The sequence below is a fragment of the Limanda limanda genome, chromosome 9 (assembly GCF_963576545.1).
Source record: "Limanda limanda chromosome 9, fLimLim1.1, whole genome shotgun sequence".
Classification (NCBI taxonomy): domain Eukaryota; kingdom Metazoa; phylum Chordata; class Actinopteri; order Pleuronectiformes; family Pleuronectidae; genus Limanda; species Limanda limanda.
Window position 1 is genome coordinate 16,791,820 of NC_083644.1, and position 72,089 is coordinate 16,863,908.

Genomic DNA, 72,089 nt, shown 5'->3' on the forward strand with positions numbered 1-72,089 from the left:
TTGTACAGGTGGGGTCGCCTCGGTGCCTTTGAGCCTCAGCAGATTCAAGGTTGCGGGTTGAACTCTAGCAGGAGTGAACCTCAGCTCCCGTCCTCCCCAGCCGCAGTGCGCGGACCTGTCCAGAGGAGGCGCTGTCGGCCCGGACATCAGCCGCTGGTAGATCCGCGGTGTGTAGATCCGTGCTCGTCTACCCGCCATGGTTCTGTGTGGGGCGTGGTGCTCGTCGCGCCCCCCCCCCCTGTCTCCAGCTCCGGGGATCGAACTCACTTTCCAGCTCCGGCAGCACCGACAGACCCGCTCTGCCCCTCCAGGACCGATCAACGCCCAGAGTCTCCGGGATAAATCTCTATCTGAAGTTCTCCTTCCATTTCCTGTTGGCTCTTCTTTCCGCCGTCCTAGCGGAAGCAGCAGCAGCACTGATTCCTCGGCTGGCGTCGCACGGAGCGAAGGATTCAACTTACACGAACCCGCAGACATTTTGTTATTTCTGAGAATTAGACTCGTTTCTTTCTCCTCGTCGCCGCGGAGCGAAGTGGGAGCGAGTGAAGGGCCGCGACAAGAAGAAGAAGAAGCCATTACCGAGCCAACTGTAGCCCGGACGTGTCGAGGCGGAAAAACAGCGATGAATCATTCTGACGGACAGCGTCTGAAGAACTAGCTGAAGAAGCAGAGAGGACACAGTCCACACAGGGGGACAGACACCGCTCGACTCTCCTCCATCACCCACACGACACCCACAGCCCTTCTCTTCTAACCCTCCGCCTAGAGTCTAGTTCCTTTGATTCCGGTGTGTTAGTCCGGGGGTCGCTGGGTCGCTAGCTACAGAGTAAGCTAGTCCGCCGGGCTAACGCTGGCCAGCTCCTGGTGAAGTCGGGCTAGCTGTGGACAAAGGAGCACCGCGAGGTGAAGAATCACAAACACAGGGCACACAGTTGATCGTGTTTAGGAAGGAGAGCAACAAACAAGGGACTGACATGATGTTTCCACAATCCAGACACTCAGTAAGTGCTTTTTCTCTCTTTAACGCGACATCTGTTGGTGAATTATGAGCCGGATCCAGCTGATTTGTCACGTATTGAACTTGGTTCGCGTTTAGACAGCATGTTGTATTTCACACGGGCCCATTAGGAGGTGGTTTTGGCTCAGTAGTCACACGATGCTGTTTTGGAATTTTTTTCCAGTTGAGTTGTTTTCAGGTAAGATGTGATGTGAGATTACAGAGGACATCTGTTTTTCGGCTCTTAACTTGATGGCATCCTCCAAATCAAAACAGCTCCGGTGTTGGCTGGTTTCCTGAGTCACAACCAGCAGCACCAGTTCCGTTTCAACCTGCTCCAGAAAGGAACCTGAACCCAGACATGTATTAGCTGCAGGGAAACCCAAAACTTCTTTACTGCAGCCTTTGTAAGGAAGTCAGGCCCGTTGGGGGATATTCATGCACAGACAACATTATGAGGTTGGTTTAGAATTGCAGTGATAGTTTAGGTAAATTCTGCAGAAGACGTGACATGAGATTGCAGAGAGAAATAGATATTTTGGCTGTTGAGATTTCCCAAAAGGTTTTCGCGTCCTCCAAATCGATCATCTGGTTTTTATCACCCTTGGGTCAGTTCAGTTTCAACCTGTTTCATCCTCCAAAAAGGCCTCAACCCTGATATCTATAAGCTTCAGTCCTGGTAGAACCTGGAAACTGGACAGATGCTGCTTATGGTTGCTGTCATAATATGGCAGCTCATAATGCCCTGTACAGTATTCAGTGCAGTTCTGTGCAGGTGGGTGTTTTTATGACTGTAAAAAAGCTGTTCCCCTAAATCTCAAGTTTCTATGGTAACAGAAACTCAGTCCAGGGCATGCATTCATCAGTGATGAGGGCTCTCAGCCCATTGGTCAAACATTTATGTATATTGACAGGCAGCTCATATTAAATTATTTCAGTTTTTCGCCTTAAAATGGAAATTGTAGACCACTCTGTCCTGCATGGTGCCAAAAGAAACCTGCCCATAGGTTCGCTCATTTAGCATCATACCTGTATTCACACCTTCCAGTTTGGCTTGAGATGTCACTTCAAGAGCAAATATAACAAAGAGGTATTTGTGTAACTGGAGCGCTGGTAAACCCAACAGCAAGAGTGCTGTCATGTTGCCAGGGACCGTGCCCTCTGCTTTTTCCCCGGCAACGTCTTGTCGCCACCACCAGTTCTTTTACTGCTGAAAGGGGAAGAGTTGTTTGCTGAAACTAGAACCTGAATGTCTTTTGTGACATGAATGGTTTGCCCTTTGGCGGTCAGTCTGCGTGGCAGTCTGATTGTGCCGCTGCTGATGTGTGGGAGCAGTATGGGAGGATTTGGGAACCTCTGGTCACAGCCCGGCTTGTCAGAGGAGTGAAATCCTTTATTTGCGCTGCATCCCACAAGTGTAACTTAATTATTTCAAAACTAATCATCTCAAATAATACTTGTTTTTTATCTTTTTAGAACTGCAAATCCAAAGTCATGGTCTGAGTGATCGGATCTCAATTGTGTCCTCAATGCATCTTGTACCTTTTTTACACCAACATTAGCAGGTGTACGCATGTTTTTAAAATGCGGGTAAACCTGCTAAAAATAGGTCAATTGACACCTTTCCCGCTGCCAGTAGACGAGTTTGCCTTTCTGTGTTTGTCCCCAGTGCGTCATGTTCCACGTCACAATTTCACCGACTACTTAGGCACTCTCTCACCTTGCTGTCTTGCCAAATTAGTGCGTTCACACGGGTGTCACTGCCGATCGGAGCCTGTGTCACGGCAGAGTCAGGAACCGGGAGTGAAAGCCAATTGAATCCATTCCCATTGCAGACAAAAGCCCAATGTCAGTGGGTACCAGTGGGTTTTTTAACCAGTGGAAAAGGTGCTTTGCAGTCACACCTGCACACAGAGCTGTGTACTTGGAACGTGATCACCTGAGATGGATGTGAATGCCAGGTTTGATCTGCTTCCAAACCAGCCCTCCTTTTCTCTGGGTGAGTCACCTGATGTGGTGGGAACTCTGTCACCCTTTCCAAGGTGAGAACATGGGTCGCGCCAATGCTGTCCGCCTGCTTGCCTGATGAGGTTATTATTCTAATCCGATTGAATGCCCTCATCCTGCTTCATCGTATAACTAAGACCCAACACAGGTTTAGAATGAGGATTGTAAATTTAACATATCTCTTCACTGGTGCTGCAGCAGGTTCAGTCTTAATCCACCACAACCAGTTATTTACAACCCCCCACAAATACACCTGTGTACTCACCGCCTGCTCTCTCCCATGGCTTTAAATATACATGCACTCTACATACACATTTCCTCTGCAAATCTCACTTCTCTTCTGCAGCTGCTGTCACATGGGGCCCGAGGATGGAGAGAATGTGTGACACCCATATAGATATGAGTGTCTAAAGATAAGAAGGTGGGGGATGAGAGGGTAACAGCACTGCGTCATAATGACAGATGATAGATCTCTCAAACTGACTCCGTCACAGCCGAGTCTGCTCTCATTTCATTTTCCTTTGTTCGTCTTGTAGTAACGTTAGTGTTTAAGGTCCTGACTAGCATATGAAGGGAACAGAAGCATTACATTTTCACTGCGGATATGCACAATCGAGGATTCTCTCATGTATGATGCATCTAATTTACAGCAGCGGAGGGCTTGCAGGGGGAAATGGTGGCGGCGGTGATGATGTGTGGTCACATTGCATTAAAATACTGTTAAATCTTTTCCTGTGTGAATGATTCACACATAAAAAATTTCAAGTTGGATTGCTGTGATGTCTTTTCAGAGCGGCACCGTGTGGTGTTGTACCATTACTGGAGTTTAATGTTTTGTTTTGGTCATATTGGTGCATATTGTTTGTTCTAAAGTCATCATGCACATTGTTAGCGCTTACCTTTTATATATATTTATTTGGATTTATGTTCTTTAGGATTATGTTGTTTTTATAATATCCAAGGAACACAGATGACAAATTATTATTATCATGCAGGTTTTTTTATATTCATTACACTTCACAATGGTTACACACTAAAACTAACATTGTGAGCAGAGCAGCAACAAGAAGGCAAAATAACGTCAGAGCCCACACGAGAATGTGGAAGGTTCAGAGCAAAACGTTGAAGCGATATTCTTTTTTGGTCTTGTCGACTGAGCTATCTACTGTTTATTTTTCAAAGGCATGTCAGTAAACAGACAAAACATCAGGTCAGATTCTGATTCTAAAATCAAAATCCTTGCGTGTTTTGGGTCACGCTTGTTAGTCTTTTGCAGGACTCAATCGGTTTTGGACAGAAAATTGCGATCCAAGCAGTACCTGAACTCGCACACTGTGAACTCGTATTGAGAGAGCAGGCAGGGACAGTCGTTAGTTACCCATTGGAAGCACAAGAAGAGGAGCACCTTCACATGGGCAGCTGGTACTATTAGGCTACGTCAATTGATGTGTGAACTGACAAAGTGAACATTGTAAGCAGACTTCCTGATTACGGAAAGGAAATTATTTAAATGGCATTTATTTTGAAATTATTATTTCCAAGCTTTTTGATTCATATAAGTGGTCATCACTCAAAGTGGTTCCCACCGCAGTTGACCCATTGAGACAGAGCAAGGTTAAACGGGGATTCATGTGTCTTTTTCGCCATTTTAATCCACTGTCACGGGTCGAGGGCCCAGTTCATTGGTTTAGGAGAAAAAACTCGTTTGATAGTGGTTGACCCAGTTGATAGCATTTGCCATATTGTTTGGGTGTTAATTAATCCTAATGCAGCTTCAACAAAACTGACTACGGCTTGAAAGTAGAGCAACAGAAAGGTCTGGTGCCAAAGCACACCACACGTAATATGGAGGCGAAAATCTCGCAAGTCCTCTGAGCCTGTGCTTGAGATGGCCACAGGTTGCAAACACACGCATGCACACACACACACACACACACACACACACACACACACACACACACACACACACACGCGCACACACACAGAGACACACTCCCTCCTCCTCCTCCTACTTGTCTCCCTTTATCATGCGTTTCCTCCCAGATCTGATGTAGTGGTGGGAGGGTCAGGGGCAGAGGGTGCACAGGCATTATTAAGCCCACTTGAATTAACAGAACAGCCCCCAGCCTTTCCTCTAAAGCCTCCAGCTGGGGGGAGCTTAATCCCCATGGTCCCCTGTCTCGCCCATTAAACAAACCCCCCCCACCCCTGCTCTGTGGCTCTGCTGCAAACGCACACACACACACACACACACACACGTGTTCGTGTGTGAGCGGAAGGCCTGGCAGTGTGTGTGTTTGTGGGTGCACTAGACTAGACAGTAATGCATTCACACATACAGAAGAAAACATGAGTGCGACATTAGAAGACACAAACATACACCTTTGTGCTACTCTCTGCTGGTAATTATTGCTCTAGTACATGCATAGAAATAGAAGGGATTTTTCCTTTCACCCATACATCAACAACAAGGAGACACACACAAACACACACACACACACACAGACATTCTTACCAGCCTCAAGGGTCTTATCTGCCTTTTTTGTAGCTGGGGAACAAATTGAATGTGGGTCTTGACACACGCAGGCCAGCAGATGTCTGGGTCGTTAAGGTTAGGCCAACTGATTAGCATGACAAACAGAGCGCCCCCACCAAAACACTCCCACTCCGCAGGAGGCCCTGCTTTTGAGTGGCGGAGTTGAGGCCATGGGTCACAGGTGATGTTGATTTTTGTAGAAGGCCACAGTGCATGATTGTCAAAATGCTTTGGGGTTGGTTGAAAAGGAGGGGTGTAGACTGGTGCAGCCCTTCTCTAGTTGAACACACACAGACACTGACTTGGACTCAAGATGATACATGTGAATACACATTCAAATACGCTGTCTGACTTATGGCTCCTTTATACTGAGGACCTTTGTACCCCAGGGTAAAGTGTCTCCCAATTTTTCAGAGGGGGTGCATTTTAATTATTTTTGAGGCAGTGTCAGTAGACAACAGAGCTTTCGAGCCAAACTGGCGATGTTGCAGTCACAGGTTATCGAAAAATTTATGCAAATTTGAACAAAAATACAGGAAAATCATTGAGATAACCAACTTGGTTGCCTTTAAACAACTGAAAAAGATGCTGGAATGAGAGTAAAAGAGAACCAAGCAACATTTACGGGGGAAATGTGAAGTTTTTAGTTCATAATAATAGTAATAACTTTATTTGTAGATGCAAGTACAAGTAACAAAGTGCTTTACAACAAGTAGTATGACGGTCACAGATTCAAAAACATTTAATTTGAGATCATACAGATAATAAAAGTCTGACATGATTCGATAAAAGTTTTTTTATAGAGATGTATCGTAAGAAATGAGATAAAGCAGGTAACCGATTCTGTTCTGGCAGACCGTTCCAAAGTGTAGGGGTCCTCATGGCAAAAACTCTATCTCCTTTGTATTTCAGCATGGCTTTGGAAAAGCTAACAGCGTCTTACCAGAGGATCTCAGGCTGGCTCCTGGCTCGTAGGGAGATAAAAGCTCTGAACTACAGGGAGGGGCCAGCACAGAATTTTAAAATCAATCCTAAAATAAACAGTCAGCAAGTGCCAGGATGCTAAAACAGGGGTGATATGGTTACATTTTTGGGGTTGTGTTAAAAGCTGAGAATTCTTCACTAAATGTAGACAGTCGATTGATTTCTGAGTAAGCCCACTATAAAGGGAGCTACGGTAGCTGAGGCGAGAGGAATTAGGGGCTTGAATTTTCTTTATGTGAGATAAAATATTTAACCATGGCTATGTTTCTTAAATGATAAAAACATGATCGCAAAACCTTCCTAATGTGGTTTTGGTCAAAGACCACACCAGGATTTCTAGCTGAGGACTTTGTAAATGGGGCTAGTTCACCGAGGTTTGCAGTGATATCACCCGTGCTGTAGGTGGGACCAAAGCAATTATCAGATATGGAGAGATGTAGTAGGAGAAAGGCATCCAGTGTTTAATTTCAGTTCGCACTTGTGGCGGGTGGCAATGTTTGATTGGTCATTAGGACTTATTGGAATGTAGAGCCTAGTGTCATCAGCATAGCAGTGACCAAGTACATCATGATTTATTTATGAGGCTGATTCAATTGCACTTTGACAGTTTTTTTCTTTTAGGATACAACAAGCCAAGATTAAAAAAGGTCATGCAGTATTTCAACCTACTTCCGCTCATTTTTCATACTCTCCTGTTAAAGTAGCACATACACCAATAAGCCACATCACTAAAACCAGTTACAGGTTTTAATGTTGTTCCAGATCAGTGTCCACAACACTCAAAGAGCAGGATGTAGTCTATTATGGACACAGAGAGTGAATGCAGCTTTGAGTGTCTGCATACATCGGCATTACAGACAACACGACCATTAAGTTTGGCCTTTAGACTCAAGGTTGTAACTGTGAAATATGGCAATATGAAATATATTTAATAGGGTATTATATCATATGGTACATTATCTGAAAACTCAATGAGAAAAACTATTTTTTATTAAAATTACAAGACAGTCTAGGTACCTCATGATAAAAGATAATAATTACCGACATTGTCAAAAGAGCCTTTGTACAATACGGAGATAATAAAGGGATAACTACCAGCGGAAGACAAATTATCAGACTTTTTTTCTCAATATTATCTTAATATTATCTATCACCAGACTTAAATACTGAATTTAGGTCAGTTCCATTTTTTTCTGGATGTTTGATGATCGTTGTCCCTTTTCTGACCTGATAACAATCTGTCGTGAGTGATCTTATCACAAGATCAGTTCTGAGTTCAGATGTAAATGCACACAAGTAGTATTGAGGACGCAGTTGAGGGTTGTGGTCTGTGATACATTCACACATCTACTTTCTTTCAGCTGTGTGAAAGCCAGTGCATCTACCGCCTACTCAGCTGACGCCTTTTGACCCACCACACTTTCACAATGAATCTTAAGTGTACTTACAATTCTCAGTGTTTCACATGCATCAAATTATTTGTGGCCACTACTGAATATTGGCTTACAATTTGCAAGACTAAAAGAAATTCCCATCTCAAAGTTGTTGGAAGGAAAAGTTGTGGTAAGTCTGGTTAGTTGTAGCCAAACATAAAAAGTGTAGCGTGTCCACAAGTCAAGATCCTCAGTCTCTGAGTTCCCGACTGCCAAATGTCAGTTTACGATTGTTAAAAAACTTCTTCTCCTCTGTGAGCATCTTCGTGAAGCTAGGTGTATTTGGGAAACCACGTTATATGGCTTTAGGTGCGTTGGTGGATGCAGCTATAGCAAAACGGTCACATGCAGACACCCACACATGGCACCATCCTTTTGGAGTTTACACCAGAGCAGATTCGTGCTTGATGGATATGCTGAATCAAAGGAAGGGAAAATATGCCACCACGATATGAATAATGCAGTCTCCTGCTGGGCCAATCACTTAGAGAACATCCACCTTGAGTTTATATGTTGTGTTAAACAGAAATAACTGAAGAGAAACCCTTATGAACTGTTTACAATCATACAAAGTTAACGACATTAAAAGATTATAAGAATGCATTAACAAGGAACGGACAAATCTTGTGCAACAGGCCAGGCCCAGGGAATACACAGGAGCCTATTGTGTGGTTGTCATCAGGTTAAATAAATGATGAAACACATCCATCAGAAAGGTTTTCCCAAATAATTTTAAATTATTCCAAAAATATAACATTTTATTATGTAATCACAACAAAGCAAGTAGGGTTCCCCCTGAAACTTTGATGATGATTTACATGCTGCGCTAAATGAGCACTTATTTTTCCCTCCCATGGCTGCTTTGCCTTACATGAAGTACCGCAGCAAATTCACCAGAAAGAAGAACATAAATGTAAATAAAAACAGATGTCAACTGAGTCGTACCAGGTTTTTGGTTTTGCTGCAAAAAAATCGGCAAGAGCTATAGATGTGTGCGTGTGTGTACAGCATTTACAGGCGAGGTGTGTATATATCGATGTGGGGGTGGCGTGTAGTATAGGCTGTCTTTTTATAAATTCATAAGCAATTGACAGCTTTGTATGTGTGGGAGGGCCTTTGTTGTCTTATACATTATTCTCTTTCAGTGTATGTGCAGATTTGTGTGTGTGTGTGTGCGCGCATAACTGAAGGATGTAGCAGGTGAAAAGAAGAATGGTAATGAGTTTGTGCTTGTGTGTGTTAACATGTACGTTGACACGGGTAGATGAGAGCTCATCGGGTGGTTGTGTGTGTGGGAGTTTTGTGTGAGAGTGAATGCAGGGTGTGTGTAGTGGAGTGGCTGCATCAGTATTCAGGAGTGTGTGGGAGGTGGAAAGGCGGGTCGGTGGGGTTGGGGGTTACAGTCCTTCCCCAGAGCAGAACGGTGCGATGGGCTGGAACAAAGCAGCTCGACAGGGGGCTGCCTGATTGGGTCGCCTTGGCCAGGGCCCCTAGACCTGCCAAAACGCGCGGCACTGCACCAGTCCAGACAAGAGAATTAGCTGTTCTGTTTGTGTGCCCAAGAGCAGAGTGGCCTCGAATGGAACAATACGTCACCTCATCCCCACCAAGATCCCATTCAGACACCCGCAGGATTCCAAGCACTGCCATGAAAACCTCCCTGGCTCAGCCTGTTAGTTCAGCAGGGGGGAGTCTTTCCACTGTGAGACAAGCCCGGCTTCTAGCATGTTGTCTTCAGAATACATGGCTTGCAGGTACTGGCATCCCCCCCCTAGCCCCAACTGCGATAAAGAAAATGCTTCACATTTGAACAGTTATAATTCAGGCTAATTTAATTTCTGCAGTCTTATTTAGACATTCAGACCACCAGAGTATATATTTTTTTGAAAAACTAGTAGCTGCATTGACGTGGTTTTGTTTCTCTAAGAAGATCGTAATGTTACAAACTTTTCTGCGTGGATTACATTTATTTGGGTGATGCTTTGAGTAGCATTGTGTTGTCCTCAGCATTGATGTATGGGGCATGCTTGAAAGTGATTAGTTCATAGATTGTGTAATAAGACAAGCAGGTTGTGGTTTCTCCACATGAACACAGTGAAGGATGAAGCCCATGAGCACTATGTCTTAAACATATAACCCTGGTTCACACAAAATATCATTGGTAATAATCAAGTGTTTTAACCTGCAAATTTCTCATCCTCCGATAGCCATTTGACAAAGTAACCTTTCTTACTGAATTTAATTGTGGTTGTGCGTCTGTAGACAGCTCACTGTCTGTTTCTTCTAATTTTTCTTCCTGGTTTATTTCTGCCATTTAAAAAAGCCGGGAGCATTAACATCTCATTTTCACTCATCATTAATTTAAATCCTCTTCGGCAGCAGAACTTGTTTCAGCAGCCTCCAAAAATCCTGCTGGTTAAACTGGACCAAACCAAACTGTAAGTCCCATTAAGCCTGTAAGACTAAAAGGACACTCAATAATGACAAAAACCATCAGTCGCTTTGTGAAGTGGACATCCTTGTTTCACAAATTAAAACGGAAGATCTATTTACACTTATTCTGACTCAGGAACAGTGTAGGTTGAGGGGGCATCACTATTGCTGACATTCTGAAAATGGCCTCAAACATGCTGATATTTCATTACACTGCAGCATGGTGTAAAGATTACATTGGGACTCATTGGCTTATAATCAAAATTAAATGACCTGGATTGGAATCATGGGAAAAAACAGCACTAACTTTTGAAACTTGTAAACTGCACACGCACAAGAACTTTAGTACCTTCACCTCAGTTGAGCAAATTAAACAGAAATTCCCTGGTGTTGGCCGCATGCCGGCGCTACAGCTTTCTGCTTTCATTATCCACTTATTTGTTGCGAACTTTGGGACTAATCTTCCTTCCCTCCCTCCCTGTCTTTCCTTCTTCGCAGAGTGTTGTAAGTAATAACCTTGGTTTTTACAAGCAGGCATCAATCATCTGAACAACTGTACTGGGTGTAATCTTGAAGCCCCCCTTCTGCGAGGCTGGCTTTAATCTCAGCCATGGTCTCCAAACCCACAGCCATGTCAGCCTCACCACTTTCCCCACTCTTGACAAATTGCCCATTTCCCTTGGCTTTGCAATCTCGGCACTCTTTTCCTGTGTGTGTGTGTTGTGTTATAGAATGCCTGCCCCCACCTTTTGTCTGCTGTGTTTGTATTCATGCCTGTATGTGTGTGTGTGTGTTTTCGAAGGTGGGCTCATTTTGTGCGTCTGTGTTTTCAGGGTAGTGTGTCTGAAGTGTCATGTTTGTGTGTGTTTGTACTGTGCGCTTGGCTGACTCTGTGCAGGAGGTCAAGATAGTTCTGCAGAGTGGGAAGAGAGGGCGAGCCACGCCAAGCCTGTGTTTGCAAGGGCACTTCACTCGAAGTGATAAAAGTAGAGTAATCCCCTTTAAAGCGTCTTAACGAGGTCAAATCTGTTGGGCTGCAGGGGGGAAGTGTGTGTGTGTTTGTGTGTTGTGGGGATAACACTGCAGAAATGGGGGTAAGCCTTAGCTTGGTTCGTGAGAGATAATAATCAAAATCAAATTCCTGGCCCAAACAGGATTACGCTCTCCCCGCGTTCTAAAGCCCCTGTCCTGAGTGGCTGAAGACACAATCCTATTCCTCAGCCTCTCCTCATTCTCTCTCACAGACACACACACACACACACACACACACAGAGCAGCCGCTAACGTAGCAAGGTTCGCTTGGCCCAGACTGAGTTGGCCGGGGTGAGCCTGGATGCAGGCCAGTTAGGCTGTCCCTCTCTCAGATCACTGGGCACATAGGCTTTATTCCAAACACTAATCCGGGATATTTAGATGGAATTGTTTGGTTGGAGCTATTCTTAGATGGAGGATGTGATCTTGTTTGATGCTGGTGTATTAGCAAAAGGCTTAAGCCCGCAACGTCTGGCTTGGTGAATAATGTCATGATTTTTTTTCTAAGTAGTTTGCTTACATGTTAAATAAATACTCCACGTGTTGTGTTCACCAGCTGACATAATTATCTCCTAATTGTGTGAATTCTCATATATTCATATATTTTTGAAAGAAATGTACTGGAGTGATCACGTTCCAGAGCAGAGTTAAGATGAATTATTCCGTATTGTGGGAAGGCTTCATAACCAAACAGCACTTTCCACAAAAGCATTTATCTAAACCTTTCTCTTACTGCGTTCACACCAAACACTAATTTACCCATACAATGTTTAATCTCTGCACAAACTCAACTGAGGCTTATGATTATTTCTGCTTCAACGCAAATACTTTCCTCCGTGCTTTCAGTCATTTAGAAAATGCATTATCCTTGAATAATAATGTGTCTCCATCTATCCTCCGCACTAATACTGGGCAACGGGAGTCTGTGATGGACAGAAGAGGCGGATGGCTCAAATGGCTTCGTTGGGACTGTTGCTATGGAGCAAACAGACAAACTGGCGTTGAAAAAAATAGGCCAACTGTTCATCAGCGCAGATCTTCTACATTCATTTAAAAGTGGGAGTGAGATAAAATCCAGTCATTAGTGAGTGATTACAATGCCAAGACTCTATCCCTGCCCCCAACACACGCACACACGCACACACACACACACACACACACACACACACACACACACACACACACACTCCCCTCACTCACTCACTCATGCAAACACTCCGACTGAGATGTAAACAGTCAGGCAGTGCTCCAGGAAATACAATCCCCACACTGCCACTACCCTCAGGCAGGATTTATACTGAGGAGGATGTTTTCCGATGTATCCTGCTGTTATTATGTCTGTGTGTTTGTGTGTGTTTTATTTGTATCTAAATACTCCACTGGATATGTGTACTGTATTGTTGGTGTGTCTAATCGATGTGTTGGCGTCTGTGTGTTAAAAACCCCACCTCGCACTAACCTCCTCGACTGATCTTTAGAGCAGAATCGGCCTAAGCCTGATTCTTATTTAAAATAGACATTATGGTTCACAGTAGATTTCACATGGATTGGACCGGATGATGAGGCCAGGGAGGGGAATAGTTAGTGTGTGTGTGTTTACTCGTTAAGAGGGGGGTGACGAATAGTGGGCTTTGGGTTGGTGGGTGGGGGATGGGGGTGGGGCAGCAATTTCCTGAAACGATGAATCCCATTTATTCGCCGAAGACTGTCTCAATTGCCTCACCGGCGCACAAAGCTTTTTAATGCTTTAATTACGTCTCAAAGGAGCAGGGCAGAATCAAATTAGAGATTGTCCTACATTTAGGTGCCGTGTGTGTGTGTGCTTGCATGTAGGTTTATGTGTGTAATATGCAAATTCAGCAAGTGATGGAGTTCGGGTGTGTGTGTGGGCTGTTGTGTCCTTGTGTATGATTCATGGCTGGGAATATTTGTTCCTCTGGCAGCCAAGCATCATACATTGAGGTTTATCACACCCTACACACAGATGCACACACACCTATTCACTGTCTCTCTTTTGCTGTATCACACCCATATCTCTCTCTGTCACATTCACACTGTCTCGGCTGTTCCACTATAATACCCAAAAATTACACACACACAGACACTCATACACATTCACATGTACATTAGCCAAGCCTTTCTTTCTTGCACAAACACATTTTCACACGCACAGCGTGCAGGCACCTTTTTTGTCACAGCAGATGGCATGTGTCACAATATTATGGCAGTATTTCATTAACATTATGGGCATCCATCTGTTGTGGGCTCTCAGGCCCCCATAGAGCACCTTGTTTTGGTCACTGACAGAGAGCGAGAGATAATAAACATTGTTAGCTGTGTGTATTGCATGGGGCTGGGAGAGGCCCGCATAGTCTGAGTGAGTGGTGGTGAAAGAATGAGGGCAGCCATGTGAAAATCGTCCTTCAAACTCTTGTACTTGGCTCAATATTGCATCCAGGATTTAGGTGAGATTGACCAAGAATTGCTGGCATTGCAATAGCCCTTTTTTATATGATTAATGAAACAAAAATACAAATAAAACGGGTGTTTGACAGATATGGCGAACTGTCCTTCCTGCTGACGGGAAGGATTCTCTGATGTGTTTTGGTCACAAAACTATGGATTACCTTATCCCTGTCCCCATTTCCAGACTTGAACTCCAGAAAAAGTCAAGACAATGTGATCCTATCTTTCTCTGGCGATTTTGCGGTCTGACACGTTCACACCAACAGAAAAATCTTGTGTATTAACTCCACTGCAGTAATTTCATGTTTTTGTTTCCAGTCATCAACACTGGTGTAGACCCTTTATCACCAAAAGTTCTTGAATTGCCCTTTAAAAAAAAAAAAAAAACACTTCATCCTCTGGCCTTAATGAAGAATATTTTGCTTCAATGAGAGTGTTGCCATTGTGATCATTCAGCCCATCAGAAGTACTAAAATACAAAATAAAGTGCAGAGTATAACAAAAGCACAAACGACAGCTGATGAGCATTAATAATCCACAAGACTGAACTTTGCAAGAAAAGCTTAACCACACCAGATGACATTTAGAAACCTCTTCAAAGGTTTGCAGTCACAGCGGGGCTGAGAAGCAGCAGGTACACAAGACAGCACGCCTCCGAAAATAAAAAGGCAATTCAGATCTGTGTGAAAACAGTAGAGTGTCTCATCAAAAACAAAAACTGCTTTGCAAGTTAAATTTTTTTTGAGAGCATCAGATCAAAAATCAAACACAGCTCTGACAAACCACAGATCTGGTGGTTACACTTACAGAATGTATTTATCCAAATATGATTTACCCTACAAACACATCATCTTGCATATACAAAACACCAATTCAGTGTTCCTGTGTTTGGCACAGGCATACTTATAACTGTTACCTGTCTTTGTCTAATTAAACTCAGCCCCTGTGACTGATTGACAAAGAAAGACAGGGTCGACAAAGTAGTTCTGCAACAGTCACATATGTTTGGCTTTGTTCAAAGGTCAATCATCACTCCAAGTATACTTTGTAATCATATTTTAACAGTTCAGTCAGGCAGGTTTCAGCCAGGTAGGCAGTTGTAAAACGACCAATAACATATCCATGATAAGGTCAACAGCAATTTAAATCATTAGCAGTTAACAAACACATTGACTGTAGATTCAGGTGTGGACAGTGTGTGGAGTTTCATGCATGTTTGATCAGTCTGATGTGGTTTGTCAGTCTAATTTAGTCAAGTAGTGTAGTTTCTCTGTGATTTCACTGGACAATGACGAGCATCAGATCAGTCTGACTTTAATTAGTTTGTTAGCTTGTTTTAAATGATAATACTGATTTGGACAAATGCGTTCTCCACAGGAAGTCTGGGCTCAGTTCAGGTTCGCAGTACATGTTTTAACGGCATAATATACCCTTCTCTTCCACTCCTAGAATTACTAAAGGCCAATATATGCCTCTCCGTTTCTTCTATTATGGACAGATAAGACCGCCCTATCCGTCGTGAAACGCCCTCTCCGAATGCTTCGTACAGCTTTTCGTACACGTCTGATTTGTCTAACTATCCGTCTTCATGTTTGAGACCCGACGGACCGCTCTTGGCTGTGATTGGTCCGCGAACGACATCATTTCCGTATGACGTCATTTCCGTATTTCCGGACCTCAAACTTCCTGTTTACTTCCATGTAGCATCAAACCCAAACACAACTATGATTCTACGATTAATGTGACGTGTGTGTTAAGCCAGCGGAGTTGTCCGGCTGACGGTGGCTCGTTCGAGCACTGAGGGCATGTGTGCACGGTCACAGACGGTTAGAACGAGCTTTCAAAACGGCGCTAGCAGGCTAGGCTAGCGGGCTAGGCTAGCCACCATGCTAACTGCGGTGGTAACAGTGCAAGAACCCGCCGTCACGACTTTAATACCACTTCTATCATGACACTGTTTCTATAATACCGTCAGGTTAGAAGCAAACACTGGATAGTAGTAGTTAGTGTCGGGAGTCCCTGCTGACTGTGTGTGGAAGCTGGGGGGAGCTAGGTCCGTGTAGCTTCTAGCTACATGTAGCCTCAAGCAGATTCAAGCTGTGGAATCAGCAACACAGTTCGGAAACAAGACCGGGGAACCGCTGCGCTAAGAAACGATAACATCAGCATTTTGACCCGCTGGATGTCACTTTATTTAGTTCTGTTAGTTGCCATGGTTCAGTGTGTGGGACGCAAGCTAACATGTCAACAGAGACACGTGGACTTCTTCTTCCCAAATGGGGTAGGCTTCTCTGAGCTCGTCTTCCGTTGCGCCACCTATGGGTTTGGCGGTGAATTTTTTCCGGACGTAGACTGACGGAGAAGTAAAAATCAAAAAGAGTCTTTGCCTCCTGCTGAGAACTCTCCGAGAAACGGACACGTAGTAGTATATAAGAGCCTTAACAGATTGAGCTCATACGTTTTTGTTTAATCAGAAACTTTATTGTCTGCATTCATAAAAGTCCTAGTATGCACTTATGGCCTTTGGATTTATGATGTTCTGACTTATTTTCCCTGTCTTTGTCCTGCTCTGTCTTCTCTGCCTCCCTCTTTATTCCCTGTGGAACAGGATGCCCGACCTGGGGCTGTTGACTAAGAGAAACTTTGGTATTTTAATGTTTGCATACTGTGCTACGCAGGGAGGAAATTGGATCTAGGGCAACAACTCTAACCTGCGGCACTGGGGGCAACCTGTGTGCAGACACACACACACACTAACCCATACATGCACGTATTAAAAACTTTATAAGTGCAAGGAGTGAGTTGCACGGCTGCCTGTAGCTAAGTGTGTCGTGTTGACACAGGCTCTGGTGGCACAGAGCCATATAGCCAAGCTGTTGTTTGCTGAGTTTGGTCCTTGCCACACTGGCTGGAGAGATAATGGAAAAGGTTACTGTGCTTTACAGTCGGAGCCTCTGTCTCTGAGCAGCAGCTCGTTCTGTGTGGATTGGGAGTTTCTGAGTGTGGAAGCAGCATGATAATGTCAGCAGTTCTCATGACATTTGAACGTGTAATGGCTCAGGTCACTGTGCTTGTCCCTACGTTTTTAAATGTTCTTCTAACTGTCAGCCTTTCTCTTCATACCTTAATGTTCCAGAATTCCCCATGTGTAGATATTTTTGTACGTAATCTGAAATATTTAAATTAATGCCCAAATGGAAAACACCACAAATCTTTGTCTGTACCCTTGGAAGGTTTTGTAAGAATCCATCCCCAACCCTTAAACATGTAAGAGTGGAGCACTGGCCTGCTGAGCCTCAAAGCAAAAAAAAGAAATCAGCCTTTGAAGCCAGAGGTCTATGAATACAACCTGAAGCAATCCTGTTGCTTAGCATATTCTCTGGCCATGGTTCTGTGAATGCGAAACAGCCTGTTTGTAGTTAAAAATGAAGCTGAGCGACATGCCGGGGGGAGCGGAGTACAAAGTGACAGGTCATTCCTAACAGCAGCAGGCTAGTTTCCCATAAGTGCTGCAATCAGATTTCTGATGGTTTTTTATGCCAGCTCAATCATAGTGGGAAAATGTCGAATTTTCTTTTTTTCTTCTTCCCCCCCCCACCTGACCCATTATGCAGCCTGCTGAGAAATAATGAGATTTTGTCCCTATTTGGGTTTGATGCTTGCTGTGCTCTAACACACAGCCAGGCCATCCACCGCTGCTTGGGGAATGTAGTGTGGACAGAATTACAATAAGGGGGAGCAGCAACATTGATGCTAGGTGATTGAATAATTTTGTAGCTGGTTGTACCAGGCACAAAAGAAGTCTTCTGGTAGTACATGGGTGGTATTTGGTGCAGTTTTATCCAGCAACATATATTTAAGCAACTACGGCAGATTTGTCCACTGGGGTAAATTTTCTACTTTGCCTTTAATATCAATGCATAATGTCTGTGCTAATGGCAATATTGGATTTAGAGGACTCTTTACACATTTCTATCAGTTTAATCAGTTTGTCATATATATTCTAAATTGTAGAATTATGATTTTGTTGTTTCATATAAATTACTTTAAAGAAAATGTACCATAATAGTATTAATAAAAGATATTTAGTATACTTAACAATAAAATATCACCAGTATCACTGACTCTTGCTCCACACATGCCTTACAACAGGCACTGCGTATGTGATGTGCAAAAGAGGCAGATGATGTCAATCTGACAATTTAGGAGACAATTAAGTTGGCACTAAATCTTTTCAACACATCAAAGTGCTCAACACAGTCTCAACCAAGTTCCCTGTAATAATGTTTATCATGTGTGTTACCGTCCTTATTTAAACAAGAATGATTCATCCTAGCCTGAGTAAGTAAGTTTACTTAATGCAACCCAAACTGAGTGTTGGAGAATAACAATAAGGAATGATGAAACACTAACACACAGCGGTTTTAAGTTTGACACACTCCTGTGTCATCAATCACTTTGCTGTTATGGCTTACAACATATGCTATTGTTCATAACGGCCGTGGGTAATAACTCTTAAGGCTGTAAAGACGCTGCCAATGCCGGAGCAAGGACAGCGAGCGTCTGGGTTATATCTATAGAAGGTTAAATATGGGAGTGTCAACATCCATTTATGGCTAATTGGGGCTCTGTGGGGTTTAGATTTGAGTGCAGGCACATTATTTCGTAGTGGTTGAAATATAAAACAAAGCAGTGTGTATTCAGAGCTTTACCAATCGGATTGTAACAATGGGTCCACATTTTGTATTCTTTGTGTATGCAGTGTTTTGTTCTTGGAGTCTTCACAAGATTCCATGTGTATGACTCCTGGTGTGTGGAAGCATACATGACAACCAATTTCAGGTTGACGTTAAGTCACTCTGCTCCCTCTCTCTGTTGCAGGGCCCCCCCCCCTTTAAAGTATTGTTTCTTCTTCTTTCCATTTGGTTCTTACGTTTTCCTCTTGTTTTTTCTCTTTGGCAGGCTTCATCGCAGCAGCTGAAATTCACAACCTCCGACTCCTGTGACAGGATCAAGGATGAGTTCCAGTTCCTCCAAGCACAATACCACAGGTGCAAACAGAAACACTCTGCATACAGGCATATACACACAAAACAGACTCATAGCTAAGTCAATCTCGTTGACCCCTGGTTATCGATCTTGGTTTACTGCTTAAATACCGCTACAGTGCCAGAAGTCTCAGGCACCTCCAAAGTGCCCGATTTGATCTTAACCGATCTTTTTGATAGTACTTATAAAGAGGGGAGGACGCCACGGGGTCTGCATCTCAGCGAGAGAACCTCCCTTTGTCAGTCTTTGAAGGCCGCTTTCCCTCCTGAGGAGTTTGGTTTGTTTCTCTGTACCTGCTCTCCGAGAACCTTCCAGAGGCTTCCCTCTGCCGAGACAGGCGCAGGCAGGCAAGCCTGGCATATTGTGTGCAAAATCCCTGCTCTGGTCTGATCGCTCTTGTTGTGGAGGATTCTGAAGCTGCAATAACACCCCGTGTGTCTTCTTCCTCGCCTTTGGTTTGTGTAATTCCCACAACGGTGAGCTGCACCGTTTAACCCCCTTCAGAGAGGCAGGGCGCAGTTGAAAGAATGCCTTTTTTGTCTGAGCATACAGAACATGCATACAGTGCCTATTGACTCAGGAGGGGGGCTGCAAGGGGGTGGGGGGCTTGGGAACCACAGACAGGGCTTTGTAGCGCGCTGCTGCTGCGCTGTGCTTGTCTGGTGCTGAAGCCTTTAAAAGGCAAATGTACCGCAGGCGTTCCCCCGGGTATAGTAGCAAGCATTGTAGCTGTCACAGTCTTCCTCCTCCCACCCCCCCACCCCCCCCACTCTTCTCCCCTCCCCTCATTCACGTGCATAAATAGATCAGGGAATACATAAATCAAAATAAAGATGACAGCAGGAGCGATTTAGAGACGGAAGACTCGGCAATAAAACTCCATCAAAGTGTCGTTTGAGAGCAGCGGCGCAGGCCCAGGGGCTGCTGAACACCAATCAGAGGAGGCACAAAGCCAATCCCAGGTAGGCTGGCAGCAGGGAGGCCTGTCGCCATGACAACCCACCACACAGCCTACACATGAACACAGGGATGGCAGAAAGGGTTTTATGTAGGAGGGAAGGGCAGCATTTTGAATAAGTGGAGGCTACTCATTCACACACACGAAGAAGGCTGCAGAATAAAACCGCTCCTCACCAGCACAAAAAAAAACACACAAAAAACATCCCCCCCCCTCCCCCAGACAGTGAAACAGGTTGGGGATCTGTTGCGTGCCATTGTGGGAATCTCCATGATCATCTCTAACCAGCACATTGGACTGAATGTGTTTAAATTCAGGACACGCCTGATCTCTATTCCTTATTAGTATTACTGAAAGCTGATCCATAGTTGCAGACCCCTGTCTACAGAAAAATCCACTCGGTAAAACTCAGTAACTGAGTCAAATATCCGTCATTCTCCCTCAGAGTTAAATCCTTCAGATGCTTCATGCAGAGGAAGAGTTGTTTGATTGACGTCAACAAAGAGAAACATGCAGTTAGCATCAGCTGCTGTAAGGGATTTTACAATAACACATTGACATTATCACACACCGGTTAACATGTTGTTTCATACTCTTCAGGACCACTGTTTATCTTAGGTCGAGAAGGACCTACTTTACAAGGATTTGTAACTTAGCAGATGTTTTGTTGATTTTTGTGACAATCAAGGAAAGTAAAAACCCATAAAGCACAATATAGGGACCTTTTAACATATAAATTTGGAAAAGGATTCTGTTTAAGGCGGTCGAGTATTAGGAAGCGTCATTAGAGAAGAGACATTAGGGGATGCTTCTGCCGAACTGATTTCCAAAAATACGTATTTCAATCAGCTGTTTCTAAACTCAGAGGCAAGACACAAATCTTGTCAAAAGTAGGCCCACACGTGTCGTCAGTATTGGTGCGACTGATTTATTATATTTGATAATATCTGCGATAATTACAGAAGAAGCAACCTACTGTGAGGAAGAGTAAGCTCACATTATGGTTATGTGTTACATGGAGTTCAGTGTACCAGTTAAGACTCACAGCGATGAAGATTCAGTCAGCGCTCACTGTAATCGGGCTGTCATTCCTGCAGACAGCTTAGGAGAAACCCCAATATAAATATACACACACCAGCAGACAGGTTTGTCAGACGTACCTTAAATATAAACCTATCCACCGTGTGCATATCTTTAGATGATCTGAGCCTTATCCAGTCCTCACATCAGATGAAGCATTCTGAAGCTGACATGTTGTAACTGGCTGTTTCAATCAAAGACATCAAGGAGCGTTTTTTTTTTTTACTCTTGTCTTTTACACTTGACGATCAGGCTGACTTGTTGACGCGTCCCCCTTTGTCCTGTCGCCTCGCATAACTTCAGCTCTGACATGATTACAGCTAATGGCTGTCGCGGGTACTGGGTCACAGGAAATGCTCTGACACTATATTTAGACTTTTTACTTCACTGCCTCGCCTCTATTTTAGAAATCAGAGTTTGGGCTTGACATCTCTCAGACCTCTGAGTTGACCTCCACCTGTTAAGTGACACCATGCCAGTCTTGGTGTATACACGGGCGCTGACTAGTAAAGATGATGATGATGATGGTGGTGGTAATGATGATGATGACAACGGAGGCGGTGCTGATGACTGTGAATGTGGAGGCAGTGATGAGGGTTGAAGTGATGATGACAGTGCTGTTGGTGAAAGTGGAGGTAATGATGATGAAGGGGGGAGAAGTCATCGGGTGTCAGCACTTTAGGAGGGAGACTGTCAAGCTGACTAACAAGGTCTGACGCTGTGCTTCTCTCTCTCTCTTTCTCTCTCTCTCAACAGTTTGAAGCTTGAGTGTGACAAGTTGGCCAGTGAGAAGTCAGAGATGCAGCGCCATTATATCATGGTAAGTGAAGAGTGTGTGTTGTGCACCAGAGGTGAACATTTCCTCTAATGTTATTTTTTACCTTCTAGCTGATTTTAACTTTCCACCAAAGTCAAAATAATTTCCTGAAATTTCCCAGAGTGGGTGTTTGTGAGAAAGCAAATGTCTGAGTTGGTTGCTGCGGATATTTTTCCCACCGGCGCACATTTCAAATGTCCAATGGAAATTGTCCAGAGCCCCATGTCAGAATATAGCAGGAAAATGTCTGTAAAATTCACAGCTCGTGAGTTTGCATGTTGACATTTCTGACACGTCGTGGATACGAAACAAAAATAATACAAGGATGAAAAAGAGTTTATATTTGTAGAAGATGCTGACAAAAATGTCAACTTGGAAAGACAGAGACATTTTGGTGAAAGGCCAACCCCGGTGTCGTGATTTCCAGAAAGGAGTTTATACATAATTTCTGTCCTACCTTCGACGTGCTCTACCCAGGTGCCACTCGCCTGCATGTTCTAGACATTTTCTGTTATTGTGAATATGTCTCCTACATCTCCTGCTGCGCTAGTAAATCCTCTTGATGTATGTCTGCAAAGAGTTTTTGTTTTTCTTCCAGTCATCCTCTACCACATCTCTCTATTTGCAATGTGATCCATTCTCATGTCTGGTTTCTCTCTCTGAGCAGGCCATTCTGGTTTATAACTACTCAGATCTTATTTTCGTAGTCTGGGGCATCTGTTATATGTATTCTTATAAACTGAACTCAACAAGATAATTGCTGACATCTTGCGATGCAGCTTCACTGCCAGATACAAGTCAAACTGGGCAAGAACAGTTAGTGATGAATAGTTATTGTTCTCTTCCTTTCTATTCTTATAGTTACTGTACGTGTGATTCCTCTTTCCCCACCCCCCTTCATTTCCTCTTTTCCCTGTCTCTCCACACACACACACAAGTGTTCACACACCAACACGCACGCACAGATGTGCTCGCCCGCTCTCTGCTCCACCTCCAGGCTAATCTCATTGTTGCTGGCCGTGGCTGTGTAGCCGTCTGATGTTTTGCCTCTAATTGATCCTCTGACTGGCTTTAATCTCATCTAATCTGTGCCGCCGCATTGCTCTCTCCACCATCAGCCAGCCAGCAGACACACACACGCACACGCACATACTTCCTCTGTGTGTTTGTGTGTCACACAAGAACGATTGCACACGCTCTCACACTCACTCAGGCATTGTTAGCCTGTTTGTAGCCTTTCACACACACACAAATAGACGATGACTGATATTTCTTATTAAAAAATCAAATATTTGCTCAAACGTGAACATTTTAATATCGAACCTGTAATGACCTGTTCAAATCATTGACTATATAAAGATGGATAGCGTGTCTCCACTTCCATAAGTAAAGCTAAAATATTCTGCGAACGCTGCCATCTTTCATATTTGTAGCCAGAGTCTGTGCTGTGGCAATCAGGCGATGGAATAGCAGTAATCACGTCCCGCTGATTCACGTGCTCAATCAATCCCAAGAATGTCTCAGCTGTCAATCATGAAGTTTAACCTTGTTTTTATTACATCAAATAGCAATAATTTGTTATATAATTGCTAATAATTAATGATTTGATTTTAAAATAATTAAAAAAATCTAATTAACAGCAGAAATTAGGACTTGAACAAACGTCAGTCTAATAAGAGCTTCAGCATCACTTTTGGAAGCAGTGAAGTTGTCCATTTTCATATATGGTTGGGTTTCAAATTATGTTTAAATCGTGTTTAAGTTTTACTTGTGACTCAGCAGAGGGCGCTCTAAATCTTATCTTAAGCTTGACTTTTGACTTTACTGCTCAAGCTAGCAATGTTTCGCAAGGACACTAGTGAGCTAAGTGTTCCTCGTCTGACTGCCTACTATTTATGAATTTTAGCCGGCCCCTAGCCAGGAGCTCATAACGCCATCACCATTAAGATCGCTGGACTACAAGATTATGCTAGGGATGTATTTTATTTGTAGTTTAAGATGAGTTACCCTCTGAAATTCATTACTGTATTTTCTTTTGTGTCGTTACTGTAATTGATCTAGATTAGGGTTAAAGGTGAATAACACGTTTACATGGTTTGCAAAAAAAAACACTTCCTCAATTACCCCAGTTTACATGATTTCTTTGATGGTTGGGTAAATGTCCAGCAGGATGTTTGTTAGCCGCCAGGCTGATATTATCATCACAAAGAAACGAAAGGAAAATTGAGGGTTGTCATTAGCGTCTTTATTAGTGTTTGCTATTAGTATTCAGGTTGTACAGCCCAGTACGGTGCACTTCCCCTGGCAGCTAGTTTGTTTCTGTCCCCCCCAAACATTTTTTACAAAGCCTAGTCTTTGTGTGTCTTTTCTCTTTTTAATAACACTGCTTTGTTTCCAGTTATCCCTATGTCCTAACAGCTCCATGTGCCTAATGAAAACACTGGAAGAAAGCAGGAATTTACATGCAGGGAGAATTTTAAAGGTTAAAGAGAAGTTCTCTCCGTCAATCTGTGTAGGATTTAATCCCTGAAATGATGCAGCGCCACCTCATCATGTGTGTGTTGTATAAGCCTCATCATTCACATTCCTAGAAATGACTAACTGCACATGTTTCCAGAATTACTGAGCAGTTGAGTATTACATAGCTTTTTCATCAACTCAACTCTTTGTTATTTTACCCTGGCAAACAAAAAAAAAATGTCGAAGTCCAGTAGTTGTGATGACATTTTTGAGGAGATACAGAGGAGATGCAGGCTCACATTGAACTCTCACTAATTGTAAATGTCAACACCAACCAGAACAAACAATATATTCAAGATTCAAACTTACTTATAAATGTGAGAACTTATAAACATCTGATCAGTAATCCTCTGCTGAAAGGAAAATTTACTTCATCATGTTTACACATTGCGTGCCTTATCTTCTTCTCAGTCAGCTGGCCAATGTTTAGTGTTTGGACAAGAAATGCTAGGAATGACAATGATGTGAATTTACTTTTCTGGGGTTGTGCACCTAGGGTTATGTTGTAGGCTACATCGATTTTCACAACTGATTAATCATTGACGTAATTTTATTTTTCTGTATATCACCCTGGGCTGTGGGATATTGTAGCCAATAATTTTGACTTTCTTTCTTAACCTTTTGAACTTTTCAGAAAATAGTAAGAATAGGCAGGGTAATCAGTAATAATAATTGTTAGTTGCAGCCAAAACAAAGATTCAAAGATCATAGGTAAAGGTGAGTGTGTTTGCTGACTTTGCATAGTTACCACGACAACTGACGTGTTTGTGATGCAGCAGCACAAATGGATGGATTTCATACCGGGAACATGCTATGTTCTCTGCTTTTGAAATCATTAGAGCGAATGTTTTTTTTTTCTCCATTTGTTCAGAATGTGACAGCTCTGCGTCGACTCGACACAACAGCATAATTCAGGTTTTACTCCTGTGGTAATCAATCTGGGAAAGAGGGGCAATTTATCTTTTCCCCAAAAGAACAGAATTATTATCTTCACTTTCAAACCATCTTCTAGTTAAACTCAAATTGTTGCTATGAGATTGAACCATGAAGGTAATATTGCTCCTCCTTCACTTGCTTTCTCATGCACACACACACACACACAACACAAACACTATTCATGTACACATGCACACTTTTAATCGCACTTCCACTCCATCAGTAGCAGGCCCAGCCTTGTATCCCCACAACAACCCAGACACCCCACCACCACCACCACCAGCTCTCTAATAGCATATCGGGTTGCCCCACTCCCCCGGCCAGCGGCAGCACCTCCATTTTCCCAGTGCTGTAATTACTTTAGGGAGCTTCCGCGTGGGCCGCTACAGAAGAGAGTGTGTGTGTGTGCGTGTGTGTACACGTGCATTCACATACGAGATAGCGCCAGTGTGAGATCAAGCAGAGTGTGTGTTTGTGCACGCACGGACGTTTGTGTGTGAGAGATCTTTGTGCTGTTTGTTTTCCAGTGACAGAGCCAGTCCCCCTGCAGACAGAGTGGGTGATTAACAGGGTTGACGCCTAGAGGGTGGCCCTCTCATTAACACTGAACACACACACACACACACACACACACACACACACACTTATTGTTCGCTTTCCTATTTCTAGCTTCTCTTTGTGGGTGCAGGTGGGTCTGAATGAAACTATGATTGCAGAGTCAATATCTGAGATCTTAGAGTCTTTGCGGGCTTTGAGAGTCGTCTTTATATTCATGAATTATTTACTTTTAATTCCTAGATTTTAGCCTCATGTATTATTATAACATTTTTCTCTTTTTCTTTTGTCTTTTTCTTTCCAGTACTACGAGATGTCCTATGGGCTCAATATTGAGATGCACAAACAGGTGAGTCTACATTTGTTCCTTAAGGGAAACTCTTTAATTCTCATAGCATAACATATAAAACAGTTGTGTGTTCATGAATAGCAGATTGATTTTGCTCTAAATACTGGAACTAGAGGAAGAATTCCTTTGCTTATGAAGCCTGGATTCTCACTGATGTGCATGTTTATGTAGCTATAGGCCAGAAACATTAACAATCCTCTTGTGTCAGTGTGTTAAATGTTGCCATAGTTGTTAAAGGCTGTTGTTCTGCTGTGTTTCTGTGTACCAGTGTAGGCTGTGAAATATTTCCTAAAATAAAGGGTCCTTGTTTATATATTTATTTCAATATTTCCCCGGGCAGCGTGAGAAAATATTCAGTCTGCAGTGTATTTGCAGCAAGTTAAGTCTTCAAGCTCAAAGTTGGTTAAAAAAAAAAAGAAGCTTCTAAACACTTAAAAAGAGCTGCAGGTTAATGGAAAATTATCTGAATGTTTTCTACACATCAGGGTGATATTCAGGAAAATTATTTACACTGGGCAAATAGCTAAATATTACAGTTCCCATGACATTGTTGCCATGGAGAAGCCAAAGAAGACTCTCAAATTGTTTTTCACTAAACTCTGAGCAGGAATTCACAACCATCTTTTCCTGACCTTCATTATTTTATGCACCGGTCTACCAGGTGTGTGTTAGGCAGTCATCACTTTGATGTGCTGCACAGAAATCACCGTGAGCTTCTTAACGTCAGCTCGCCATTAGTGGTGTGGACAGCATCGTTTTGAAACCTTGTGGAAGGATGACAACCGATCCTTCGCCGCAGTCCGTTACCACACTTGTTTTTCGTCCATGCTGAGGATTCAGCAGGGAGATCTTGATGGCCGTCAGAACCTTGGAGGTGCTCCAGCTGCCGATCATCTAACCTGATCTGTGCAGGATTAAACTTTTACTTCCAGAACGTGGAACATACAAAATAGCTCCTCGCTCCGCGTGGTTCCGTCAATGCAGGCGCAGCTGTGCATTCCCAAACCCATTTCCCCTCCGCACACCTGCAGCTCACTGATTGGCAGGTGTGAATTGCCAAGATAATCTCCGTGTTGGGAGACATTTGAATGATGTCACCTGAGGCTGTGTGTAAAATGCAAAGTGCCATGGGGTCTAGCTGTTTTTGCTGTTGCCTGTGAGTCTCAAAATGTGTTTAAGGTGGTCCATTTCTGGTCAATTGAAGTTTTGCCGGCAAAGTAATTTGATAGAGTGGTAGTTGGTGTCAGAAACATTCATTAATGGAATAGTATTTTTCTTTTATTTGCAAAAAATCTATTATCAGTTGCCCAATACACTGCATTTGAAACAGGAGAGTAAAGGACTTCACCCAGTCGGGGGCCCATACATCAGTTAGTGTGGCTGAAGCGGGGGGGAGTAATTTATGCTCAGTCTGTAGGAGGGAGAGAGCGATGGGCCTCCGAAGGGCCAGCCCTTATCTGTGACATCGGCTGCCGTCCACACGGACACACACTAACACACAAACACACACGCTGTCTTATGATTGACGGCGCATGCTGACAGCCATATTGGAGGAACCGAGTGGGCTTTGACAAATGGAAACAAACGCACACACACAGAGTTTGCAGCTTCCATGATTTAAAGACCTTCACATATATGCACCGCCACAAACTCTAGGTAGGAGGCATCGCACAGGCACTGTGATGCATGCAGGGCAAACACACAAACACACACACACCCTAAGCCATATGTGTGCCATTCATTACACCCTGTTTCATTTATCTGACAGGGATGAAATTCAAAATGTGTGTTTGTGTGTATGTGAGTGCGTGGGTGTGTGAGCTGCTTCATATGTGTGAGTTTTTGAGAATTTGGTTATCTCTATTAGAGGATATGCTCATCTATATGTGTGTGTTTCTGTGGCTCATTACTGGCACACACAGCACACACAACCACTTATGCCACACATAAGTGGTTGTGTGTTAATGTCCACCTGTTATCGTGTGTGTGTGTGTGTGTGTGTGTGTGTGTGTGTGTGTGTGTGTGTGTGTGTGTGTGTGTGTGTGTGTGTGTGTGTGTGTGTGTGTGTGTGTGTGTGTGTGTGTGTGTGTGTGTGTGTGTGTGTGTGTGTGTGTGTGTGTGTGTGTGTGTGTGTGTGTGTGTGTGTTTTCTTTGTGCACAATGTGAGTGGGTGTGGAGAGTCGCTAGTTCCATTAGAGAGTTGAAATTGAAGGGGATGTGTAGAAACGAGTGTCGAGGAGCATTCATGTCTAGGCCTATTGTGCCGAGCCAACCACCACCACCACCCCCTCCTCCTCCTCCTCCTTTTTCAACCTCTGTCTCTATTTCCCTCTTACTTTCTCGCTCGCACTCTCACACATTCAATTGCTCCCTCTTGATCACTCTGTCCTACTCAATTCAAAAAATGCCTCTCTGCTCTGTCTTCTCACTCCCTCTCTCTGTGCTCGCTTCTCTCTGTTACTCTTTGTTTTGTCTCGGTGAGGAGAAGCAAGGTTGAGTTGTGGATTTAACTGGGAATATGTGGAATGGAGCTGTGTTACCGCTGGGCCCTATTGTCCGGCCTTGCACCGTGTTTTCCTCCTGAACATGTGTGTCCTACCTGACAACATACTATTTTATCTATAGTAAGATTGTGTAGCATAGAGTGAAGGGGCTTTCATTGTAGCCCCTTGTACACAGCCTGTTCAAGGCGGAAATATTGTACCTTTATTCCAGCTCGTTGTTCTGTACAAACAAAGAACGTGGATCAATTGTTGTTCTGCCTTCGTGGCGGAACTGGCCTAATGACAGAGCTGGAACAGCATCTGTGTGTAACAGTGTAGAGGGTCTTTTCAACTGCAAATGTAACGGGATCTCTAAATATGATCCCGTTACTGTACTGCTACATTATTTCATTATGTAAATCATCTGGTCCAGGTGTCATCAAAGCACATACAGTACAGCATATAGCAGATCTATATACATTATTACTAAAGTAAACCTATTCAAGATGATATTAACTGATGTCTGAACATGCAAACTTTGTTGACTTGGACCTGATCTGAAACACTTCAAAGGTCCAATATAATGCATCATATTTTAGCTCACATTTCATTTGGATGTCAAATATTTATTCTTGTAGCTACCACACTCTTGTAGTAAAGTTATAAGTTCAGTATTTCTTTCTGAAGGTGATAAAGTTAAGTTCACATGAAATGTTAATTGTAACTATAATGTTACTTTTAATGCTTTCCTGTATAAGAAATAAATGCTGGTAAGTATAAGTGCATCAAAACAGTATTAAGGCCAGGACTTGAATAACTGTGCTCGATTCATTTCCACAATGTATATCAGGTTATGTCAGTACAGATGATGTAGATGTGATGGCCCAAATTAAAATGTAGCTTTTATGAAGTGTGACCTACAACCTCAACAAGTAATAAGTCCTTGTGTATTCATAGCAGGAAGAAATAGCACAGCACTTAAACAGTTAAGCTCAAACAGGAACAAAACCACAAGGAAGTCTGTGAAATGTTAGGCTTGTTTAGTCTGCCTCTCATCTGCCCTCCTCTTCCTCGAAACACATTTTAAATCAATTCAAACACATTTCTGTCTCCGTGTATGCTTTCCTATTTAAACCTCCATTTTGAGAACTATAAATCTATAACTAAATTGACAAAAATACATGTCCATGATCAATGAATTTAATCTGCTGCTGCCCAATGATCTATGTCAATCTCCCGCCTCAGTTTTATATTGTCTAGGGTTAATTCACACGCATACACACACACAAACACACACACACATATTGTTCACATTCTGTAAGTAGCAGTAGCACTTGAGGAAGGCTAAAATGAAGCAGAGGAAAATGTAACGCGAGGACAAAAGAGAGAGGGAAGCATTCAGCAGAGAGAGAGAGACTGAGAGGAAGGTGATAAAGAGCAAAAGAGGAGACAGACACAGAGTCGGTATGAGGAGATCGACAGCATAAAGGGCAGTAAAAAAGACGAAGCCTCATAGTTAGCATTGAACGAGTCCCGCTGAGACATTTTAGTGAGACATTTCAGAGATATCAGGGAGTGTGTGTGTGTGTAACGATGAGCAGATAGGAGTGAGGCGCCTGATGGGGAGCTGTGCTCTGCATGCCTAATGACTGTTCGGAGGGCCCCTCTCTCCTCATCGTGCCACAAATTAGGCTCTAACACAATTACTGCTGCTTTGCATATCTCAGACGGATTGGATGATTACCAACCAAATGTGATAATAGACCCGCATGCGAGAAAGATGGGGAGTGTGCATGATGAGAAAGAGGAAAGGGTATGTGCGTGCTTCCTTGGGTGATTGTTAATTTGTGCGCGTGATTTGTGTGTGTGAGGGGGTGCATGCAAGAGTTTTGAGAGAGTATGAAGTACAAGCAACTTAATTAATGAGGTGATAAAGGGATTCTGATATGGCTGATATGTGTGTGTTTGTGTGTATAATACAAGATGTGTGCCCCAGTTTGGGAAGGTCATAGCAGATGTTTCCCACACTAATGAGTGTGTGTTTGGAATCGCTGAACGTTAATTTACATTTAATGAGGATTTAAAGGAAAAGTCAGGTTCTTTATATTTTTCCTGACAACAAATCCTATGAAAAGACTTGTCGTTCTTTTACTGGCCAGCTGAATAATTGGCTTATTGATAATCAGACGTAATGCAGTTTGTCTTTGTTGCTGTTTACTTGATGAGCTTTGTCTCATACGTTGTGTTGTTCCTTGATATTATGCATTGTACCCGTCTGAATATTAGTCTGTATTTATATCTTAAGTTGCCATTTTAAAAACCTACCAGAGACAACAGACTAAAATTAACCTATCAAGCTAACTCTGGCTCATTTACAGTAATTTTGCCGTTGATCGCTGAGCATTGCCACTGTTGAATAACAAATAAATGAAAATTACCAAAACCAGCAGTGATTTCATCTAAGTATTGTCTCTGTACGCTGGGTATCACACGAGGAGACCAAAGTAGGAACTACATACCGTGATCAATAAACCATTTTCACAGCAGACATTTTACAGGGTTTAAAACATAATAATGACCCTGTTGCATTCAAGTGTCCCAGCAGTCATGCGCAGTTGTTCAGCTCCTACATAAACTACTTAATTCCAGTTTTTCTGTGCATGACAGAAGTAAAATACTAATCAATGCCTTTGTTTGATCTAGACTTTATAATGGTTTTCTAGCCGGCTCCTAGCTCGTATTAGAAGTTTTCAAAACATTCAGAATGCAGCGGTGAACATTTTAGTAAAATCCATAATATATCACAACCATGGACTGTATACAAAGGTGGATTACGCCTCCTCACTGGTACCTTTTTGAGATCATAATGTAAAGCAGTGATGTCAAGGTCCGGTCGATGCACTTGACCAATTCACAAGTCAGTTTCACCTTGTTTTTTAAGCACAAAAAAAAAAAAAACTTACTGAAAAGGTTTGATACAATCTGTGTGATAAGGACCTAAAATTACAAAAACCCTCTTTTAGGAAATGTATTTGAAGTTGACTTTAAAATTTGGTCCATGGCCATTGGCCGATCCACTATCCTGGAGGAAGAGGAGTTTGTGACCTATACTGCATCTATCCATCAGGGGTAGTGAGCGAGATGATATCTATCACTTTAGGGAGCAGTTATGTCGTCCATCTGTAGATACACTCTATGATTACAAAAACTTTTATCTTCCCCTCGCTGGCTCCTTTTTATGATGTACAAAGTACTGAATGAGCTTTCCCCTTCAAACCTGTCTGATCTCCTTAAACCAGATATTATATCTCATCCTCTGCTTTTCTGAGAACAAAAGGTTCCTGTCTGTCCCCAGAATTAAAAAGAAGTCTGCTGGCTGCAGGGCCTTTTCCTATCGCCCCCTTTTCCTCTGGACTAACCTGCTTGCTGACATCGGACTGTCTCACTCAGTTGAAGCCTTTGAATTTAAACTTACAACTCATATTTCAAACGTTACTCTCAGTTGGTGCCTTTTATTTTTTCAGGCTGTGTAACTGTTATCATAATCCACCAGCGGGTCGGCCTCAGTCTCAATGAATTATTTATACCTGGTATATAAAGTACAGTCCATGTTGTTCTGCTGACCAGATTTTTACAAACTTTCTGAAAACCACTTCTGCTTCGGTTGTAACTGTTTGTTTGCTCCCTCAAGCACATAAACGTCCAGGCAGTGTTGCCTTATCTCTCCTGTCAGTGTCAGCCTTTTAAAACGTTCTCCTTGCTTCTGTCACCAGGTCCTTACTCATGGTGGGAATTGTTGGGTCCCTGTAAATAGTATTATAAAGAGTACTGCTTAGACCTGTTCTACATGCAAAGTCCTGTAACTTCTATTATGATTTTGCGCTACACAAATTAAATGGTTTCATTTGACTTAGATGGCAGTACCATGACCGGAGAATGAGTTTATAACATTCATGCTCAAAATGAACAGCTGAATATAAACCGAATTTACGTTCATACAAGAAATATATACCTTTATATGGCTGCTTTCAGACATGCATGTGAACATAAATGTTCCAGTGAGACGCTCTGCAGTTCCTGCTTACTTTCTCAACATGGCCTCCTAGTATAAAGTCTGGAGAAATCCAGGAGAATCCGATGTGTGAACACAGCAGGGAATTCCCCGCTGGATTCACAGCGAGCGAGTGGGTGGTTGATGACGCTTCTAACACACGACAGACGCAAAAATGAAAAGAAAACTCAATCTTCCCGTCTGAATAATGCGGAGGATTTGATGTTGTGAACGCGTCTGTGCAGAGAACCTCTTGCTGTGTTGCACATGTGTGAAAGGCAAACTGGGTAAACTCCATAGCCAATTATCTGGATTTTACCCGCAGGTCGTGTCTGAAAATGTCTTAAGGTTTTGAACTATACAAGTCTACTTTAACACATACCCATACATTTATACTCATCATACACATAAGCCATAAAAACAAACTCCAGACTCTCCATCTTTTGTTCCTCTCAGTGCTGTGTTGTTCGGTCTGACAGCTGCAGGCAGAGTTGCTGCTCTCAGCCTGTTTGTTCTGCACTGGATGTGTGTGAAATTTGTGCTGCTCTGTTGTAGTGGATTTGGATTATCTGCTCTTGTCTGTGGGAGCAGCATGTTCACTCCTGCTCTGGAGAGATGGGAGTTGTGCTGGTGTGGAGCGGCCACTGGAAAATGTCCTGAGGGACCTTTTTTGCACCTACTGGCTTTTATTGCACTCTGCCATACTGCAGCAATAGCCTTACAGCAGTAAAGGTGGTAACACGGTCCTCACAGGATTGGCTCTGTCTGATTTAAACCTTCAGAGAGCGGAAACATTTAGATGCTGTCCTCACCTCCGGTTCAACACAAGTTTCCCTGTTGAGGTTTGAGTCCAGGTTAAAACCTTGGAACTGTATTTGGTGGAGGTCACGACTGGGACTGCATGTCCCCCAAGAAGCAGAGGTGCAGGTTGTGGTGGTTTTCTGGAGAATCCAATTCTCATATCCACAGATGTTTACCAGTGAGCAACAGGCTCTGTTTGAATTACTAAACCCAAGACCCTGAAACTGGAGCAGCAAAATAAACAAATAAAAGGCCTCATAGAACATTGTTGGTTAGGGCAAGAAAGGTGGTTTCCATTTGGTACATGAACTGCCACCTACAGTATATTCTGAATATCAACAATTTTGTGCGATACCTATCAAAATATGACATTAACCAAAAACATCTTTGAAAATACAGACATACATACATGCATCATTGTGTACAAATATGTACTTTGATGTCTGCCAACGCTTATAGGCAGTGAAAAGATGAAATTAAGATTCCCCACTTCTTATCTGGCACCTCATTTGCTGCCTGCGTTCCATTGAAGCAGTTTTACCTTTCATGCTCCCAAATCACAAGCAGCTCACCGACACAGATGAAGCACAGTCAGCGATAATGACACAAGTCCTCTGGACCTAACATGTGCAGCGAATGAACAAGAAGAGCGAGGGAGCTGTCAATCAGTCACAGTTTGTACTTTCCCACACGGTCTTAACCAGACCTAATGAGGCCGCTCAAGTGAGAAGTCCTGTGTAGGTGGATGGACGGCGCAATCACACAAAAATTTGCTTCCCATTAATTTCTGTGTAGAACAGAGCGAGACACATGTGCTTCTGGTTGTGAATTGGCTGCAGAGAGTTGGTGATAGCTTGTGCAGTTTATGTTTACAGGCCTGCACGCAGTATTTCATGTCCCTCTGCTTTTGGCCACACTTTATAAATGTTGCCAGATGGATTTCAGTCCAACAGCACCATTAAAGGTTTGTATGGGCTGTAAAAACATATTGATGAGCAGCGCCACCTCACTGGATGATGCTCGTTCATAATTATGAACATGGAGACTCTATTTTATTTTGATTCAGTAATTCATACACCACGCTGGTGCTGTAAACACTCATAGGAACAAAATGTGGTCAAATTCATCTGCTTCTTAAAATAGTCACCAACAGTCACATGATTTACTCCTGCTTGATTAACTCTTGCAAAAACTACAACTCAGCTGTCTTAGGCAATGACGTCCCTCTGAGGCTAGATCCACACTTCCGAGCACCTAAAACTGAGAAGCTGCTTGACCTTTTTTAAGTTTAAAATCTCAAAGGCTGTGTTGTATTACAGACAAGCAGAAACGGAGACCTTTAGAAATCATGATGCAGTCACCTGATTGGTTCTTATGAGTCACGACTCAACCACCCGCTGTGAAGGCAAACTGTTGTTAACACTTTCTGTTGTTAAGAACTTTCAGTTCTACCTTGTTGTCGATCGAAGAGAAGAAATCTATGCTCTTATTTTTCACCATTTTTCTTTCCTGTTTTCTATAACTAAGCAACGATCTGCAAAATATACAATCCACTTCCTGTTTACACCGGCATTCGACCCAGTCTATACATGAATGGTCACGTGATTTGTATTTTGAGATATGTTCGTACAGGCAGGGATTATTACTAATCGGGAGCGAAAACGCTTGTGTGCACAGAGATTGTTTTAGTTTTATAATGAAGACGTATTAATGTAGATGTGGCCTTAGAAGTGAAACTCTACATTTGTGACTAATACTTAATGAAGGAATAAAGGGTCTTAGGTCCAAAGGAAGACTTCAAATGTATTGGTCTGATATGTTGACAATAAACATTTTGAATGGTGCCAATATTATCCTTTAACTAATTAAGCTTCTCTCCACAGGCTGAGATAGTGAAGAGATTGAATGGGATCTGTGCACAAGTCCTCCCCTACCTGTCTCAGGAGGTAAGTACACACACTGTTACACACACACACACACACATTGACACAAAGACGTCACTGACCCCTGACCCTCGGCCCTATTTCTCACATCGTGGAATGAGATCACCCTCATTCCCGCCTCATTACCTTCCCACCTCTGTGACCCCTCGCTCCGCTTCCCTCCTTCCCCTCCTCTCCCCTCCTCTTCTCTCCTCCCGTCATTCATCATCACGCACTTCCTGTGTTCCTTTCCACCCCGCTTTCACTATTATTCCTCCCTCCCCCACCTTGACTTTTTGCCATATTCAATCTGCCTCCCTTCCCCCTGTCCTCCCTTCCCCCCTTCCTTTTTGACATTCTCCTTCACTACTCTCCCTCCCTGTGCAGCCTCCTCCATCCCACTCCTCTTTTCCTTTATACATGTGTGTGTGTGTGTGTGTGTGTCAGTGAAATAAATGGTTGTGTGATTCAGATAAGCCGTGCTCTTATCTGCCCAACCGGGGTTTGACCTCCACCCATTACAGCACACCAGCCGACCATCCATTCACCAGTGTCTCACAGGGCCTTTGTGTGTGCGTGCGTGCGTGTGTGTGAGTGACTAGATGAATGGCATTGGGGGTGGGGGGGGTTGCATCACCAGCGAGGGTTGTTGGGTCTCTGTTGCAACTATTGATATTGATCTAACCTTTTCACCTCTCTCCCCCACCAACTCTCCTCCCCTTGTTTCTGCCTCACGTTTATTGTCTCCCTCACTTTCCACCTCTCATCTTTAACACCCCCAACCCACCCTTCTGCCTCCAGCACCAGCAGCAGGTTCTGGCAGCCATAGAGAGGGCCAAGCAGGTCACCCCTCCAGAGATGAACTCCATCATAAGGGTACGATTTTCCAGCCCTGCCAGAGGCTCTTGTGATGGCTAGAGAAGCACAATTATTAGCCATTAAAATCAACTCTATTTTTTCCTTTGTTGCGATTAATTAATGAATAATTGTTTATGAGCTGAATGATTGGGGCAATTTAATCTGTTAGCATTGATGTAGTGGTTAATGTATATTACGTAAATTTTGAATTGACGTAGTACTGTAACTTTACTTCTTTGACGGTAGGAAAAGAAAGATTCAAAGAGCCCACAGCTCAGGCTGAATGATCCTGATTATAAGATATGACTTTGAGTGTTTTTTAGGTCCGCAGCTAACAATTATTTCCATCATTGTTTAATATTGTTTTCTCTAAAATACCAGAAAATATTCAAAAAACGTTTGCAATCATTTCGTGAAGCCCAAAGCAATGAAAGCACAAAACGTTAAATATCAAAAGGTTATAAATACCAAATTTAAACAATTCACAAATAATCAAAATAGTTTCCTTTTCTGTAGTCCGACAAACGTGTAAACTGATAAAAGTTGCAGCTTTAAATTGGAGTTTCAAAATGCTGGATCAGACCATTTCAATTCTACAGCTATAGCTACAATGCTTCACTGTAGTGGCTGTAAAATTAGCCAGCTACACGTACTTAATCATTATCTGCCCTAGCTAGCTAGCCTTAACTACTCCATCATTTTACTAGAGGTTTAGCCTTAGCTAGGCTATCTACTCCATCTTTTTACTATGGGTCTAGTGTTTGCTAGCCTGACCTCTCTGTCATTATGATTCATGATTCACACAGTTGCCTCGCCATTTTGTTCCCGTCTTTTACTTTAGATACAGAGGAAACAGGTTCACATAGACCCGAGAGAATCAAGTTATATCCATTTTCCCATTGTTGTCAATATCTTCTCGTGGTAGTTGCTAATATCACCATATACACGTCAGGTATATCTGCAACATGCAGAACATTTGAGCTCCATTGTGAGTAGAGCTGAGCTGTAGGTTGTAGGTTTCGACTGAGACTTAGGCAGTTAGTCAGGATTGTGTTAAACATCAACCCACTGATGTGTCACCGTGTAGCGTGTGAGTACAGTGGTTAAATTGCAGTGACTGTCAGTTTAATTTTGGGATTTTTCATTTTTACTTTACTCCTTTTCTCTTGGTGTTATACAAACACAGTGCTGCAGATTTTCCTTTTTCTACCGAGTACGTATTTTAACTATGACGTGAATTCCATCTGTCCCAGCTTGAACTCTTAGTGCTCTGCCTCAGGCATTATATATTAAACCCCAGTTGTGATGTATATGAGCTCCGTGCACTGCAGACTTAGCATTTTCCAACAGTATCAGTGTTTTGAAGTGATTTGTGTGCTGTGTCTGCCCTGCTGTGCCTAAGTTGTGTCTGGTTGTCTTCCATGCAGCAGCAGCTCCAGGCTCACCAGCTGTCACAGCTCCAGGGCCTGGCCCTACCCATGACCCCCCTGCCTCTGGGCCTGAGCCAGCCATCCCTCCCCGCTGTCACCACCTCCTCCGGTCTCTTCTCCCTCTCCTCCCTGCTGGCCTCCCAAGCCCAGCTGGCCAAGGAGGAGAAAGCGTCACGCGAAGGAGTCGACAGCCACCGCGAGGAGGACGGAGACAAGTCTGATTAGATGGTTTCCAGTTCAGCTCTGTTTCTATCCAGAGACCTGAATCCAGAGATCCGAGCCCCCTTGGCCTACAGTCGCTCTCCTGGTCTCCCTCTATCTGACCTTAGCTATCATTGGCTTTAATCCCTTCACCATTTACCATTTACCTGGATGTTTTTTATCCTCCCTTCTCTCTATCACATCAGTGTCTCTTTCTTGTATCCTGTGTCTTTTCCTCAAACACTCTCTTTTTTTTGTATGTAATACAACTTTGTTTCTACCATGTTTTTTCTTTTTTATCAGGACTACTTTCTATTTTCGGTTGCTTCCTGCCGTCCTGTCGCTCTGTCTCATGTTTAGTTTCAGGTTTTTTTTCACCATCCCTCTCTTCCTGTCCCCCCTCCCCACCTCTTGCCTCTGCTCTGAGGGGGCTTGGACAGCACTGTCAGACAGGACTGATCTGTGGGAATGAACATGCAGTCCTGTAGGTGTTAAGACAAGCTAAATGTTAACCAGAGGGATTCTTTGGCGAGTTGTAAAAACTGTCGCACACATCCCATCATTCCTACAAAACTCACTTTCCTAAGATAAGGTCTCACATAGCTTAATAGTGTGGATTTTTTTTTTGTGGCAGCTCACATTGCATGCATTTATTCAAACCTAAAATTGGCCTTGAGTTCAAATTTGATGGATCAGAGAATTGTTTGAAAATTGCCTAATGCCCGAGCGATAAACCTGTTGTTTAGTTTCCTACAGCTACCGTCACATTCTGACTAAAATTGTTTTTAATAAGAAACCTCCAGAAAAATAGAGATCGTTTATAATCCTGAATTTATATGGAGAAAGGAAAAGCACCTTGTAAGAGCTAACCTCGTGCTGAGAGCTGTCAGTCTAGATAAACCCACCTTAGTAAGTAATCCCCCCCATTTACGATCCTCCTCGCCCGACCCTGTGAGGTACGTCAGATCAATCCGGCCAGCACCTTAAATACAAGGCAACTTTTTTTTTAATCAGACATTAAAGAGAGCAGAGGTAGCAACACAAATAACCGAGATGCCACTCGTGCAACCGCCCCTCCACCGCCCCTTTCATCTTTAATGTGCACTAATATTAGAGCAGACACTTGCAGGGAGAGAGCGTGCATGTTGTGTGTTTGACAGCAGAGGGCAGCGTGTGTCTTTGAAGAAGCGTCCTTCACGGGCTCAGGCTTGAGCTAAAAACAAGGACAGAGAGCAAGCTGTGTCACGAGGGGAACGGCTCAGTAACCCTCGCCGAGTGTACAAACTTAATAAACAGAGACGAGACTGGAGACGTCAAAACTCTGCATGCGGTCCGTCCCAGTCTCCGTCATGAACCAGATCTTGAGGAGTAGCCTTTGGTCTATTTTAAGAAACATCTGTGTCCTCCCACTAAGATGGAAACATTGTCCCTCTGTACATTGAGATTCACTCAGTGCGTTTTGATTCACTTGAACACACAGGTCTGCCACGTGTTTGACGAACACGACATTGCACAGGTGATTTAACATCTTAATACGCCACTGAAATCTCCAAGATCTAACAATTCATATCAGACAGATGCAGCACTGCAAGCTTCTTCAGCTCAGTCAGTCTCACCCACCCTGCTCACCCACCCTGCTGTTTTCATTTATAATGTTACTCCTTCTGATTAGACCTCTCGTCAGGGGGAAGTTGAAAGTGTCTACATGAACACGCTGCCGAACTTGCTGCCGATACTCATTTGAGTATGGCACCACTGTAAAAATGATATGAGGCCATACATTAGGTTTACGGAGTCCCCGGCTTGTGGACTTTGAAGCATCTTCTTCCCTCACTTCCTGTCATGTCTTCAATGTCTGACTTAGAAGCAAAAATTACCTAAAAGTGCTAAATAAATATCCCACAACTTCAGAATTCAGTGCTGACTGTAGAGAAGTTGCTCTTAAACATTCGTCCAAAAGTAAACGAATCAAAAAAGTTCCAAAGTAGTTTTTAGTGAAATGAGGGTAATTGTCGCCTTGTAAATAAAACTTTTTCAATTTGGTTGAATCCATTTTCCCCTGGTCATCATCACACACTGTAGTAACCCCACCTCCACAGTTTAAGAACCTCTCTAGAAAAACAACGGAGTAACCTGAGCTATGTGAATGAGGGAGTGATTTCAGACAATGCCTATGTACTATTGAAATGAATGCAAGTTGAATTTACACATGATAGTGGAACGGATTGTTGATTCCCATGTTTATAAGTCAAGCTTTCAGTAAACAACAGAAGGACTGAAGAGTTGCGTGTTCTCTGTGAAGGTTACAAACACTGTGAATTGACAACATACCACTCTTTCCATCACATTTCAGTTTAATTATAAAGGGCTTTGGTTGACACGAGGCATTTGGCTTTCAGGCACGAGTCTGATGTATTAAAGGTAAATGTCACACACATCAGTTTTCAGGGAAAAAGAGTCTTTCCCACTTTCTAAAACTTTAACACTGACGACATGACGGCATCAAAACATGTGCAACAAAACTACTGGCGGTGTGACGGAGCGTAATCTCCACATCATGTGAAACGGGGCATTCATTCATACTTTAGTCATGTGCACAAAGCCGTCAGCAGGTGATACTCTGCAGAAAGACCAATCTTTCAATCGCCCTGTCCAGTCAGTGCTGACTTGAGACACAGAGTCACGTGAGGAGGTCTAATCAGGCAACATGAGTGGAAAAACACGGGTGCTTGGGCACCTGTGTAAAGATCTTAAGAAGCTCTCCAGGAGCCAAGATGGCGCCATCACATGTTTAAAAAGTTTGAAGCAGGATGAAATTCACCAACACATATTTCCAGCAGAGGAATCCTTAGTGGTATCGAACTTGTGGCACTGTCGGTCCACAGAGGTGGTCGGACTTAGTGGTGACCTGTGTTTGTATGATTGTTGATTTGACATTATGTTTTACACATACACACGCACACACACTTTCTCAGCCTCCCCTCTGTTTTAATGGATTAAGTGTGAGTGAATGGATATGAAGAGTTTCATTCTCAAACTTTTTACACATGTTAAAACAATCTCTGGAACAATGATGAAGCACATTTTATTGTTGACGTCACCTTAAAACTGCTGATTTGTGTGCGAGTTTGACACAGTGGAAATTCAGGAAGCAAAAAAACCAACATCTCCATATAAAGGAATCTCAGAATGAAACCCTTTGTGTGTGTAAAAGTGTCTGTGGGACGATCCTGCAGCTTTGTGTGCGCATGTGAGCGAGGTGTGTGTGTGTGTGTAAACAGTTGTACAGGTTCGGCCGTCAGTGATAAACCACAGGAATGAAATGCATCGCTGTTCTTACAAACGCTTACATGCTCGTGAATTTAAACTTGCGGCACATCGTCGTCCCATCCAGCCACACGCTGTATGTATACAGCTACATACTGTACTTGTCGTAGTGATATGCAGAGCATGTAGACAAAGTGACACACACCCACACATAAGTGCATGTCTGGGGGGGAACTGAGAGTGATTTCTTTCTAGTGGAGACATTTTTTTTTAAAAGAATGTTTGTTCCAGGTTATTTCTGTGATCAATGCACTTGGTTTTTTCTTTCTGTTTTTTTGTTTTGTTTTTTAAATCAGTTTTTCCTTTCTTTTTTTTTTATTCGATATGAACTAGAACCAGAGTTACAAAGCTGACGTTATAAACATAGAAATGAGAATCTATGTATTTGTTAAGTAGTGGGAGGTGCTGGCCTCTGTATACAGTTATACATAGAAAGCTTTATGTGTATATGGCTGCATCTTCTCTTGTCTGTCCTTGATGATTCTTGTGCTATTGTGTTACAAACCTGATGTGACACCAGGGGGGAAACAACTGCAGTACGTTGACCTTTTTTTGCCCTTTGACCTCTCTCCCCCTCTCTGATCCCCCCCACCCATCCCACCTCATCCCCCTTTACTCCCGCGCCACATTACCCCCCCCTCCCCAACCCAACTTTTTGCCCCCATAGCGTGAAGCATTGTAAGCGTTTTGAGCTTTGTAAAGGTCTTTTTTAAATACTTATTTTGTGTATAATGTAAAACCTGAAAGTGTGTACTTTGGCGGAAAAAAAAAATGTTTTTGTGTCTGGAACCATAGCTTCATTTAAACAAATAAACAACAACTACAACAAAAAGAAACTATAAAAAAAAAAGTACAACAAACATTTACTATAAATAATATGAAATGTTCTGCAGTAAAGAAGGACTTCTTGTGCCTTACAAATAAAGTCAATCAAATCATATAAGAAACTGTTCTGCTTCTTCTTTTACTCCGTTTGAAATCAGTGTCAGTCTTTGTTGAGTGAACTCGGGTTACATGTTTTACTGTAAATGAATGATCACATTTTATTTCCTGTTGCACTATTTGATTTTATATTAGCTTTATGATGCATTTACATGTCTTGCCTCTTTATACAGATTTTTTTGAACAACAGACCAAATAAGAATTTTGATTATTTTTATCTCTTATTATTGGTATCACAGTATTGATGGATCACTTAGATGTAAGTTTACTAAGCTGTCAGGGTTGAAAAATAATAAAAGAAGTTCTCTGTTTCTAGCTGATGTGCAGTAAAACGATATAAAGCCATTCAGTCAAAACACAATTTAGCCGTTATAGTGCCCATAGGAAGTTTCCCATCACGTCTAATGTCTGCCTAATGAAAACGACTGGAAAGTTTCACCTAAAGCACATTGCTTTAGGTGAAACTACATATTTTATAACAAAGTATGTTCTGGTGGTAAAACGTCCTTGTGCTAATTTTTTTCAATTATCTCTGAATCAACAATGGTTGTATAAAACATGCAACACATAACAGATCCAAACATCCTGCACAGATTCAGACTTAAACCTGCGTGATCTGGATTAAACAATTCTCAGATGGTGTCTCGAGATAAAACTGAATTCACATGTCAGACAATCAGATTTTTACAAGATTTACTTGGCAACCAAAACGTTTGCACAAGAAACGATTTCAGATCCTTTAGTTTAATGATTTTGTCTAATTGACAATTAATCAACAGGAAGGATGACTTCCTGCCGCCGGAGGGCCCCTGCAGTTCACAGCTCAGCCACCAGGAGGAAGTGTTGATTTACGTTTAGCAGCACCTGCACTGTGAGGTGATGGCAGCAGGTAAGGGCCCTGAGACATCCCCACGCCTGCTACAGTGCGTGGGTGTGGTGGAGGTTTGACGCACGTTCACACATGTGATGTGGATCACGGCTTGTTTGGCACCTGTTTATAATCTTCATTTATGTGTTAGTTCTGAGACATATATTTGTTGTTGCACACACACACACTGATGCAGTTGTTTTTTCCGTGTGAGTCTGAGTGACAGCAGGTCTTTGCTTTTCTTCTTAATTTCCTCCTGTCTGTCCTCTTTCTCCCTGTTTCCCCTGTGTGTGTGTGTGTGTGTGTGTGTGTGTGTGTGTGTGTGTGTGTGTGTGTGTGTGTGTGTGTGTGTGTGTGTGTGTGTGTGTGTGTGTGTGTGTGTGTGTGTGTGTGTGTGTGTGTGTGTGTGTGTGTGTGTGTGTGTGTGTGTGTGTGTGTGTGTGTGTGGGGGGGGGCGAGCGAGCGATAGAAAAGAGAAAGAGAAAGCTTGTGAAACCTCAGAGCTCCTCTGGTTGCAGCCCTCCCTCTCCTCCTCCTCCTATTCTTCTCCTCCTCCTCCTCCCGCTCCCTACAGACAGCTCTGGATCTGACACTTAAATAAATATGAAAGTGCCCTATTTCTTCTCTTTCTGTCTGAGGATTCGCACTCCCCTCACCAGCAGTGACACACAAGCAGCAGCAGCAGCAAAGGTAGGTTTTCTCTCATCCACTTCTTTTTCTTTTCCAACCCATTAGAGCCTCTGGAAGAAGATAAAGTTCCACCATCACATCTTGTTTCATTTAAAGGAAAAACACTGATGATATTCTACGTGTTTCTCACTGTCAACAAGAGAACTGATGATAATTATAATAACGCAGCTCATTCTGGGACATGGGAATCCATCGTGGTCCAAATAAATGTTTTCGGTACAAATGTATCAGAGACAGATGGATGATTGGTTGATTTTTACTATAATCTTCTATGTGTTATGTTTTTATCTATGTTGTATTTAATGAGTATTTCTTCATAGTAATCAGTCATTGATGGAGTGATTTAATGAACGGGTACTTAGACTCTCCAGACTCCTTCCTGGGGGTTGGATGGGAGAATTCAAATGTCTGACTCAGTTTCTCTTCTCCTGCCAGCAGCACCCTGGTTTCAAAATGTCCAAACAACAACACAGCAGGAGAAACTCAAGAGAATTCAGAGCGTTGATGATGTTTCAGACGTGAAACTAGAAGAATACAACTGACTGAGGATGAATGAGAGGAGTCACACACACAGAAGAGGCTGACGAACATGTCAGCTTGGAGAGACGACTCGACTCGGGAGCTTTTGTTGATGAGGGCAGACGCCAGGGTTTGATGTGCTGTAAACAGAAACACTGCGACTTTCTGCTGGAGTCTCTGCATCACGTTCAATCCTACACCTCAACACTCCGGATGTTCTCCTGGTGAATCTGGGTAACAGAGGTCAATCCGACAGGTCAGGTTGAAGAAATCCAGAAACAAAACGAGAGGGTTTATTCCAGACTTTATTTTTTATAAATCTACAGGAAAAAATCGGTTAAGAAAAGCCGTCTCTCATTTTCACACCAAGGCCATGTACGCTGTGGTGAGGTCACAACCGGAGCTTTACACTCACATCTCCTATATCTCTCAGTGCAGCATGTATTCAAAGCACCGTGCGCTCCACACCTCTCTCTCTCTGGTCCTCCTGCTTCCACCAGCATCCCCATCGCTCCTCTGGCCTCCAGGCTCCAGCTCTGGTCTCCCTCACTGGGAAGTTCACAGCTTCAGTTTTCACTGTTGGACATTTTCTACAGAAACGTGATGATCGTGAGGCGGCTGATGATGAAACCATCGAACACAGAACAGTTTAGAAACCACAGATTTAAAGAAAGAGTTGTGATGAAAAACACATGATGAATGCTCAGTGTACACAGCTCTGTGTGTGTGTTGTGTGCGTTTGTGCGTGTGTGTGTGTGTGAGAGACACGATGATGAGTCTGAGGGAGACAGAAAGAGAGAGGGAGCGAGCGACGGAGAGCAAGAAGCGTCTTGATTAATCATGATTGACTCATTCAGAGCCCACTCGTCTTTTCTCCCTCGCTCCCCCTCTCCTTTATGGCTTGATTACGGAGATGTGCTCCATCTCTCATTACCTCCCCTCCTCCATTCCTCATCCCTCCTTCTTCCTTTCTCTCTCTCTCTCCCTCTCTCTCTCTCCATCCATCCCACTCCTCCACCCCCGCCCCCCGCTGCGCCGGTTTATTCATCCGTCCCCGGGAAAAGAGGAGGCTGTCAATCTCCGTCTGCCGCCTCTCCATCCTCTCTCACCCGCCGCATGTCCCTTCATCCATCCCTCCCTCCATCCATCTACATCTCTCATCCATCACTCTCCTTCATCCTCCTTTTCTCTCAGTTTCACTCGTTCCTGTCACTTTGAGACTCTTGCATATAAATTTCTGCCCCTCTCTCCTTTCAAAGACTTCCTCCATTTATCTCCATTCGCCCTCTTCTTGTTCTTCCCCTCCTCTGCGTTCTGTCGCTCCCTGCATGTGTGTCAGGCACAAACATGAGAAAAAAAAGTGAATAAACAAATTTGACTTCCCATTTCTGCTGTCACAGTCTCTCTTCCTCTCCCCCCATTTCTCTCTCTCTTTCTCCCTCCCTGTCTGTCTCTGGGTCTCTCTCTCTCTCTCTCTCTCTCTCTCTCTCTCTCTCTCTCTCTCTCTCTCTCTCTCTCTCTCTCTCTCTCTCTCTCCCCTCTCTCCCGGCCTCAGCTGGAGGAGCAGTCTGAGTCGACACAGCTTCGTCTGATACAGATGCTCCCAGAGATGCACCATGGGAAACTGTCTCTTGGCCCGCTTTTCTAATCTTGTCTTCTCTCTGTACTGTTACACACACACACACACGCACACGCACACGCACACGCACACGCACACGCACACACATACACACACACACACACAGTTTTCTCAGTGTGTTTTTGAGGCGTGTGTGTAAGTGTGCATATATTTATTCGTGTGTGTGTGTGTGTAAACAGAGAGAGGGATGAGACCTATTTAAACTTTAATGGAGTCATCTGAGATACAGCCCTCGCTTGTCGTCCTCTCCCCTTGACTGACCTTCCTCATCTCCCTCTTCCTCTCTCTGATATTTTAATCTTTTCTTAATTTCACTCTCTGTTCCCTTCTCTCTTCCTCTCTCCTCTTCTCTTTGCTCATTTTCTATTCTCTTCATCCGTTCACCCCATTTCTCTCACTCCTCTTTTTTTAGTTTTGTCTCTCATCTCCCATCCCGCCTTCACGTTTGACTCATAACGGCTCTCGTCTAATCTCCATTAGTCACTGTCTCCCTCCGTCTCTTGTTTCGCTCCCCGAGTCTCTCCTTCTACCCTCCATTGACTTTGCTTCTTTCAACAGATGCCTTACCGTTTTCATTTTCCTGTCTTTCCTACTTTCTTTCAAGGACAACATTACCTGATGAAATTATCCGCACTTTCTCCCTTCTATTACCGAACCCTTGAGTAAGTCAGGTAACACCAGGACATGTTGAGTATAGCGTCGTTGAGTTTGGCACAAACATGGAGAACCATCAGGAGGCAGACTGTAGTTAAGATGGACGACACGTCTCTACTTTCTCCCGTTGTACAACAATGGAGCCGGTGTGTGTAGTTTACAGCTGCTGTCTTGCACTTTTGACATCACCTGGAGAAAGGAGACAAATAATCTCACTTCTCTAAACGTTGAACTGCTCCTTTAACCTTCGACAGCTCAGGATGGATGTTGGGAAGTTCTTTCTCTCACTTTAATAACAACTAAACAGATTTCCTCTTCAGCCCACATGTCCTATTTTTTCCTCCAATTCAATTCCTCTGTGATGTTTTTGTTTCTTTTCCTCCTCTCTCTCTTTTCCTCTCTCTCTCTCTCTCTCTCTCTCTCTCTCTCTCTCTCTCTCTCTCTCTCTCTCTCTCTCTCTCTCTCTCTCTCTCTGCATGTCTCTATAGTCTCTCTCCCCACACTGGTAATGTCGTTCAGTGTAGAGCCCTCCCCTGTGTGGTTAGTGGGCTGTTACCCAGCTGCCTCTGATACTTCCTGCCTGTCACTTCCAATCCTGGTGACAACACGCCTAAAACACACACACGCTCACAAGCACACACACATTGCCTATTACACACCATTAGGAACATTATATAGTCGCCTGTCCAACAGATATGGACAAACATTCACACAATTTTTTCACCGACACACAAGTACACATTTGTGTATTAGTGATACACACACACACAGACGTACAAAGACACAACCCAATTGGTGACACTTGAACACATACAGGCGTGTATACATGCCTGTATACATGCCTGTATATACATACATACACAAACACACACACAAACACACTACTGGCACAGTGGTGGAGTAGACTTCCCAAATTCATTCAACAAGGACCCCCCCCTTTCTCTTTCTCTCTCGTTCTCCCTCTCTCTCTCTCTCTCTCTCTCTCTCTCTCTCTCTCTCTCTCTCTCTCTCTCTCCCTCTCACTCTCTCTCTCTCTCCCTCTCTCCAGCTCTATTTGTAGCCTGCCTACCCCTCCTCTTCCTCCTCCTCCTATTCATCTCCTGCTGCCAGAAGAGAAACCAGGTCTACTCTTTCTTTTCTTCTACCCTTCTTTTCCTCCTCATGTTCTTCATCCTCCCTTCCCATGTATCTGTAACTCCCTCTGGTTCTCTGATTATATGAAACAGTTTATGATTAAACACGAAACTTATTCACAGGTGACAACCCTGTGAGCTGTATATATATATAAAAAAAACAACTCCTGGTGTATTTTCCCCTTCAAGGTAATGTGGAGATTTTAGGTACACAAGCTTTGTCTGAAAAGACATAAAGATATCTTTGGCTCTGTAAAGAAAAAAGAAGACAAAATATTATATACAGACATTTATTATCCACTGACATTAGAACTTTAACAGTATGTATGTATGTGTACATGTATGTATGAATGTATGCAGGTAAGACATGTATGTATGTAGGTAAGAAGTGTGTTTGTAATACATGGATTTGACTTTTGGGGTATTTTTGGTAAAACTGCAGATATCTCACATATCTCCTGTGTGGCTGTGATCAAGTCAAGTTGTTTTACCAGATGTTAATAATCAATGAGCTCAGTGGAAAAAGACCATCATTCTAATCCAATATCCAATAATCACATGAGGAAAAATCCAACCCAGGGGAGGAAGACTTCACTGACATCAGACCTGGTAATAACAAACACAATTCAGAACATTTTGAGGAAAAAGTTCTTACTTGATAAACTTACTTATATACTTAACTTATTATAAATCATAGACTGTATGAAGATGAACATATCCACTTCCTCCCACTATTCAGAAATGAAGCTCAAATATCCGGACACCGCCATCTTCCAACGCATTGAATAACTAATTTAAACCTTAAACACTTCCTTAAAAACATCAGTGTGATAAGAATCTAATTACTTAATGTACCTAAGATGAAAGAAACCATCTTTGAGAACATTTTATTCAATTTATACTTTTGGTTTGCTCCATGTCCCATCTACCAACATGGAGGAGGCCTGATATATATGAAATGTACTGCAGCCAGCCACCAGGTGGTGATGGAGATCTTTGACTTCACTTTAGGGGAGCTGTCATGTCTTCCATCTTTATAATCAGTCTATGGTTTAAATTCATACCAGAAAAAGTGACACTAATCTTCTGTTGATATTCTGTGAAACATAAAAAATGTCAACTGAGAAGTTCTTAACCAAACAGCGTGGGCAGATTGTTATTGTTATTGGATATTATAAAAAGTACCAGATGATAGTTAACGAGTACATACAGTATGTATTACATTATATATTTGCTTCACACTCCTCTTCCTGTCACTCTCTCTGTTTTTCTTGCCATAACTCTATTCCTGCTGTGTCACCGATGGTCAGATCAGGCTCTGTGAAAGGGAAGTGTTTATTTTCTCGGGGGCCCTGCAGAGCTCAGTTCCCAGCCCCAAACTGGAGATAAAAATCCAGGGATCACTAGTGCGATTTGGCCTTCGTAACGAAGCTGATGTCGACTTAAACAATGTCAATGTTTTAATCACCTCCACAACTCAATCATTGATTCTGTCAGACCTCACTGTTGGCGTCTTCCTTTCCCTTTTCCTTCCTGTTATGAATAAAGAAACAGAAAAACCTATGTTATATGTTTTGTTGACTTATCCAAAATGTTTCCAACAGTGTTCAAACCCAGAAATTTTTTGATTTACAGTACATATCATTAACCTTTTATTTTTGTCGTATCCGCTTTGGCCGAGGATTTGACCTTCTCTGCTTCAACCTCTAGGGGCAAACGACATGTTAGGAAGGAAAAACACACTCTGCTAGCCAGTTAGCCAGTTAGCCAGTTAGACAGTTAGACAGTTAGACAGATGGCTGTTTTTTCCTTCCAATGTCTGTATTGGTCACTCATTATGGATCACAATTATTCATTAACGTTTGCTGCATAACATGAATAAAACTTGATGACCTCATCTGTGAACATGATGTGCACATGATTTGTAGCAGAATTGTTTTAGCCGACACCGAACACTATCATCCGGCTCACATTCTCTGTAGAATGATGGCCCTCTGGGATTTGGCTCCCGTTGGCCAGAGAGTAAGAGAGCTAAGTAAGCCTTATCAAAACCGTGTGTCAACCAAAGGTGGTCCAATTAGTTTTTTTTATGTTTGGGCCATATTCACCATTTACCAAATGGGCCGCTTTAGCTTCAGTTCCAGATAACACCTTACCCAGAGCGCTGCATGTTGGCCAAATAGGGCTCATGTCTGTTTTTGGGATATTTGGGACACATTTGCTATTTTATAAGTGGGCCACTATGGGCTCACATCCACTTTGACCTTTGTTTAATTGTTCTCTCCGGCAGCAGTCACATCAAATCACCACGATAAAGCTGTTTTCAAAACAAAAACTGGGGGGATAAAAATGAACAGGAACAGGGAAAAGTGTAAAAATGTGCATCTAAAATACAGATTACACATGAATGACCTTCTATTTGCACCGAAGACGTGATCATGCTGAAGGTAATATTGACATGTATGATATGTGTCAACAGTTCATTGGTTGACTGGGCCTGTCTGCTTTGTCAGTCCAGCCCAGCTCCCCAGGCCTACCTGTATCCCCCACGTGCCCCGGCTCTGTCGAGTTGGCACTGTTGTTTCTGGAAAGCACTTTCATCCTGATCCTCATCACTAATTCATCGGCATACGACCTCCATCCATCAGCGCTAGCTCAAGTATGAAAACACCTCGGGCTATCTTACAACATTAGTGTCCTGGCTTCCTCCTCACGCCATGAAATCCACTCTGCTTATTTTCTTTTTCTCTTATATAGCTTCAAAAAAAAAAACTCCTCCTCCGCTATCTCACTTTGACTCTCTTCTTCGATTTCTCTTCAGCCACATCTCCGTCGTCTGCCTCTCATATCTAAACTTTTACCTCCCTCTTTCTTTTGTCCACTTCTTTCATTCAAAGCCGTCCTCATGTTTAAAAGCATGTGAGTGCCAATGACAAGATAATGGTCCTAAACACAGTCGTGCTAATTGTTAAATTGTTTGTTTCACGAATCATTTCCTTCCGAAATGTAGCTCAGAATTCAAATTTTGCCAGTTATATTTTTCTTCTTTGTTTTTCATATTGTTAATTATACGACTCTTCTCCAGCACATGAATGAAAGTCACACTTTCGATCTGAACTGCTGCGATTTTCCTTTTTTTTACTCCAATTTTCAGTGTGTTTTGAACGATCTTTTTTTTCCTGCAGCACTTGTCTGTGAGAGCTATTCAGTCTTTGTATGACTTCATAAATACATGGCTGTCGGGCTGATAAGTGTTAGCTTTGCTCAATTGCTGGAATGCTGATTCTTTGTTGATACAGGTGTTTTCAGCTGTCATCTGCGATATGCTACCCGGTGTTAACTTCTCCAGTCCACATCCCAACCCTTCAATTTGTGTCTGTCCACGCTGCTTCTTACCCACACCAGCACAGAGGCCGTTGGGATGTCAGTCGCGCTTCTGGTTGATGTAACAATTTGTTCAGACCGAAATACCTCATTGAGATTCACTACAAACATTCATGGTGCTCAGAGGATGAACCCTAATGATTCTGATTCCCTGAGTTCTCTCCTCGCAGCAACACAAGACTGACATTTCGGGTTTTTCCACGACATGTGGGATCAACGTTCATGTCGCCCTCAGGATGAATTTAATAACTCTGGTAGACTCCTGATGTTTCATCAGCAGTCCAGAAATATAAAGAAAAATATCACAGGACCTGTTTTGACTTTTTCAATCTCAAAACATCCACAGTTAAAAGGAGGTTTTTTTTAAGATCTCTGAGCAGGTTCATGGACATTTATTAATGGTGGACATCAAAGATAATTGTATTTTCGGCCGGTGTAAGAGAAACTGACTCTTGAAATGTATGCATTATGTGAGTGTTTTTTCAAATTTGTCAGATTTGAACATAAACTGCTGCTGTCAGGTGCGGGCATCTGCTGACCATGTTGATAAGTGGCCAAAATGGGGATCAAAATAGAGCAACCAACTTCCTGTAGCACGGAGGATCCCTTGTGTGTCTCTCTGCACCTCACTAAAGGTTTTACAGTAACAGGCTTCACTTTTTCTAGGTAGAATCCGGATTGGTAAATTTGACTAGACTGTAAAGCTGGAACAGAGGAGCTCTGAAAGTTATATGGAGATATACTCCAGATCACTGGCATCTGTCCTGCATACGTCAGTGTTTACACTTGTCCACTTTCTATTTTCGTCTTCTCTGATTCTTACTACACTGTCCACTTCGGTGTCGGCGCTGGCTCTGTCATGATGTACATACTGACCTAGCAAACGTTTTCTTATTCTGTAATGCAATGGGTGGGAAGGTGATCGTAAAAAAGGTGCAATTCCAGCCTTTCCATAAGCACTGTGGCAATGAGAAACCCTTCTCCATGTATTTGTAACTTTGATAAACCAAAACTAAACCACATATTTAGTATTTTTTAGCCTTTTCAAACTCCGTAGTTTCAACATGAGACTTACACTGGTAGCATGTGCGTGGATATGTAGCATTGTTGGTCACCTGAGCAGTGTATCATGGAGTACATGTGGATGCTATTTGAATTGAATCGTTGCTGCACAGTGAGTCCGCTGCCAGTTGAATAACTCAGTTGTCAGTAGTAAATCGAGCCGGTTTTAGACAGACAGGGAGGAGACTGAAAGCTAAATTATTTAGGAAATTCTTAGATTGGGCTCCTGGTCTGTGTAAATGTCTTTTTCCTTCCAATCTGCCTTTCTGCTTGTGTGCCGTCTTTTTTTACCTTCATCACCAGTCTGTTCTCACCTCCTCAGCGGAACTTCATCCCTCTATTCCAACCTTCTTCCTCTTGTCCTTTACCCTGACTATTTACTCTTGTGCTTTTCTTTCCCTCTCCAGTCTTCTCCTCCACCCTCTGACCCATCGTCTTCCTCCTCCTCCTTCGTCCTGCAATCTGTGCCTTCCCTCTGTTTCTCTTCCCTCCCTCTCTCCCTCGCTGCAGACAGGCCATATGCAGCTCAGTAAATGGCAGGGTGCTGTGTGGTTGTGATGTGGTCGGGCTGTGGTCTGTTTGCACTGCCACTGTGGTTCATTCTGTGTACAGGCCTGCTGCTTCACCCCGTCTGGACCCGGCCGTCTGCCTGGCTGGTCTGGCCCAGTGCTTGACTGACTGGTTGTTGCGTAAATGCACACACAGACACACACACACACACACACACACACACACACACACACACACACACACACACACACACACACAGACTAACATCACCGCAAGCCTGTCATAAACTATCCTCATGTGTCACTGGAGACACAGACCAGCCATCAGGGTCTCGTGCTGCTCTGTTCCCAGCTTAACACTCCCCGTTGTCTAAATTCTCCGACAATACCACCAAACTCCATTCATCATCCCATAATTACAACCTGCAGAAAGCTGGTCAGCGATAAAGCTGAAAGTGATTAACACGATGACTCATGGTACTTTGTGTGTTGGTCCAGCCGATGGGATCTGTGATTTACAGTATTTGCGAGAAGCAGACAGGCAGCCTGTGTTTAAAGGGTCTTTGTGGCTTCATGCAGCTATTAGACCACAGATCTGCACTTAGCGGAGCGGCTAGTTAGCCAAAAGAAAAGGAGATGCTAAGAAAGGAGAGGGAGAAGCATAAGTGTACAGGAAGAAAGAGAGTAAAACGTGAGGTAAAGTGCAGTAATGCGTGTTTGCTCACGTGTGTGAGGGAGGCAGGAGAGAGAGAAACGGAGTCAGACAGGGAGCAGACAGAGAGGAAGAGGGAGCAGGAGGAGGGCTGCTGCCGGAGGGGGAATGTTGGAACATAGAGCATGCTGTGTTGATTTGATTAAATTCAGTTCTGTTCTATTTGCAGTAGGCCTAGTTACTCAGCTATATTTGTACAGTGCTGTCTGCCGAGTTTTAACAACACCGCCACAAATCTCCAGGAGAACGGGAGGCCTGGGATTATATTCCAAAATACACTTTTAAAAAGGAGAGACAAAGTTTTGGGGGGGGTATTAGCCCCGTTTTTTAGTTTTGTTGTTGATCTATTGCTGCTGACGCTAAATTAATCCACGTGTGCCCTGTTTGCTCCTGTGCTCAGTGGGGATACACTATATCAATCGCTGTGTAGTAAGAACAGATACTATCAACATATAAGAATATGAAGTCGTGGTTAATATCAATGCTCAGCAGCTTGTGTACACTAATAGACAGGTTACAACAAACTGATAGAATAACACACATGGGTTTGAAATACTAAAGACAACACCTTCATAGGCCATAAAAGTGGTGGGTCATATGTAATGGGTTAACCATGGTTAGAAGTTGGGTACTCGTAACAAAAGAACCTTTTCAGAGATGTAGAGTCGATGAAACATTATCCTGTATAAACTGAATCTGTGTATTATAACTATAGTATAAAATCCTGCATAACCTACCTGCAGTGGACCCCACCTCAACTTGCTAACATAATAAGTCAAAGGATGTGATTGGCTGTTTGGCAAATCAATTTGACAGGTGGAGATGGGCGACCTTATATCTCACCAAAAGTGAGGCCAAAACATCTTGATCCCCCCTGGTGGCTGGGTGCCATATAGGTCATAAACCCTCCTATGTGTTAGCAGATGGGACATGGGCCATATTAAAGTGTCCAATACACATTAAGCATGTTTTTTCCACACAGGGCTTCTGACCTCACATTGATGTATGTCCAATGTGTTCATGTTTCTGTTAAGTTTGTTTTTATTGAATGATTTGATGCCATCAGAATGGGTGAAAACTGCATGATTGACAGATGAGACTGACGCAAGATTGGTCAAGCTGGTGTGATGGCAAAAACTAGATCCGGCAGCTCTCCATGATCTTCCAAGATAATTTGGCTCAATTTTAGTACAATAGGAGGAAGTAGAGATGTATTTATACACAGTCTATGATGTATATGTATGCGTGTTTGTTCAATGGTCATGTTTTGTTGCAGTATACTCTGTTGACCCACTCTTACAGCTCCTGTCCAGATTGTTATAGGATGTTTTTTTTGTGTAAAGACAAGATCAAGTTTCAATCTATGTTGAATCACCTGTGTCTACTAAAAATATTCAAATATTGAAATCAAGTCATAGCTTTTGTCAATTATTTTAGTTTTCAGTGTTTTCATACATCATGTCTGTGGTACACACAGCTATTGCGATGTGACAGCAGCTTTGATCAGTCCCTGTCCTGCCCACTACCTGCCACAGCCTCGTGTTTCTACTCATCACTTGACCCAGTCACTCGCTTCCCAGCTGCACCTCCTCTGCAACTCACCCTGGTATTTAAAGAGGGCACGTTCACAGTCTCTGACAAATTGATTGCCGTTGTAGTGGTATTCTCTTTGTTTTGTTCTGTTTCTTCTCCTTGTTGTGAATGTTGCCTGTCAACTTAGTAAAGACAGTTTACACAAGGCCCTCTGGCCTGTGTTTTCGGGTACTAATTCTGTGCTTGTTGGATTGTGTAAGGTTTCTCTGAGGCTGCAACAAAGCACAACATGTTGTTTAGTTTAGTGGTTGTTCATTATGGCCACATTGGAAGGCGAGGCAGGAAGGAAGCCAAAGGAAATACATCCATACTACAATGTAGTCATTTGAAAAGAAAATACCATTCCAAAATAACACGCCTGAAAACACTTATATGAAGTGACAGCTCACGTACACGTGCTTGAATAATAGCTTGTTTCCTTCGCATGTAAGCAGTTGTAAAATTGTTCAGCAGCCAACCAGGTGCCAGCAACACTTTTAATTGATTATCCATGTTGCATTCTAGACTGGGAGCCGAGGCGACTGCCTGTTGTTATCCCCAGGAAGGGGTCTTGTGATAGGACCCTGGCGAATCACCAAAGGAAACGTTGTGAACAAAAAGACCCAATCACCAGAGCCCGGGTGAAGAGGAGCAATGAAGAGGCTACGACGACAGACTCTTCACTCTGCCTTTGTGTGTTTGTCCATTGGAAACAGCTATGAACCCTTTTCCCTTTACGGACGTGGTTGGATGACACATTGTAGAAAATGGTTCATTTCAGCCACCCTGAGCCCTTCAGACAGCATTTCATGTGAAGGACACTGAGGCTGTCGCAGCTGCTGACAGTGCCAGTGCCCGAAAACAGGAGGCAGAGCAGGAGGCTGAAAGAGGCTTAATAGCCAAGGCATATGAGTTGTGTGTTGCATAATATCCCTTCTACTTCTGCAGCTCCATGACAAAGTACAACAGTAGAACATTTAGCAGATGCAGCAGAGAGATCAGTAACAAAGTGATGTGGTCTGAACGCACAGTGAACGTTGCCAGTGAAATGAGGCCTTAATAGGACCCAAATGCTTCCCACTGGAGCATTCGGTGAGCGAATACTTCCTGAAAACAAATCTAATTCTGTCCATAAGAAGTGTGAGATGTGAAAAATGTTCTGTCATATAATTCAGTTGAGGGAGAGTAAACAAAATGAATTAAGTCGAGTTTCTTTGAATGTTTTTATGAACTTGATGGATGGACGGATGGGGCTCGCTGGCTCAGTGTGTCGATAGTGAGTGTTTAGTGGACTGAGTCAAGCCAGGCAGCTCCAGTCCCACGGGACGCTCAGGCAAGGTCACACACACACACACACAGACACACACACACACACATACACACACACACACACACACACACACACACACACACACACACACACACACACACACACACACACACACACACACACACACACACACACACACACACACACACACAGAGAGCCCAGCAGACTGGCTTGATACTCACTCAGTGTCACTTTGACATTTACTCTCTGAGGGAACGCAGCTGTCACTGAGGACAGTGTGTCACAAAAAGAGTTTAAAAAAAAAAGTAGTATTCACATGAAGAACTGCAGCAATGTGAACCCTTGAACCTAGAACAAAATCTATATGGAAACCACAATTGCTCGAAATGGTATTGTATCATAGACTGTGTATAAAGATGGACGAGCATGTGAAGGGCTTGGGTACAATAAAGATTTTGCAAAGTGAGAAGAATGAAAGAATTAAGTCACTAAACCCTGGATGTCAGCTTGTCGGGGAAGGCTGCTCTGTTGTGCCGGCTCTCTATGTTCACACTTATCTCATGCACATGAATTAATCAAAATGTGGCAACAAATTGTATCTCATGCATATAAAAGAGTAATCTGACCACAAAATGTAGTAGAATAGGCTTCAATCTAATACTATATGTTTCCATCTCCATTAATGTATATTATAAGGAGGCCATTTTTAATTTCTGGACTTTGAGGAGGAGGTTTACACCCTTTATGTTAATTTCTCTTGTAAAGATGATCGATGTGGAAAATATTAACTAATATAACTGCTTTTATGTCACGTACATAAAAAACATTCACATAACAGTCATTAATACCTTAACACATTAACTCACACTTCTTCTGTTCACATGCACTCTCGCATACACACTTCTACCACACAATTTATATGGTGGAGACGAAAGCCTTAAAATATGTCTTCACCTCATGGGGGACTTGCTTTTTGTCCCCATAAGAAGACGAGCAGATAGCACGCTCAAACGCATCCACCCACACCCTTGGCGGACCATGATGTCCCAGCTTCCTGTCAGATGGTGTCATCAGCAAGACAAGGTTGCTCTGCTCCATTTATCTGAAAATATATCTGTCATAACAAGTTATTTAAAGGGCCACTTCACCCAAATTGTTATCAAACCTTGGATAAAACTACATTTGATTAAAAAAACAGACACAAACAATGTCACCATTATTATTAAGACAGGATGAGGATAATCCACAGAGCTCACTGCTAATAGTTGGGAACTGAAAAAAAGGAAATGTTCAGCCCACTGATGGATGTGAATTGGCCCGTCCCTACGACCAAACGCCAAATTCAGCGCTTCCTTTTCTATTCTCTGAGACAGTTTTCCATCCTTTCCACATCCTGTCCTCCCCCTCACCTTCAACACACACACACACACACACACACACACACACACACACACACACACACACACACACACACATATATTCATGTTCTTTTCACCTCTTATCCGTCAGCTCTAGATTTTACAATTTCCTCCTTTTCATTTTGCCCTGTCACAGATACGGTTGCCACGGAGAACAGAAATGTTGGAGCCCGAGTTGTGTGTGTGGGCGGATTCAAATGTGTGTGTGTGTGTGTGTGTGTGTGTGTGTGTGTGTGTGTGTGTGTGTGTGTGTGTGTGTGTGTGTGTGTGTGTGTGTGTGTGTGTGTGTGTGTGTGTGTGTGTGTGTGTGTGTGTGTGTGTGTGTGTGTGTGTGTGTTGGTGGGTGTGTATGTGTGTGTTTGGTCTCAGATCAGGAAAGGGTTAATTTTGAAGGTCGGGGTGGAAAGCCCAGATGGAAAGCCTTTAGTTTCTGAACTTAATTGGCATGACATGGCCCAGACAATGTGCCAAGTTCAGTGTGTTTGTGTGTTCATGTGTGTAGCATAATGTTGTGCATATCTGGGTGTGCATAGACAAGTGATGATATGTGTGAACATTTGCCCACGGTGACAGAGACATGCAGTATGTGTTCCTGTCTTCGTGTGAGAACATGTTTGTGCTGCTACTTCTGCAATGTATATATAAATCTATATTGTATGTATTTGTACGAGCAGAGATGTGCAAAGGTCCGTGTGTATCTGTGTCGATTATTTACTGCACGTGTCCAGACATGCGTGACAGGATAGAGAAGTGGTAGGCGCCACAATGGAGAAGCAATATCTGATGTCTTTATTTCCTCCCCTGTCAAATTCAAAGCAGAGCCACAGCAGGAACCCATGAACGTTTCTGCACGTAGAGCAAATGTAAAGGGAAGTAACAACCCATGTGCATTAGCCTCAGAACTGGCTAAAGAATGAACATGCTTCTCCACGGAGATATTCACATTTATTTTGGGTTAAATTCCAGCCCAGCCGAACAGTCGAAGTTGATGTTCATGATGTCAGTGACACAGCAAGGGTTTGGCATGATTTGTAATTGTTCATTTCATACCATGTTGCTTTTTCAAATGGTTGCCATTGTGTCTCTATGAGTCATGTTAATCTCATTTTTGCGTTTAGGGGACTCTAGAAATCAAAGTGTAGAAACAGTATTTCTTTTATTATGATGTTATGCCAAGCTGTGTAACCCTCCTACAGCTTTTCCAAGTTAATGATTTTAAGACAAATCATTACAAATGAGAGCTAACAGATGCTGGAAGTAGCTGTTGGTCATGGCCACATTTATGGGAAATACTCCAGGTTGAAATAAAGTGGAATTTTTTTGAGGTGTAGTGTTGACAAATTAAATTGTCCCGCCCTCATTGTGGGTGTCTTAGCTTCACTTATTTGAGGGTTCCGTTGGAGCGACTCCACAGCTTCACTTGTCAACCACACACCTCACAATCTATTGGTTGGAGAATTTGGACTCACCAAGAACAGAAAATAAATCTGAGTTCTCGGAAGCATGTAGGAGAAGAGCTGAAGCTGGAAACATGTAAATCTGTCCAGGCAACAAAATATCTGAAAGCAAGCGCACAGTTTGAGCACAAGCAGAACAAATCTAAACACAAGCAGGGGCTATATGAGACCAAGACCAGGGTTTTGAGTAAAAGCATTACAAAATCTAAATGCCCTGCCCGCAAACCCTTTTGAATAAAGATAGGAAAAAAAAACACATAGAAGTGGAGCTGCATCGTACATTTTTATATACAGTCAACGGTCTTGAAGAACACATTTGGCCTTTACCCAGGGAAGGATTTGATACCCAGGATATCAGCTGAAAGGTATGTTTGACTCTGTAGGACTGTTTTAAGTTACATTCATCATTGGACTACAAAGAAAACAAAAGAAAATGACGCATTAACCATTGGACTTTAAAAAAAATCTTTATTTCTGAACAGAACCAAACAAGGGAGCAAATATTCAAGCCAGTGTTTTGATTTTGATCTGTGCACTGAGATCCAGGCTTGACTAAGATATAGACAAACAGATCCAAAGCAAGTAACACTGCATTGCCTGTGAGATTGAGCACGTTGGCGCAAAAAACTCAGTCTAAACAGCTAAGGCTGCAGTCGCTGATAAAGGTAGAAATAAAGTGGAAATTGGGTCTGTAATGAGAACTCACACTTTTATTCAGCTCTGTGTGAGGCTGTGTGCGTTTGTCATGCCGGTCGCTGCCAGTTTCCATTACATCGTGCAGAGTCCGAACCTGCTCCACTTGGGCTTGGAGCGCTCTGCTTGCTCAAATGGTCTTGGCACGCTAATGTGTCGTACACCACTCTCAACAAGCTCTGAGTCGAGGGAACGGCCGAGGACTAATGTGTGTACTATTGAGTTAAGATCACTTGGTATGGAAAGCTTGGACACATTTCCTCCGCTTTCTCTCTTCTTTCTAACTGGTTCTCTGTCTTTCACGTGTATGTAAATATAAAAATAATATATAAGGGTAAAAAAGGGTGTCTGCGTTGTAAACAATGAAATGTCACGAGGAGTTGCTTGAGGTCGCTGAGCCTCTGCATAATTCAAGAAACCATCTCTGACTTCCTGTTTCATACTTCTGTTTCTGTCCCTTCCTGTGTCCCTGCCTGCTTTGTTTGTTTGCTGTTTTTTAGCCCTGCCAGCGGCACGACTCTGTGGGTGTCAGTGTCAGTCTGATGCTCGGTCCACTGGACCAAAATATCTCAGCAACTGGGCTACTGGATGGATTTACATGATGCGGTATGTTGTATAGAAGCTCCTGGGGTCCATGAATCCACGGTCATGCTTGAGAAATAATATGAGGATCCCTAAACCCTAACCCCGCAAAATTTCCATCAGGCTTAGCTGCATGTGGTGTTGAGTGCTAATTAACCAATTTTAGATATAAAGTTAACATGGTAGTGTGATAGATAGTTAAAATGTATGAATAAAGTTAAAATGAATGAATGATTTCCATCTGCACTCTATTAGTATAGCCTGGTTGAATGATCTGCTGATCTGATCTGCTGATCGATTAGTTTTACCTGCAGAGGCAGGATTAGGGGAGCTCTGGGCACGGGTGTCATTCTTGATGCAGCTACTGAAGCAGAAGCATCGTGTCTGAGTGACGTTATTAACATCTCCCCTTTTCAGGTAGGAAATGAATGTTTATGTGCTGTGAATACATTATTGACCTGTTTAGCAACAAGATTATAATGTTTGTATGGTTGAATTTGTGATTGTGTCCTGTTTGTGCAGTTAGTTCACACTTTTTATGTAGCTCTGCTCTGTGTAGTGTAGGCAGGTAGCACCACGTGGTGAGCATGAGTGCACCACATGTTGTGTGCATTGTTCACATGTTTAATTTAGCAAGACAGCTAAAAGAAAGTATTATATTGCTGATGTCTATGTGTATGATTAATGTTCAGTATGTTATGTTTGTAAATAATAAGAGATAAGGTATTTTGTTAATTATCAATAATTTAAGTTACTGTTCAAAGATTAATAGGCCATATATATACTGTTACATGTTCATTTGTTGTAATGTTGTAAATTGATTTTGTGAATTATAAACCATTCTTGATGCAGCTACTGAAGCAGAAGCACCGTGTCTGAGTGACGTTATTAACATCTCCCCTTTTCAGGGCACAACAGTAGCATACGTTTGTGAACATAAAAATATTACACCGGCTAACAATCATTACATTAACATCATCATTGTGAGAATGTTAGCATGTAGCTCAAACCCCTGCTGTGCCAATGAGCAGATAAAGAGCTGTTGATAAATAGATATTGTGCATCACACTTAAGGATTCTGCAAATGCAACAATTGCACACTACATGTCAAATTATAACTAAGACTTATAACTATTGATTTGTCTTATATGTATAATGCAATTCTCTTTATTCCAGTGGTGCACTACAGCTAGTGGCTTCGGACACATCACCGCTCACTTTTATGGACTTGTTGAAATATAACAACAAAACGTATCTTTCCTACATGTATTTTTCCTGGAGGAAGGCCTCCAGGAAATGTCTCCTTCTCCAAAGTAAGTTATAGTCTTTATAGCAGCAGATCATGACAGTGCATCATGACCTGAAGGGTGTGCGACATTCAATACTCAATAACTCAATACATAGAGAGGTCGGCACACAATATATACCAGCAGAGGAAAACCATTGAAGATCCTGACACTTGTTGAGTAAGTCAATGTATTTATAGTTCTTGGTATTTATATAACATAACCCCCATTTCTTTCTTCTAGAAATGTAAAATATCCACTTGACAGTGATCTAGTTACTTTGTAAGACAGAAGAAATCCCAGAGAGGCTGAGGAAAACACGTCGGCTCAAAACAACAGAAAGATGTTTCAAATCTTCTTCTAAACTTTAAAGATCTAACTCTGTCTTTGATTCCATAACTTTAAAAAACACACACACACACACACTCACACACAGATTCAAGCTCTGTTTGCAGTACTTGCCTGCTCTGAGGCCAGTTGAACCAGCAGATATCCCCCAGGAATCTCCAAACATGGCATCATGAATATTTCAACACTGACATCCGCCATCTGCACCTTGGCCAGCTCAAACACACACACACACACACACACGCACACGCGCATCTGCTCTCTTTCAGTCAGTCTCACCTCTCTCTCTTCCTCTCTGTGTGTTTTTGAACACTCTGCATCTGGTCGCAGGAACCCCTGCCAGTACGTTCTACACTTACATAACGCATTCTACCGTCAAAATGTTTAAAAAGAGATCGACAGGCGGAGACGTGAGGAAGGAAAAGGGAGAAAAGACAAAGTGAGGGGCCGAGGCAGAGATACTGATGTTCCAGTTTGACGAGTGATATTGATAAATCAGTAAACCACTTTCTCCTGTCCAGTGAAGTTTATTGAATTCAAGAAAAACAGTAGAGGAGCTGGAGCCTGAGATCAGTGGAAACTCTGCGAATAGAGCAACGTGCAGAGATGAGAGACAAAACCTAGCGACTCTTTGCTGCTGCTGCTGCTGCTGTTGGATGGATGAAGGTTCAAAAAGTAAAGAGCTTCATGGATTTATCTGCCAAGTGTCACTGGAAAGGATGAAGAAAAGAGGCATGAACAAAAGATTTCTCACAGATTTACCTGGACACCTTATCTAACCCTAACACTTATTAATGACCCAAAACGACATAAGGATAAATAAATGAATATATAAAAGCAAATTTCTACATTCATTTTTTTTATATTTTTCTGTCCGCTTGTTGATCAGGGGTGAAAAAAAGCCAGATCGGTTCGGGCGTTGTGATCTTCTACTTCTGTCTTAAGTTGGGTGCCTACCTAATTAACATAGTGACACCTAAATAAATAAATGTTGAAAGAAAGAAAGAAAAATTGTCTTTTGATAACAAAATGTTTATTTTAATTTATTTACGTATTTTGCTCCTTCATTAACCCATTTATCACTGAGACAAAAATGTGTGTATCTTTGTGCGTTTGAGAAAATATTGAATGTGAACAATTTAGCTTGTGCACGTGACAAGAAGGAAATATCGTTATATGCATCCCAGGAGACATATAAGCAAAGAGATGATGATGATGATGATGATGATGATGATGATGGAAGAGGAGAAGGTATTTTATTCACTGCAGTCCGCCTCAATCCCAGTTAGCCACACAATTGGCTTATGCCAGGCAGTCTGATTGCACAGTCTACCACAGCCTGCAGGGACTGTACACACACACACACACACACACACACACACACACAGTCACACACACAGACGTAAATTATGCACATTAAAATACACTCACTCACAAACACACATGGATACTGTGAATGCAATCTTTCATACTTTCACACACTCACAGAAAACACACACACACACACCCACAGCAAACTACTTATGCAAACATATACTGTATGAACACACACATTAAAACACAATACTCGCACCAATAATGAAACAGATTCATGCCCAGACCCCCCTCATGTGGCATATGCTCATATGTGATACACACACACACATACAGTATATAGCTAAATTATGCACATTAAAATACACACACTCGCAAACATGCTGTGCATGCAATCTTTTGTACTTTTACACACTCACAGAAACTCACACAGATTTATTCAAGAAACATAGTGTTGCAGGCGAAGAACGTATATTTTATTGAAGAAAGAATTGAAGTGTCTGTGCTCAAGTGTCACTAATAGAAAACAACTCAAATATATATGGTTCATACACATACATAAAGTACATGGGATTGCCATTGGGCTAAACGGATTCATAGAGCACGTGCACTGGGAGACACATGAACCAAACATGGAGCTGGCTGTCTCTTATTCTCTCTGTGTGTCTCTCTTCATTCACACATGTCCAAGCAGGACAGTGACTGACATTGACTTCATTATGATCAGTTGGACACCTCCCTCATTTCCCCACAATCTGATCTTGACCTCATTTGTCGTAGAATGGTTATACCATCTTCTTTTGGTTTTGTTTTCCAGGACAACTGAGTGAAATCAAAGCAGCATTGCTGTGAGACTTTGTGGGAAATCGAAGCCAGTTGTATTGTTGTCCGGGCGCTTAGGGTGATCACAAATCATTTGTACTTATTTACATCCTGGTGTCTGCGATCCGTTCACATCAGAACACTTCTGTGATGCTCTTTGAGGTCTGAGCTGCAGCCGGCATCATTTCAGATTTTGCCATCAGTTTGGACATTAGCAACAAGCCTTGTATCCCTCAGAATGATGTCCATGTTGGACATTTCTGCAATGTTCAGTGCCTTATATAGGAATTGACGACGGCAGGGTGAGGGTGTGGGGGTGCAGGCGTTGGATGGGTGTGTGCAAAATTACTTTTTTCTGCAGTAAACCAAAGTGTAATTACCATCACATATCTGCTAAGTGCTCACATTGCCTCGACACACAATTCTTACAGTGACACAGTTCTTTCCTGAAGCCCGGAGCAGGAAATAAGTTGGATGGAGCTAATTATGGCACAAAGTGTTACTGCACATGTCCCACTCTTAGGGACCTGCTAGACGCACAGCCAGGAAGTCACACTGATCCTGCAATAACATACACAGTCACACCCAGTCACGTCAATGCATGCACAAGCACACACACACACACACACACACACACACACACACACACACACACACACACACACACACACAAACGCACAGTATAGCCAAATGTTTGCACTACGAGGTCAGGAGATCTCATGTTTGCAGGAGCTTGGGGACCTGTAACACACCGCAGGTACATACACATGGCAGTTTATAGGACTAACACTACCGTGTGTGTGTGTGTGTGTGTGTGTGTGTGTGTGTGTGTGTGTGTGTGTGTGTGTGTGTGTGTGTGTGTGTGTGTGTGTGTGTGTGTGTGTGTGTGTGTGTGTGTGTGTGTGTGTGTGTGTGTGTGTGTGTGTGTGTGTGTGTGTGTGTGTGTGTGTGCCTGAAAGTGTGTGCTTATGTTTCTCTGTTTGTGTGTGTTTGTGTTTGCTGATGTGTGAATAGACGTCTATTTATCCAGTCAAACCAGCGCAGAGTTTATCCAGAGTCCCACATCATGGGGATAGGGTTTCTCCTTGTGCCGCTTCCTATTAGTGAGTGTAGTTCTGTGTGTGTGTGAGTGTGAGTGTGTGTGTGTGTGTGTATACATTATTTTATAACAGAACAGAACAAAGTAAAAGCCAGAAGCAGACGTGAATACAATATTTGACAAATAAGTCTTCGGTCAAGGACAATTTACAAGGCTTTTCCCACTATTATCAGACACATCTCATATTCTTCTTCATGCCTCTAAACTATGTTGTGGTTGAAAGCTCCAAAATAAAAGCCAGTAGATGTCCCTTGATACATACATTCATTTGTCAAACTATTTTCAACATCAGAGACAGTTTTGAAACAGTCAGTTGTTATAGAACACAAACAGAACAAGGCAGGACTGATGTCAGTGTAGTTTTTATCATGATACTTCCTTTACTCCAAAAGTAGCAAGTATATGCAGGCTTTCTGTTTTTTACCTTTATGTGACGGGAACCATTGGCAATCTGTAACCTACGTTTCGGCAACCTCACTGTGCTGCCAGTTTTGCATCACGATAGTAAAGAAAAATGGTTGTCCCATGTTGTTCCCAAGATGTAAAAAACAATAAGTAAACAATTTAGCGCACAAGGCTATTTAGCGCCAACGCCCTGAAGTTCATATAGCTCAGCATAATATATCTGAAAAGGTGCAGCGCTAACATCTAGATTGTCAAATTAAAAAAACGAATTAGACCCGAGAGTGAATGCTGATTGTATGCATTCCCATTGTAGGCAGAAACAACATGCAAGTGGGTGTGAGTGGGCTTTTACACCACTTGAAAAGGGGGCTTTAGATTTTGCATATGATAATTTCTTAGGGCAATGGTAAAAACATTTGACTTGTTTGAGGCTGAAGACACAGGAGTGATTTAATTTTTTACATTTGAATTTCTGTTTTAGTACATTCATTAGTACACATTACCATTGAAAATAAGCAGACAGTAAGATAAGATAAGATAAGATAAGATAAGATAATCATTAATTGATCGCCATGGTGGAAATTTGGATATTACGGAACAGATTAGAAATAAATAGAACTTGGAACATCGTGACGTCCAAATCAATGACATCAAAAATAACAACACAATAAAAAATCCTCACATGAAATGTATTTTTAGTTGGTTGATTTCATTTTGCACAGTCAAACTAAATAAACTGTCTGAAACAGACACATGTTTGAGGTTTTCTGAAGAGGTATCCTGTTGTTATGTTCATGTCATATCTGTCCTCTTTAAACGAGCAGGAGAGTCTGAGTGTGCAGGCGTTTAAAAGCCTGATTGATTCAAATAATGTAAAACAACGGAGGTAAATGTCAGATTTAAGTGACACAATTGTGCAGTCAACAATCACAGAAAAACTCCACAGCTCAAGAAGCAAAGATGCCACATTCTCAGAGAACTGCAGCTTTCATAAGCAGGTATCACAGCCCTGCATGTGATGTCAGGTCAGAAACATCACAGCGTGAGATGATCTCACTCAAGCGTCAGTTTCCTTTAATAAGCAGATACAGTCAGGAACTTCATTCCCAGCCAGGCATATTGCATTCCACAGCCAAACATTCTTAAATATGACAGTATCCTCCGAGAGACAAATTTATATACCCCGTCCATGAAGCTTTGGGTCAGCCTTCTGCACTGGTGAAGACAAGACAAGTGAGTGAGTAAACCGGGAGTCAGCAGGTTTTTATTTTCACTCTGCTGCAGCCGCGTTGTAAAATGTGTTCAGTGGAGGGAGCGATCATAGTGGAGTGTGTCTGTGCCTAGACGCAGCAAATATCACAGTATCACTCTGAAAGGAGACGCATGCAACAAGACCGGAAGAGATGGAGTGTGTCAAAGAAAACAAGAGAAAGAGGGAAATTAGGGACAACTACACGATCAGAGCGCCCAGTTGTGTTGGAAGTCTACAAGTTGTAATTATACATTTAAAGCTCTATAGCAGGAGGGAATGAAGACAGGAAAGAATGGTAAAAATATAAAATATAAAATATATATCACACCTGGGCTCAGGTATCCAGGTTAAGACTAATGACGTCCCATATTCTTCATTATTCCAGTTTATGAATGCAAAGGCCAATTTACTTATATAACATTTTCAGCGTTTAAAGTAAAATAAAGAGAAATGGTAAAATAATTTTGAATCTGTCTTTACTCACAATAAATAAAAGTAGTGTTTATCGACTGTGTGTGTGTGTTTGTGTTTTTTGTGTTTCTGTTTTCATTTAATGAAGATAAAAAGAGAGAGTGGGTAATGAGGTACAACAGATCAACCGGTTTGTTTATGTCGTCTGATGCCGGACATGTGTACAATTTGTCTTCATATTTTTAAATCCATACAGCAGGAAGGAATGGAGGAAGTAAGAAAGAAGAAATGAAAGAAAGAAAAGAAAGAAAGCTGCAATATTTCCAAGTGAGAGACCCAGATCCTGCAAGTTACATTTGTTACAGCTGGTTTCATGTATCCAGGTCAAGACTTATGTCCTTCCTCGTTGTTTTAATTCATGCACGCAAAGGCTTATTTATCTATTTATTTTTTCAGTGTTTGAAATAAAATAAAGAAACGTGGTCAAAAAAATTGTTTAATTTCGAAGAGGACTTCAGTCAACTCATAAATGTAGCGTTTACCTACTGGGTGTGTGTGTGTGTGTGTGTGTGTGTGTGTGTGTGTGTGTGTATGTGTGAGTGTGTGTGCGCGTGTGTGTGTGAGTGTGTGTGCGCGCGCAGCGGGACTGACATTAACGGTGGAATTTACTGAGCATTTATGTAGCGTGACTGACAACGTGTGTGCGTGCGTGTGCATGTGCGTGTGCAGAATAATTGGAACTTCAATGCCCACAATCCCCCACAGACTCCTAAACCCCCCTCCCCCCTCCCCGCCTCCGCCCACACCCCTTCAGCGACCGGGTCGTCTCGCGATTGGTCGGCTCGTCTCGTCACATCGGGACCCAACGTGGGGCTCCTCGATGCGGATTGGCTCGACGGAAGAACGCTGTCGTCCAATCAGCGCGCAGAGAGAGCCCCGAGACGAGGAAGAGCTCTTAAGGTGGAACGGACGAGTTGAGGTCGAGTGTGTGTTCAGGCTAAATTGAGACGTGAGAGCATGAAACATAGACTGTTTATGAAAAGGCATGAAGGCAGAGTCTGACTCCACGTTGGAGTTCGTTGCTGCTGTAAGACCGAACACAGGAAACCAGAACCGAGCCGTGAACGGGTCTGAAGGTAGAACAGGTCTGTAGATGATGTGAAAACAATGGTAAAGGTTCAATGTGGAAGGTTTAGGTGAAAGGGATCTGTTGGCAGAAATGAAATATAAAATGATCTGTGTTATGTTTTTCACGAGTGTGTTTCATCTCAATGGTACAAATTGTTGTTTTCTTTACCCTAGAATGGGGCCTTTGTATTTATATACTTTATATAAACATGGGGAACAGGTCATCTCTACGGAGGCCGCCATTTTTTTAACAGTAGCCCAAACTGGACAAACTAAACACCCTTTGAGTTTTTATCACAACTTCATGTTTGAAAGGGGAGGGTGAGGTGAGGGGTGTTCAGATGCAACATGACACTTCACCACAAGATTCTACCACTCACCTGTGGTTTTGTCAGTAACTTTATTTAAACAAATGTTTGAACACTACTGTTTAAAGCTTTGTGTGCTGAGATCATTATGTCTTTGCTGTACCTGTGTTGAGAGCTCATTCCGTTTCTCTGTGTTTCAGATGCTGAAGGTGCTGATGCTCCTCTGTGGATCACCTCAGCCGGCTTCTCCTCATGCTTTACCAGAGGTCCGGAAAATAAATACTGTATTTTCAATGCACGTTTTCTATAACGATATCTATAGAGAAGCATCCGTCTGTTTGCTAGTTTTCAGCATCTCTTGGGAGATAAAATAAAGTTAAACTGGAAAATGTAAATTTTTGTAGTATTTTTTCCGACATAGCTGCATACATTTTTTTTTCCACTGATACCCTCTCTCATTGTCTTCTACCTTGGGCCACAAACTTGTCATTCACCCTTCATGGTGCCATCGTGCTGTGTTGATGTCTGTGCCTGTATACAGTCTATGGTTGATGCCTGTCTGTGTCTGTGTTTGTATGCCTGGCCATCTGTCTGTCTGAAATCCAGTGTGAGGAGTTTGGGGAATAATTACCTGTGTAATCCATTTGAGACAATTAGATAATGCTGATTAGTGCAATGGGCTACGTGGGGAATGGTGTTGATGGATGTGGTGGTGGTGGTGATGGGGTTTGCACCATTGAATGACAGTGTGTGTCTGTGTGAAAAGAAAAGGCAGGAAGAGAGCTTCTGAGTGAAGGCAGATGGGAAGAAGAGCAGGACGGAGAAGGACTGAAAGACAAACAGAGAGAGTCAAAAAAGTGAAGGAGTAGGCTGTGGAAGTCCTTTCTGTTTCCCATCTGTGAAGGTGTCTTCTCACAGTGTGTGGACAGGCCACATAGGCCCTGTTCATACCTGGTAGCATGTTATCATATCAAAACTGGACTGTGCTAAGTACATCAGTTCACACCTGACAGTAAAATCTCGACCTGCATCTCACCTCCCTGCTCTATGTTATATCAACAAACCTGTGCATCATTGCTGCCTGCAAAGAGTAATTCGGTTTTTGTTAGAGAGAGAGAGAGAGAGAGAGAGAGAGAGCTGGATAATGAGGGGCTGCTCTGCATGTGGCTCTACAACAAAATACGATTTTAGGCCTGTCCATTTGTGCTTATATCAGCAGGTATGGACAGGGTTTACTAGGTGTGAAAGGGCTCTGGTTCTGCCTCATGACCAGTTTGTGCTGGGGTAGACTGATGATTTGAATATTACTGATTTGGATGGCTGAGTGTTCACAAGTGGAAATTTTTAGCCAGATGGTGGAACTGGGGTTTTTTTGCACAATTTTTGGCATTTGTTACCGTCTGACTCCATACTTGATTTCTAAGAGTGGAAAGGCTGTTAAACTCAAGTTATGGAGGATTCATAGTGTGTAATAAAATCAACGCTTTCCAATGCTACTGTTACTGGCCAGTGGGTTGTTTATTTATTCATCTTTTAGTTCATTACATTAACTGCATCTCATGTCGACGCTGTCTTTACCATTTCACACTGAGCCAAAAACCCACTGACACCCACTGACATCTTGCTTTTGTCTTAAGCCCAACTCATGCCTCTGTGTCGAAGCAACACTGTAGCCGACATGTAGACGTGAACCGTACTCAGAGCCCTACGCCCTGACGTATACCCCCTGCTCCTTCTGCTCCTTCAGAAAAAAGAAATGCTCTTCAAGATCTTTCAGCTCCGCCTCCAACATTTTGGTTCCATCCAATCAAATCATGTTTAATACAAACTAGCCAATCAAATCACAAATGAGTAGGCAAATGCAGCTGGACAACCTGTTGTGTGTTCAACCCGGGTTGTGGATTTTATTTCCCATCTATTTCTCTTTAGCATTGTATTGATTGCTAGCATAGCACATAAGCTAGAAATCCAGCTTTGCTGTGTGTCCTGAGTATGAAACTGTGCGGTTGTTATGGAGGTCGTGCCAGTACTGAGCATCAGTCGCACTTAATGTCAAATGTTAACTCAATGCTTACCAGTGAGTCCAGCGTAAGCATGGATGGGCGGATATATCTTTAAGTTACAGATAGATGAAATTGTGTCAGATCCAAAGTATTCACCAGAAAAAATATTAACCATTATTCATTTCCCCCTACACACATGTGAGAGAGTAGTTTTGCTGGACGCTAACAAAGGACTGCATTAGGTTTCCCCAAAAAGGATCTAGTGTTCGCTAATAGACTGCATTGGATAACACAGTGTGGGTATGTGACCTTAATTGAGGCTTTGGGTCTGCCCTCTGGCTCACTTGCTCGTTATAAAATGCCGTTTCTGTCTTACTGGAAACCGTCCACCGATGCCAAGACTGACTGTGTCAGATTCTACAGTGTCGGATTAATGGCCGTCTGATCAAGTTCAAAGTGGGAGCTGCTCCGGTTAAACTCATTATAGACTGCGCCAAAAGACGGCACGGCCAGACCAGCGTACTGTACACGGAAGGGCTTTAAATACCAGGTTGGTCCTGGTCCATTCTGGGAAGTCCTGTAAATAACATGTGCACCAGAGCCAGCAGTTAAAAGTAGGCAGGCAGACATTTTTATCTCGCTGTAGCAGGGATATTTGTGGGGTGTTACAGTAGTAATCCTCCAGATACTCGACATATTGATTTTGATGACATCTCTGGCAGTGAGTGGACGTTGCGGTGGCGTTCCCGTGCTGCAGTTTTGCCAGATATCACTTCACAGTATGAGACTTGTACTTTAAGGAGCAGTTCTTGTCCTCTCTGTTGATTAGGTTTATGGAGGTGGCACTCTGTCATGTTGGCTGTGGATTTGATTTTTGGTAGCTGCTCAGCTCGTTTGTTTATTCAAAATAAGCCACTGTCGCTGCTGAGAGAAAAGTTTATTGAGTGCTTATTTTTTCCCCACAAAATATGCCATTTAAGAAGTCCAGATGTTGTAAACAGCACGGGCAGAATATAAAGAACATGAATATTACCTTTTCATCTAGCAATGGAGGGCAGCAAGAAAAAAAACATACATTTTCGACATTATTAATGTTTTACAAAGATCTTAAGCAGGACACTGCCTGGTTTTGCACTGCACCATTTGAGATCTGCGTGTATAATAATATCAGATTAAGAACCGTATATACTTTTGTGTTGCATGGGATTTTCTCTCAGGCAAATGTGAATTGAGACGTGTGACTTGTATCCTGATTGAGTCCTAGATCAAACGTTTCCACACTGCACATAGTTGTTTATCTGCATATCCACAAAATGTCTTATCTGAGGAGAGGAAAATCCAGCAGTGTGGATGCTAAGTACTT

At 42.7% G+C, this 72,089-nt stretch overlaps 1 protein-coding gene across 2 annotated transcripts; it reads left to right on the forward strand.

The window, feature by feature from the left end:
- Window positions 1–264: 264 nt before the first annotated feature.
- On the forward strand, window positions 265–42,173 carry tle5 (TLE family member 5, transcriptional modulator). Of its 2 annotated transcripts, none has more exons than XM_061077581.1 (7): window positions 265–1,001; window positions 18,851–18,939; window positions 21,732–21,795; window positions 26,108–26,152; window positions 35,371–35,433; window positions 36,211–36,285; window positions 37,695–42,173. In XM_061077581.1, the coding sequence occupies exons 1-7, from the start codon at window positions 975–977 to the stop codon at window positions 37,920–37,922; spliced, it is 591 nt and encodes a 196-aa protein (XP_060933564.1). In that variant the 5' UTR covers window positions 265–974; the 3' UTR covers window positions 37,923–42,173. The 2 variants fall into 2 exon arrangements, with proteins under 2 accessions (XP_060933564.1, XP_060933565.1); XM_061077582.1 differs by having other exon boundaries at window positions 37,698–42,173.
- The last annotated feature ends 29,916 nt before the right edge of the window (window positions 42,174–72,089 follow it).

What these genes read in the sequence shown, in the direction of transcription:
- tle5 (XM_061077581.1), top strand. Translation starts at nt 975, where the DNA reads ATGATGTTTCCACAATCCAGACACTCA. An exon ending in CTCCAAGCACAATACCACAG is followed by an intron (nt 18,940 to 21,731) that starts GTGCAAACAGAA and finishes CTCTCTCAACAG; the next exon opens with TTTGAAGCTTGAGTGTGACA. An exon ending in TGCAGCGCCATTATATCATG is followed by an intron (nt 21,796 to 26,107) that starts GTAAGTGAAGAG and finishes TTTTCTTTCCAG; the next exon opens with TACTACGAGATGTCCTATGG.